This window comes from Kogia breviceps, chromosome 18 (genome assembly GCF_026419965.1).
Source record: "Kogia breviceps isolate mKogBre1 chromosome 18, mKogBre1 haplotype 1, whole genome shotgun sequence".
Lineage (NCBI taxonomy): Eukaryota > Metazoa > Chordata > Mammalia > Artiodactyla > Physeteridae > Kogia > Kogia breviceps.
The window spans coordinates 2,027,860-2,081,121 of record NC_081327.1 but is presented as its reverse complement, the minus strand read 5'-3'; the positions used below and the strand labels follow the sequence as shown (position 1 = coordinate 2,081,121).

Sequence of the window (53,262 nt, the reverse complement as noted above, 5' to 3'; positions counted from 1 at the left end):
TGGGCAGAGGAAAACAGAAAAACATGTATTTTGTGTTTTATTTTTGATATTATGATTATGAATTTATACTAGAATACAGGTCTGAAAAAATTATTTTCATTTAATATAGCACAACTATCTCTTATGGCTATAAACACATTTATAGTTTTTCAACAGCTGTGTGTAATTCTATTGAAAGAATACAACATAATTAACTTACCCATTTGCCCATTACCCTAAGTTACTAAGAGTTTATCATTAAAAATGTTTCCCATTATACATTTACCTACCTGTGTACACTTTGGTTTCTGAGAAATATTGATTCAAATGGTCTATACATACAGCAATTTATATAACAAACAATGGAACTGTCTTGTTTTTCACACATTCACCAAAACTGGATATTATCACTCTTTTGTGGTTTAAAATCAATCTATTGGGGGAAAAAGTCAATATATCATCCCTTTATTTTGCATTGCCTTGATTACTAATGATAGTGGGTAATTTTCCTTAGCTGTTTTTATTTCATCTTTAAAGAGGCTGTTAGCTCTGTCCATTTTTCTGAGTTGCAGATGCTACTATTACTGATTTCTAAGAGTGCTTTAAATATCAGGAATTATTGCCCTTTGTCATATTTGTTGCAAACATTTTCTTTCAGTCTCTCATTTATGTTAACTTTGATGTTTTCCACACAGAAGTGTTACTCAGTTTAATGTCAGCTCCTGGGTTATGTGTAATGCTTAAGAAGGTCTGCCTCAAACCAAGGTTATAGAAATATTCTAAATTTTTCTTGTACTTTAATATTGTACCTTTAGATCTCTAATCTGTCAGAACTTCATCAGTGTGCAAAGTATAGATCTATGTCTTTCCAGAGAGCTAACTGTCCCAAGGCCATCTGATAAATCCGTCTTTGCCCCACTGAAATGAAAAATCCTTTTAATCATATATAAGGGCAGTCAAAACCCCCTGCACGCTCTGGATAAGACCGTCCATCTCCTAGCCTTGATACCGAAGTAAAGAGGAAGCCCCAAAGCTCCATTTTCCAGTGTCCTCTGGATAAGAGCTCCCATCACATGGCCACAGGCAACAACCAAGAGGAAACCCGAGAGCTCTGGGTACTCCAGGTACCTTCAGGTGTAGGAGGTGCTCTAGGTAAGTATTCTCCTCTAGGTGTAAAAGTATCTACTAAAGGGCAGGGGATCTCGTTTTGGGTGATGAAAATGTTCTAAAATTAACTGTGGTGATGGTTGCACAACTCTGAACATACTAGTCATTGAATCATATCTTTTTTTTTTTTTGGCTGCGCCGCACGGCTTATGGGATCTTAGTTCCCTGACCAGGTACCGAACCCAGGCCATGGCAATGAAAGTGCCGAGTCCTAACCACTGGACCACCAGGGAATTCCCTGAATCATATACTTTAAGTGGGCAAATTGTATGGTATGTGAATTATCTCAATAAGACCACTACCAAAACAAAACCAAATCCCAAACTAGTTTTTCCCTAGTCCCTTGGTTCTAATGCCCATATGTTCTGGGGGAGTAAAGCACTCCCTCCCAGCACTCCCTGGCTCCCTCTTTAGATCATTTCTCATCATGTACAAGTATGTACATGTCACATACTTACTATATAGTATTTCAATTTTTAGTTTGTCTTCTCCCACTAGATCTGTGAAGAAAAACGTTTTTGTACATTTTGCACCTTGCTGTATCCCCAGCACCTAAAACAATGCCTGGAACATTAGTAAATGCTCCATTAATGTTAATTTAATGATTACTACAGTACTACACTCTTTGCTATATCACAGTACTATCTAGATGGTCAAAATGAGCTTGTCAACTTAAAAACACATAGGGACTTTTTTTGGACTATCAATGAATTTACGTATTTAACTTGGGGAGAAATATCTTTGCCAGACTGAGTCTGTCTATAGAGAGACGTCTAGCTTTTCATTTACTCTGTTTTTTAATATTTAAAAAATATTTAACTTTTAACATCCACATTCATAAGCCAACTGCAATATATATGTTTTCCTGTTTTGGTATTAGTCTTGTCAGTCTCATAGAACAAGATGGAAAGCTTTACTGTATTTATTTTATGCTTTAGAACAATGAAATATCACAGGGCTTGTTTGTGATGCTTTTCCACAGGTGAAAGTGTTGAACTACCTTTTGTAGTTTATTTCATGGCTATTAACCTATTCAAGTTTTCTAGCGTGTTCATTTTCGTTCATTTTTAATACTACCCCCTAGTTAGTCCTACATTCTACCTGTTCTAACGGGCCTGTTATCACTTGTAAGTGCCAGGTGAGGTGAGACTGTCTCATCAACAATGCTAGACGTCATTATATTTATTCATAGAGGGAGGTGCAAGCCACCATGTTACCCTGTATATCATACCATCTTTCAATTCTGAATGTGTTCATTTTTCCTACCTACTAGGAGAGTAAAGAGTTCTCCGTCTACTCTAAAATTTGTAGGCCTCTTAGTCTTGACCTACTGGTTCATTACATTTGCAGCTGAACATAACTGTAGGAAAACTCTACCTTAATAGCATTAATTATAAGCCCAGGAAGGCATGCTAAACCCTTTAAGTGGATTATCTAACATATTCTTCAAAACAAGTGTTTCAAATGGAAAAGTAACATGAATATAGTTCTTTATTTTAAAAAGATTAAGCTGGCTACAGTGCTAAAAATGCACTTGAGGGAAGCAAGAGGGAAAATGGTTGCAACGCTATGCAGAAATCCAAACGAGATGGATGCATCTTTGACCATGATAATGGCACGAGTTGGAAAGAAGTGGATAGATAGATTTAGAATATTGAAGCTAGACGACCTGGTGGTATGCAGGTGAAGAGGAGGGACTAATTGAGGATGACTCTCCAGTATGAATTCGCTGATGGTGAGCAAGGTGTACACTCTGCCTAAAGGCTTTTCCACATTCTTTACATTCATAGGGCCTTTCTCCAGTATGAATTCTCCTATGCAGAGTCAGATGGGCAATCTGGCTGAAGGCTTTGCTGCATTCCTTACACTCATACGGTTTCTCTCCTGTGTGAATTCTCTGATGCAGAGTAAGGGATTTACGATGGCTAAAGGCTTTCCCACAGACGTTACATTCGTAAGGTTTCTCGCCTGTATGACACCTTTCGTGACAGATCAGGGATGCCCTCTGTCTGAATGCCTTCCCACATTCAAGACATGAGTACGGTCTTTTGTCAGAGTGGAGCCTCTGATGTTGAACAAGATAGGAGCCATCACTAAAGGCCTTCCCACATTCAACACATTCATAAGGCTTCTCGCCAGTATGAACTCGTTGGTGTTGAATAAGGTGTGCAATTTGACTGAAGGCCTTCCCACATTGCTTACATTCGTATGGTTTCTCTCCAGTGTGTACTTTCTGATGTTGTGCAAGGTGTGCATTCTGGCTGAAGGCTTTGCTGCACTCCTTACATTCGTAAGGTTTCTCCCCAGTATGAATTCTCTGATGATGGGCAAGGTGTGTGCTCTGCCGAAAAGCTTTCCCACATTCCTTACATTCATAGGGTTTCTCTCCAGTATGAACTCTTTGATGAAGAGTGAGTGAACCACGATGGCTAAAGGCTTTCTCACAGATATTACATTCATAGGGTTTCTCTCCTGTGTGAATTCTCTGATGGACAGTCAGGGATGAGCCATGGCTAAAAGCCTTCCCACACACGTTACATTTGTAAGGTCTCTCTCCAGTATGAATTCTCTTATGCTGAATAAGTCCTATATGATCAGTGAAAGCCTTTCCACAATCAATACAATCAAACGGTTTCTCTCCAGTGTGACAATACCTCCGATGACGTATAAGAGAAGCGTTCTGCCTGAAAGCTTTCCCACAGTCAATGCATTCATAGGGTCTTTTCCCAGAGTGAATCCTTCGATGATGAGCTAAAGATGAACAATCACTAAAAGCTTTCCCACATTCGATACATTCATAGGGTTTCTCTCCAGTATGAACCCTCTGGTGTTGAGCAAGATGTGCAAGCTGGCTGAAGGCTTTATGACACTGCTTACATTGATAAGGTTTCTCTCCAGTATGAACTCTCTGATGTTGAATGAGATGAGCATTCTGGCTGAAAGCTTTCCCACATTCAGTACATTCGAAGGGTTTTTCTCCTGTGTGGATTCTCTGATGTTGAGCAAGGTGGGCACTCTGGCTAAAGGCCTTCCCACATTCAATACATTCATAGGGTTTCTCTCCAGTATGAATTCTTTGATGAAGAGTAAGAGTTGAGATTTTGCTGAAAGTTTTCTCACAGTCATTACATTTCACAAGTTTCTTTTCTCCATAGACTTGCTTGTGTTTTTTCACAAAAGAGCGTGCTTTTAAGCTTTTCTTATCTGTGTCAAAATTATATATTCTCTCTTCGATAGGAAACATCTGTTTTATATAAGATAATGTATTCAGATGAAAAACTGTCCCAGATTTGTTAGAGTGGTCTCCTTTCTCAATAAGGGTACCTATATGACTGATTGTCTCTTGCCTAAAATGTGTCTTCTGACTTACCAGCTCCCTCTCAAACAGGTCTTCACGTTTCCAGTTTTCCCCTAATGTGGAACATTCGAGGTCACAGCTTGTAAGTCTTTCCATTATCATTGCCTGGGACAATTTTTCCTCATAGATGTCCTGGTTTGGAGATAATTCCTTTCTCATCCACACATACTCCAAGTCTGAAAGATATTAAGAAAGCAAACATCTCCCTTATTTAATGCCAAAAGAATGGAAACTTTCAAATGAAACCATGTGAATCAAAACAGTTGCTGAAGCCTACAAAGGTATGTGTTTTTGACAGTTCTTAAAGTTAGGCAGTGTGACCACCCTTGCATTTCTTGAATAAACCCTCCTTGGCTCTGGTATATTATTTCAACATGACTTTTTATTCAAGATATTGCACCAATATTCATAATTGATTTTGTCTGTAATTTCCTTTTTTTGGATGCTGTTTTGCTAATATTTTGGTATCAAATGTTATGCTGTCTTTATAAACACATTTTTTATAGTTCTCCTTTTTATTCTCTGTCATGGAACACTTTAAACAATGTTGATATTGTTCCTTACAGGCTTTATAGAATTTATTTGTAAAACTATTTGGGGTTGTGGCTTATTTTCTTGGGGGAGGCAGTTCTTAGATGACTTTCAAAATTTCTTCAATGGTAACCAGTCTGTTTAAATTTTCTATCTCTGGTGTCAGTTGTGGTTATTATATTTTCGTAAAGTATCATCCATTTCATCCAAGTTTTCAAATTATTTACAGAGACTTGCATTCCAAAAATAGATCGTATGATTCTCTTATGTACTTAGGCGTCAGTGGTCATTTACCATTATTTCTTTTCTTGTATTTTCTTTCATTTGTCTGGATAGTTTATATATTTTATTGGTTTTCTAAAGAAGCCTATGTTGGATTTATTTTCACTAGATCTACTGTTCTCTGATTCATTTATTCCTACTTTTATCTCTAGCAGTATAAATCACTATATATAACTTATTTCAGTCTCCCTGAGATTCATTGTGTTCTTTTTCTAATATCTTGAATTGGATGCTTAATTCATTTTTTTAATTATTTATTAATGTACACCATTAGGGCTATAAGTGACCTACCAACGTCCACTTCTAAAAACTTTGAGAACTGAAAGCAGGGAAAGACCACACTACAGGCCACAGAATAAACTAACCTCTGCACTTGAAGTTCATTTCCCTGCAATATATGTCTATAGGCTATTATCTGGCTTTGTAAACCAGAAAAACAGCTTTCAAGCATGACAGGGAAAAAAATTAATAAACTGAAGAAAAAAACCTGAGTCAAAAATCCCAATAGGTACAGTAAAAGTGGGAAGATGATGGACAAAGAGAGAGGAGGTAACATTAGTGGGCTAATTTCTTCATCTTTCATATTGGTATCAAAAGACAATGTTTTGAATCTCAAGTGGATGAATTTAAAAATAGATGAAGTCATAAAGTTAACAAGTTGTAGAACTAAAACCTTTCCAATTGAAGGGGGGAAAAAAAACCATAAACAACAAAACAAAAAGAAACAACAACAATAAAAAATAAACACCAAAGAGAAAAATAATTAAAAGCAGAGAGAAGAACATAGCTATAATACTTGTTAACTTGGTAAGTCACATCTTAAAGAAAGGAAAATACTTAAACAAGTTTGAAAAACTAAACACAAATCTGTCGAAAGAACTCAGAAATGTTGGAAGTCAGGGATGATTACAACAATACTGTACTTGAGCAGAACTAGGTAAACAGCAATGGAACATAACAGAGTTCAGAAACAGACTGTGGTATTTATAGGAAATCACTAAAGGTAAAGGTGGTATGTCGTACCAGTGGGGAAGAAAAGATCCACTTAAAAAATAGTGTTAGAGGGACTTCCCTCGTGGTCCAGCGTTAAAGAATCCACCTTACAACGCAGGGGACACGGGTTCGATCCCTGGTCAGGGAACTAAGATCCCACATGCCACAGGGCAACGAAGCCCGCGTGCCACAACTACTGAGCTCACGCACCTCAACTAGAGAGCCTGCGTACCACAAACTACAGAGGCCACATGCTCTGGAGCCCATGTGCCACAACTACAAGGCCACGCACCCTGGAGCCTGTGCGCCACAACCAGAGAGAGAAAACCTGCGTGTCACAACTAGAGAGAAGCCTGTAAGCCACAAGGAAATACCCTGCATGTCTCAACAAAGATCCTGCATGCTGCAGCTAAGACCTGATGCAGCCCAAAATAAATAAAATAAATAAATGATAAATAAAATCTTTAAAAAACATAGTGTTAGAACAAGACGTTTCAATTTGAGAAGGACTTTGAGAGTATTTTCCAGCAAATATTAGAGGGAAGAAACACCTTTAGGATAGTTTTCCCAGCTCTAGTTAACCTGCATTTACCTGGGGGCAGCCCTCTTGTTATCTCTCCTTTCATCATCCAGGGCTCTTTATCCTGCTCCAACAAGGAGATCACATCTGGTTTAGAAATGCAAAGACCTGCATATAAGAGGAAATAAGAAAATCAGCTATGCTGGGAATATTCCAGAGCTATGACAGTCTAAATGGTATTGAGAGAAGAGAAACATTGTAGGAAAATGCTGATATAGTCATGAAAGGCTACTGAAGTAGAAAGACTCCTAGGGGGAGGTGGAAGGAGGAATATACTCTTACCCAATGAAACCAGGTTCCTATAGTTCTCTAACATCACCTTCTTATACAAAGTCCTTTGAGCAAGATTCAGGCATTCCCACTCATCTTGGGAGAAGTCTATGGCTATATCCGTGAAAGACACTGAATCCTGAAATGACACAAATATAATTTTGCTCAATCAGTGTTCATGCCCTGACTTACCTGGCCTTAGGGTAAAGAGTTATGCTGTTCACATTTGGGAAAAAAAAAAATTGTAACTGCCCTGGGAGGATCTAAACGATCAAGGTCATGTAGTTATTTACTGAAAAACTTTTCTGCCTATATTTATGTATATTAAGAAAAAGAAAAAATATGAGCGATAACTCTCTGTTCTTGAAGCATTTTATGGTGTGAGAAGACATTCTCAAATAAAAAAGTGTTGACTGCATTCAAAACGGAATATCATCAAGCACTAAATTATTTTATCTATGTTAGGAGTTAGCTCACTTTCTACATGGAAAAACTAAAGAGCTCTGGGACTGCAATAGAAAGTTTCAAGGAATGAAGCTGACCTGATGAGTATGCCTTCTATCTCCACAATTTATTCTAAGACATCTTAGTGTTCTAGAGATATTAAAAGGTATGCCTAAAAAGAATGAAAGAAAAAAATGCCCAGCACTATTATTTTGTTTTGAAAAACAAATATATTTAGGAGAGAACTCATTTGGCAAGTTATTTTTTGATAATCTGCTGAGAAGTATCAAGAGATGATATGAGGTAAGCACATGACAGGTAACCTGTGTTTTGTTACATGGGCTGAATTTCTAACCAACCAGGAAGTGAGGCCAGTTCTATGGTTGATGGCAGATTTTTCATTTCTTCCTTTTTTTTTTTTTTGTGATTTCACTTATACCAACATCTAAGAATGAGTTTTAAATAAAACCAGAGAAAAAGATTAGATTATTATTCCAAAGAATTCAGACTCTGTCACTTACTAGCTGGGTGATCTTTGCCAAGTCAGATTTCCCTCCTAAAAAAATGGTAATAATTTTAGTACCTACCTCATGGTAGCACTGTGAGGATTAAATGAAGTAACAGGCACAGTACCTGGCTAAGTACTCAAGAATTTTTACCTATGAAAATTATGAAGGAGAGATGGGAAAGAAAGAAGAGCAGGAGGCCAGGAAGAGGTGAAACATTTGGTTTAGTATTTCAATAAACGTTTTACCTATATTTTATTTTACTAATTTCAGTATGCTATAGTAGTTAAGAACATGGTCTCTAAAGCCAGATCACCTATGTTCAAATCCTGTCCAGCTCAGCAAACCTAAGCTATTAGTTTTGGTTTCAACTGTTGAAGATACTTTAAATACCTCAAAAGAACAATCTATTGCATTTACATATAAATATTCACCATTTTTGTTGCACTTCCTTCATTCCTAATGTTCCAAATTCCCTTCTGATATAATTTCTAGTGGAAGAACTTCCTTTTGTAATTCTTTTAAAAATCTATGAATTTTCTTAGTGTTCATTCACAAGAGAAACTATTTCACCTTCTTGAGGCTATTTTTACTGGACATAGAATTCTGGGTTGACAGTTCTTTTCTTCGAGCACTTTTAAAAAGTTGTTCTACTTTTCTGACTTCTGACTTCCATGGTTTCTGATGAGAAATCCAGTTATCCAAATCACTGTTGTCCTGTATGTTAAGCACCGTTTTTCTCTGGCCGCTTTTGAAGTTTTCCTTGTCTTTAGTTTCAGCAGTCTGATTATGACATTTCTGGGTAGGGATTCCTCCGAGTTCATCACATTGGAGTTTGATGAGCTTTATAGACACATGTTTATGTCTTTCACTAAAGTTGGTAATTTTTCAGCCATTATTTCTTCAAATATTTTTTCTACACTTCACTTTCTCCTCTTTTTTGGGGGACTTCAATGATAGAAATGTTAAACATTTTGGTATTGTCTTATAGGACCCTGAGGCTTTGTTCAATCTTTTTTCTCGCTGTTATTCAGATTAGATAGTTTGTTTCTCCTCAAGTTCACTGACTCTCTCTGTCATCTCTATTGTGCCACTAGTCCATCCTGTGAGCTTATTTTGGTTACTATATTTTTCATTTCTTGTTCATATTTTCTATTTCTTTGCTGAGACTATCTTTCCACTTGTTTTAAGAATGTTCAACCTTACTTGTTGGAGCACTTTTATAACAGCTGCTTTAAAGTATCAGATAATTCCAACATCGGTGTCACATCAACGTTAGTATCCGGTGGTGACCTTTTCCCCTACAAATTGAAATTTTCCTAGTTTTTCATTAGCTGAGTAGTTTTGCATTATATTTCTTTTCTTTTTTTGCGGTACGCGGGCCTCTCACTGTTGTGGCCTCTCCCGTTGCAGAGCACAGGCTCCGGACGCGCAGGCTCAGTGGCCATGGCTCACGGGCCCAGCCGCTCCGCGGCATGTGGGATCTTCCCAGACCGGGGCACGAACCTGTGTCCCCTGCATTGGCAGGCGGATTCTCAACCACTGCGCCACCAGGGAAGCCCCTGGATTATATTTCTGACATTCTGGATATTATGAGACTCTACGTCTTGTTTAAATTCTATGGAGAATGTTGGCTGATATTTTGTTCAGGCTGCAAGTTCTAACCAGCCTTCTGTGGGTGGTGGTTTCAACAGAAGTTCCATTTTCAACCCTGTGCAGTGATATTCACCTTTGTCCTACTTATGCACCAGTCAGTGGCCAGCCTGGTCTAAGGCCAGCCTGAAACCTTAGTTCATTCTCATAGACTATGGTATGCTCTTCAGGGTCAGATACATACATGAGCAGCTCAGAGTGAGCTGCTTAGGAGATCATAAACAACTTGATGTGGGTGACATCCTCCCTCTCTGGGATCTCCCCAGTACTTTGTTTCCCAGGGGCTCCCCTTTTTCGTTCTCTGGCCAGATAACTGGGCCTTATTTATTCCATTCCATTGTGCACTTACCACTTTAAAAGGGAGATTTCTGCTCCCCTCCCCCTCATTCTGAGCATTAGATCCCTTTCCCACTTCTTGAGTCTAAACTAGAAAGTTTCTCCTGCAGTTCTTTCTATCCATGCCAATGCCCACTTCTGAGTTCTGTGCTTGTTGAATCAATGTTAAGAGATACTGGGAGGAAAAAAAAAGGTAATCACACTGCAGGTTTGGTGGAACTTCACATTTTGGGCTTCTTTCCCAATCTGCCTATGTACTTTTTAGAGACTTCAAATTGCTTCTTCATGCATTCTGAAGCATGCATGCATGCATCCCAGCTTTCAGTGGGAAAGACAGGTGGAATGTGCTTAGTCCATTACCCAAAACCAGGACTCTCCCAAATTCAGTGCAAAATATTATTATTTCTAAAACTAATATTCCATTGGAAATATAAACATTCCAGATGTTCAGTGCTTCTTGTGCATTAAACATCACATTGTAGTTCTTCAGTAGCACATATAGCTAGTGCTTATTATGTGCCAAGTACTTTTCTAAACACTTAAAATATATTGACTCATAAATACTCACAACAGTCCTATAAATTAAGTACTATTATTATTCCCACTTTACGGTTCAGGGAATTGAAATTAAGGTGATATATCTAGTATATGATGGAGCTAGAATTTGTACCCAGGCAGTTTGGTTCCAGAGTCCTTGTTACTAACCTTTATACCATACTCTGGCACTCTTAAAATATATTCTTCTGACCAATAACAATAATGCTTTTGTTTAAAATGTACATATGCTCTAACAAACAAGTTTCATTGGTAGTACATGTTCTGTGGCATTAAGTCTGTTTTTTTTTTAAAAAAACGTACTTGGCTTTAAGTTGCTTATTGTGTCTTTGATGTAAAATAAAACAATTTTAATATTCTAAGTTGTTTTCATTTGATTAGATTTTAAAATTTATGTACCAATTTTTATAGTTTTATAATGAATTTGCTGGTGACACTTGTTCAGCAGTTTAATCAGAACATGAATTATAGTTCTTAAGGTTCTATTATTGGTCAATAAGATATTAATATTAAAAACATTCTGGAGTAGAGTAAGTGTGAGAAATTCTTAATCTGCAAGAAATGAAAAATTAGGAATTTAGTCCAAAGAAATCAGAGATGAGGGCAAAAATTCAAATACAAGGATGATAACTGCAATGCTCTCTATTAAATAGTAAAATATTGGCAACAATTTACCTATGGAACAACAAAGGGCTGATTAAATAGATTATGGTATTCATCCTAGAGAGAAAAAATGATGTAGTACATTCCGTGGCATTTTAAGACACTATGGCTCCAGTCAAGTAGGGAGGGGAAATCTTTGTTTACTCTGGCGAAAATGTCACCCATCTCACCTGCGCCTGCAGATCTCCTCCACTTCCTTCAATATACAACTCAGAAATCCCTTTTCTGTGATTCAAGCCATCCCAATGCCTCCTCCTTCCAACAGTGAGTAAGACTGTGCAGGATTTCTCACGAAGGTAGCAAAAGGGACCTAAAATAAGCAGATTTCCTTCTGCCAGATTGTGGCCTATCACAGAGCTTCATCAGTACAGATGAAGGGGCACCTTTTTGTAATTCACCCAAAGGCACTCATTTGGGCTATTAATGGCCCTTCCCCTCCACTCCACAGAAAGTCCACTCCCCACCTGCAGCACTGATCACACTGTAAAAATAAATGTTTGCTACCTTTTCATTTCTCCAACAGATAGTAAGCTCTCTGAGAGCAAGGATGGGGATTTAGGAACTAGGCAGATCGTGGCTCTCAAATCTCCTCTAAGGACTGTATTTCTGTATTGTCAAATACTTATAAGAAAAATGAGTACAAGGGAGGGGCTCACAGTCGGTCATTTCTTGAGTGAAGAATAAACACTGAATAGGAAAAAGAGGAAGCTCTGTAAGTGTATTGGGCTGTTTGAAGCTACCTATAGCCCCATTACTCGTCAGAAAGAGAGGGAATAGGAGACAGGCCCCAAAGTGGGACAATTTTCAGAAGGAAACAAACATTACCAAATCCTGAAAAGCAAGGGAATACTAACCAGGGACATGGCTTTAAGAAGTTCAATTCCCATCACCTTCTCCTTTTCCTGGCTCCTCATGTGGAGAAGGGCTTCATCCTGAGAGGGCACAGCTGGGAGGAAGAGAAAGGAACGGTGAGAGACTCTAGGAACGGTGAGTAGCTCGAATAATCACAACCTAGAAACTTTTCCCTTCAGCTCCCTCTGTTCTCACTCCCCTATTCCTACTCCACCCTCCTCTCACAGTCCAGGCACTCCCTGGGAAACCTATAATTTACAGCTGGGGTTCTGCTCTGCTCCGGATTTTCAGGCTGAGGACAATCTCTCTCTTGTTTAAAACCACCCACTCATTAACAACAGAGATGTATTAGGCGTGCTGCATATATTCATACTCTGATATGACCTTCACGACCTTCAATGAAAATAGGGAATATTGTCACTGTTTCACACGTGAAAGCTCTGGGAAGTGAAGTCTTTTGAACAAGTCACACAGCTTGTAAATAATGGAGCACAGGGCTTCCCTGGTGGCGCAGTGGTGGAGAGTCCGCCTGCCGATGCAGGGGACGCGGGTTCGCGCCCCGGTCCGGGAGGATCCCACATGCCGCGGAGCGGCTGGGCCCGTGAGCCATGGCCGCTGAGCCTGCGCGTCCGGAGCCTGTGCTCCGCAACGGGAGAGGCCACAACAGTGAGAGGCCCGCGTAGCGCGCGCGCGCACACGCACACACACACACACACACACACTAATAATAATAATGGAGCACAGTCATCAACCTGTCTTCGTGACTCTACCACCCGAGTTATATGCTCAAGCAGACACCAGTATATAACAGAAAAAACACCTCATGTGCAACTAACTACTCAGGACTTATAAAGAGTATATGAGACTTGAAAAAAGCCATCTTCCCCAGAAAGAGGTATTACCTTTGTTACAACAGAGTCCATGTGGCTTACAGATAACTGGACCAAAAAACCGTCAGGAGACCCAGGCTCTCCTTTTGCTTTCTGACAAACTATAGCTCTGAAGTCCCCGGCCACCTCACCCCACCCCCACCCCCACTCCCCAGCCCAGTTTCTTCAATCAGCAAGAGGATAAAACTATCTGACTCAATTCTGGTTTCTTTCCAGTAAACTCCACTGCTTTTTCAAAGCATTATTATAATGATGAATATAAGAATGAACACTTACGGAGCCCTAGTTCCTATGTGACAGGGACCACACGAAGTGCTTTACAGATAAGAGCTCACTTAATCCTTGTAACAGTCCTATGAGGTACAGAATGTCATCTTCATTTTACATAACAAACTGGGTCAGAAAGTTTAAGAAAAAAAACCTTGCTCAGTGGAGGTCTTGGGATCTGAACTCTTAGGGGCAGCTTCTTCAACTGTCAAAAGTGGTTAAGGGCTTCCCTGGTGGTGCAGTGTTGAGAATCCGCCTGCCGATGCAGGGGACACGGGTTCGAGCCCCGGTCCGGGAAGATCCCACGTGCCGCGGAGCAACTGGGCCCGTGAGCCGTGGCCGCTGCGTCTGCGCGTCCGGAGCCTGTGCTCCGCAACGGGAGAGGCCCGCGTACCACAAAAAAAAAAAAAAAAAAAAAAAAAAAAGTGGTTAAGAATACCCACCTCAAGGGGATTACATGAGGGCCAGTACAGAGGGGGGCTCTGGAGTCAGCCTGTCCTGGATGTGAATCTTGGCTCCTCCACTTACTAGTGATTACTTGTCCTCTCTATACGTCAGCGTTCTCATCTATAAAAAGGAGATAAGATCGTTTCCACCTCATAATGTTGTGAGGTGTTAACATACCCAAAAGGTCTTAGAACTGTGTCTGGGCCACAGTAAGCACTCAGTAAACATTACCTATTGTTACTGCATGCAGTAAAACAAGCAAAGAACAACAGGGCTATGAGCAGTGCTTCTTTCCCCTCTCTCTCTCTTTACTCACTCTGGCTGGGGTGGGGTGGGGGGGTAGCGGGAGACAGAGAAGTGTGAGAAAGAAATGGGGGAGTATTTTTGTTCATCTACTAAAAAGTGACTAAGGCATGGAAAGACTAGGATCCCTCAGCACTTCCAGACGAAGCTGTGAATCTCGCCTTCCTCTCAAGTCGCATCCCACGGTGATAATACAGGACAGGACTCTAACAGGTTAAAAAATAAAAATATTAAATACTGAGGTCCTCCTTGAAGAGCAGCACAGCACTCAGAGGTAATGATCTAATGGGGAATGATCTCTCCCCTGGGTCCTTAGAGATACGCAGACTGACCTGGGAGTGTCTAGTTAGGAGGCTCTGGGCAAGTCACGACCCCTCCCTGAATTCAGCTCCACACTCTCGCCCGAGGTGACCGTCCAAATCTTTGGACTTCTGGGTTCACCAGACTCTGAGGCCAGGGACATCCTCCTCCAGCCTTGGGCCCAGGAAAAGCACCCCCAAGCCTTAATTTTCACTCTTGCAGCCGTACCGAGGCCCTCTGCCACTCTTACCTCCATACTTAGCCCCGTGGACGTGTGTAGCGTCCCGACTTCCACACCCTCCAGGCGGGGCAGGCAAGAAATGCCTCAGCTCCACCGGCCCAACCAGGCGCCTTCCCAGGACTCCAGGGCTTTGGGCCACACTGGGTTCTTGGTGGTGGAGTCAGGGTGTGGGGGGGGGCTGGGGTGTGGGGGGTGTGTCGGGGGGTGGTCTCCTCCGGAGACGTTTCCAGTTCTCAGCCACGTAAAATCCTTCATTCGTCCCAATACACGCCGTCGCTCACGTGCAAGGTGCACAAAAGACGCGCTGAAACACGGGCCCCAGTCACACACTTGCCTCCTCTGCGCCCCACCAGTCACATCTCACACCGGCACACACTCTCCCCCCGATTCACACACGTACCTGCCTCCTCCTCCCGGTCACACACACACACACACACACATCACGCGCTGACAGTCACAGTCGCCAAATCACGCGCGCAAGCTCACAACACCCCCGCCCCCGCGTGCTGACCGGGACGCTGACCTCTCGGCGCCTGCCCGCACGCGACTCAGCCGCTGCCGCCAGCCGTCAGACTTTCTCCTCAGAACCCGCCAGACTCGCTCACGTCCGGGTTTTAAGCCCTCGTCGGAAGTGGGCGTGTCCTCCCAACGCAAGGGCCCTTGGGAAACGTAGTGCAGACAGGAGTGGCGGCGGCTTTCTGAAATCTGAGGACTAGGCTGCTAGGCAGGGCTGCCTGGTGATCACTGCCCTCTTTCCCCTATTGGTGCCTCCTGGTCCGGAACAGAGGTACCTAGAAGCCTTTTAGCTTCTGGGTTCCAGAAGTATTGGCGGCCTCCATGAAAGGAGCCGAGTCCCGGGGACTTCTGGGAGCCGTCGCCGGGCTCGGAGTGCGCAGGCGCAACTGTCAGGCACTGAAAGCCGAGACCCGAGTAGGCGCTCACCTCCGCCGAAGGTGGGCGGGGTCGCAAGAAAGTGTAGCGCACAGGCGCGTTGAGCAAGGGGAAAGCCAAGCAAGTGGGCGGAGCTTAGGAGAGGCGGGTCTAGGGGCGGAGCCTTCGAGAAGAGCGAAGATTTGGATTTTGCCTGGTGCTTTGTGCACTTGCGGGTGTGTGCGTGTGGTGTGTGCGCGCGCGCGCGCGCTGGGTCTAGGGGAGGCAGATAATTTATTTCCAAAGGTCTACAGAGCAAGAGGAACTGTACTTAAGAAGCGACGTCTATGAGCCTCATCAGCATCTGGACTTAATTTACATGACAAGATTCTTGACTTTGAGCTGATGCTATAATGAGATGCGATTTGGGGAGGGGGCCTTGGAAGCCGGTGATTGTTTTGTATGCCGAAGGGAAATGAGTCACTAGGGGCCTGAGGGCAGACTGTGGTAGGCATCCATTAAGGTGGCTCCCAAATGATCCCCGCCTCCTGCTATTCATAACCTCATGTAATTAATACTCTCCCCTTGGAAGTGAGCTGGACCTAGTGACCCTCTTTTAATTAACCAAGTACAAAGATGAGGGGATGCCACTTGTAATATTAAGTTACATAAAGGCTTCGGCTTCCACCTTGGGTACCCTTCTCTTGCCTGCTCACTTACAAGGAAGCCACCTGCCACGTTGTGAGCTGCCCATGTGGAAAGGAATTGATGTGTCCAGCCAAAGGCCAGCAAGGACCCGAGGCCAGCCAACAGTTTTAATGAGTGAGCTTGGAAGATGATTCTCCTCCCATAAAGCCTTCAGATGACTGCTGTCTTGTTGAGAGAACCCAGGAGCCAGAGGCACCCAGCTGAGCCATGTCTGGATTCCTTACCCAAAGAAGTTGTAAGATGACAAATGTATGTTTGTTTTAAGCCACTAAGCTTTAGCGTAGTTTGTTACACAACAGCTAATGAACATACTATCACAGCCCTTACTCTGTGATTCAGTGAGTTAAAATAGGGATTCTATCAGTAGTCAAAGATACCACATTGATAGAACTACGGCAGCTGCTATCACAATTAAAACTCAAGTGTCATTACCTGCACATATATTTGTTTTTCACTCACATAATAATCCACTGCTGTTGCTCCTGAGTGACTGATGGCTTTCCTCCAAATAACGGTTTAGGGGCCCAGAGTTCTTCCATCTTGCAGTTTTGCCATTCCATACAATTGAGATTCTTCTTCTTCCAGCTGGGTGGTACATCCTCTTCTTTGTGGCGAGCATTGCCCTCTGAGGAATGCGCCATTAAGACCCTCATAAGCCTCAGGGCCCGATTGTACTCTCCTTGGTATGCATCCTGGACTTTATGGTATGAACGTAAAAAAGGATATGGCCTTTAGCCAGATCGCTCCAGAGACCTGCTCAGTTACTGGGAGTCCCTGGTTGTTCCCTAAAGCTAGGGAAAGCAACCCTGGAGGGGAAGTTGGTGCCTTTGTGGAACAAGCAATAAACCCGCTGATGCACATATGATGACGACGAGCCGAGAGACGGAAGCCCAGTTCCATAGAGCAATGTCTATGCAAAGTCCCTGCTTTACAATGTCTATGCAAAGTCCCTGCTTTACAATGTCTATGCAAAGTCCCTGCTTTACAATGTCTATGCAAAGTCCCTGCTTTACAATGACTATGTAAAGTCCCTGCTTTAGGGATATATATATGGCTATGCTTTGCTATTAAATTTGCCTTGCAACCATCAGTTGTTTGTGCCCTTCTGATCCCATACCTTGGTGTTTTCCGTTCCCTTCCCCCTCTCGTCGATTGTTGCTGCACTTTGAGGACCCGCCGCGGCTGGCTGGCGGCACTTCTTAATAACCGAGCCCTAGTGACACACGTTTCCTATTCAAACCACAGCTAGAACTGGAAGCAACAGTGGCTGAGTAATGCAGGATGTGCCTCGGCAGTCACATTCCGGAGTCGATTTTCAGGCAACAGAAAGGGAAGCACAAACTTTGGGCAGTTGTATAATCACATCATAGGTATCATTAACAAATGCTACATACCCAGGACCTTGGAAAATAACCGTATGGGTTTGTGGTCATTGTACCTGCTACAAGCTACACTAGATAAGAATTCCCCCATGAGCCCCCACTCTGCACAAATACGTCGTTCAGGAATTCCAGTGGAAATGTTCATAGAGATTGATTACAATCTTTCAAGAGTACTGTCTCCTTTCTGTTGACTCAAGTCGATGTGGGACTTGGATGCTATGCCATGGAGTGCTTCTAACTAAAACAAAACCTTAGTGCAGTTTCAACCTTGGGGATCAATGAAATAACGTAAAAATATCAGATATCAGAACATTCTTAGGATTTCTGTGTTTATTGTGACCATTTCATTTTATTCTCATGATTAACCGTTGCCCTATACTCCAGCTACTGCACATGCCCTAGTTCAGTACACTTTCCAAATGTAATCACTGTCATAAGAAATCCCTGTACCTAAAGGAGACAGGAGATTTTTAATATGCTGGTACTTCATGTCAAAAGAACATAGAAAAGCTACTGGACCCTGACAGGGGAACTTGCAAAAGATAAACCGGGGGTAGGGACATAAATGATCCAATCCAGCACTATAAACTCTTCAATTCTTTCAAGTCCTTATATATTATGCAATGTAAATTCTAACCCTCAAAATGACATTTCCAAAAATGTGTCCTAGATTTTTGATCGTATAATAAAGGATACTAAATATTTCTGGATGACATGAATCTCCTCCGTCTGCATTTCAAACTATAGGTTTTAAATCCAAGAAAGCAATAATGCGGGGACTAGAAAAGCAGACTCAAAGAGTTTTGTCACAGATGTATGGCAAAGAGAATGAGTAGGGAGGTTTCTTAAGGTTTGATAAAGTCAAAAGTTTTCTAAGATGCTTGAATCTTTCGTGATAGCCCCATTCCAGTTACATGGATTCAAATCTTTCCCAACACTTCACTTTCATTTAAGAGAAGTTGCGAGGTTGGCAATTCAGTATCATAGCTCAGCAAACACCTGGATCTACTGTTGCACTTAGCTTTCAGGATTTGCCAGCCCCGTGGTTAGAAGCAGTTAAGAAGACTCCCAACAGAATCATAGAAAGATCTGACTTCAATGCCTTTCTTAAGCTCAGAATTTCAAGTGGCCTTTCACTTTTAATTATCTAATTTCATTGTAAACAAGCATCATACTTACTTTTGGAGCTAGCACTGCTCACTGCCTTTAGTTTTTGGTAAGAGCTATCCAGCCCCTTGTGAGCAGTGGGCTTATGATCCTGCTACATCATGACTATCCTCTAACACAACACAGAATTACAAGTTTCTCTGTATTTTAACCTATCTCTTTCAATCAGCCCTTAATATTCTGCTTCTCTGTAGTCTGAGAATCATCCTCTAGTACCAACTTCTATATGAGAATAAAAGATGACTCCAGATTAGAAGTTAAATGTTGAAAGGATACCAGATACCTTGAAGATTTAAAGAACTGAACAAAACTAGGATGTGAGGATGCAGAAATCATTTTAATGGATCAGACAGGTAGAGATGCAGAAATCTTTAGGCTGCTGCCAAAGGATGACTCAATTCCACCTATTTGCAGTCCAGGAGTAATTTTCCATTATCTTTTTTTTTTTTTTTTTTGCGGTATGCGGGCCTCTCACTGTTGTGGCCTGTCCCGTTGCGGAGCACAGGCTCCGGACGCGCAGGCCTGGCGGCCATGGCTCACGGGCCCAGCCGCTCCGCGGCACGTGGGATCCTCCCGGACCGGGGCTCGAACCCGCGTCCCTTGCATCGGCAGGCGGATTCTCAACCACTGCGCCACCAGGGAAGCCCCATTATCTTTATAATAACTGTTACAACAAGTGGCCCAACCAATCAAACTGAATACTGACTAAAAGAAAACATCCCTTATGGCCCATACATGAAGCCTAATATTTGCCCCATGTCTCTGGCCAAAATACAAAGAATGAAAAACCCGACTGGCTTAATTAGAGCCATGTGTGACCGGCAGTCCAACAGAACAATACAGAATGAAGGCAAAGTGCCAACAAAGAGCTAGGAAAAGCACGTGTTAAAGACAAAAACAGATTTCAACATCTACACTGAAAAAAATATATAGACACACACACACACACATATATATATACACGCACACATATATATTCAATATTAATTTTGACTCTATGACTACAAGATTATTTTACACATAGTTCTGCAAATCACATATTGCATTTAATATATTGTGGACAGACAATACTCCATAGGAGCATATGTAGAGCTTAATCTTTCTCCTAACTGGACAATACTGTATTGAATAATCACAATTTAATCAATCTGCTTGGCAGGATACTGAAATCCTATTTGTTGTAATTAAAAAGATTTTGCAATAAACGTTATTTATATCTATATATTTATTCCATTGGGATGAAACTCCTAGATCTAGAATTACTGTTTCAAAAGGAATGCACATTTATAGTGTGGATAGGTCATGCCACATTGCCACCCCAAACAGGAGACAAATCTACACTGGTAATGATGAACAAACTCCTGTTTTCCCACAGTAATTAGTATGGGAAATTAACTGCAGTTTAGATTTTAATCCATCTGCGAGTCAAGAAGATTCGTTTTAAATCTGTAATTTTCTGAGCAATGGGGTTAAGAACCTAACAAATTTTCTTTATTCGAGTTCTTCCACTGTGACACGCCTGTTGGTGAGCACTGCCTAGCTCCCCGACTGCTTTGTCATAGCACTCTGTTCTTAAATGACATATTTTGTCATGTGTTGTATTTTCTTCCAGTTGTCTCTTACATCTTTTTTGACACCTTTTACCATATCGAAGTTTATTTAAATCTTTGTACAGGCCAGCTTACTTTCTTCATGTCTTCCAGGGCTCCATGTCCTATTCAGTAAAGCCTTCCTCCTTTCTGTGTTTGTCTCTAACGTATTATTTCATAATTAGAGCCGATAAATACAACTGTATTGTATTTCTCTGTAAGGTCTAGGTATGCTTCTCTTTTTGGAGGGTGGATAATCAATTGTTACATCATTTCCCCAATAACGAAACACTAATCTTATTATATACCCAAACATTTTTTCAACAATTCTTTCTTTTTCTGGCCGCACCACGCGGCATGCGGGATGTTAGCTCCCCCACCAGGGATCGAACCCGCACTCCTTGTAGTGGAAGCACAGAGTCCTAACCACTGGACCACCAGGGAAGTCTCACCAAAACATTTTTTAAATGTCCTGCTCTGTTTGACAAGTCATCCTTCCTTGTGTGGTTTTCAACTAAAATTGTCCGAGCAAACATATCCTACTGGGACTCTGTTGGGAGTGACAATTTACAAACATTTCAACAGCATTACTTCATCTAGAAAAATACAGTATTTCTTTTTATTGACATTTCCTATTGTTCAACAGTTTAATAACTTTCACCTCTATTCATGTCACTTTATAGTTTTTCTTGTTTTTGATGGGAGAGTTGTATTATCCTCATAGAAATAATTAGAACCTTTTGTGTATTTTTCTCTGCACTGGAGCAGGAGTCGGCAAGCTTTCTCTGCACAAGGAGAGATAGTAAATATTTGAAGTTTTGCAGGCAATACTGTCTCTGTTGCAGCTACTCAGGTCTGCTATTGTAGAGTGAAAGCAGCCCTAGGCAGTACGCAAACAAATGACCATGGCTGTGAGCCAATAAGACTTTATTTGCGGACACTGAAATGTAAATTTCATATAATTTTCATGTTGTCTTAATCTATTATTCTTTTCACTTGTTCCTCCATTAAAATAACTTAAAAAAATCAGATCATGGGCCATACGAAACAGTCAGTGAGGCTCTGGCCATGAATCACAGTCAAGATTAGTCTGCCTCAAGGTTAGTGGTTCTTTGAAACTTTAATGGAATTCATGCATAAGCCCAGGTGACTTTAAATGATCAAATCTTGCCAAATTTTCTAATTCTTGAGTAATATGTCAGGTTTAACTGTACGCAGGTGAAACGTGTCTTCTCCTCTGATTGTTTCAGTTCTTTTCTTCTAGGTGGCCTCCTCATCCATGTTCTCTATACACTTTCTAAGACTGTTTTCAGATGTAATTTTCTCACCATTAAGATCACAGCACCTTACACTTTATGCAGATAAATGGGAAGCTATAATACTAACTCAACATTATGGAATCAAGTTTTAAACCAGAACAGGCAAAGCCTCACTGACTGTCTTGAAACGCCTGTTCCTGATCTAATATCCGGCTTCTCTTAAGCTTCATTCTATGCATCATTTTCAGTCAGAGTTGCCTATGGTAACTTTTCAATGTCTGAAAACAATGTTTTTAAAAGAGCTAACATTACTGAACGCTTAGTATGGACCAGCCATTGTGCTACACACATCTTATGCATTAATCAATATGAAGGATCTCAACGTAAGTGTTTACACGAGGAGTAAATGAATTCTATTTTCACTTAAAACAAAAATCTTCACGTTCTAACTGCAACAACATGAAGAACAAACTTGTACAGGACAAGAACAGAATAGACAGAAAGAAGAGAGAGAACAGGTTTTAAACTGCTGGAGTGGTCTATCTGCGTCACAATGTCTCGGGATTATAGTGATGGGAGTGAGGGTGGATTCCAGAGAAACTTGGGTAACAGATCCACAGGATTTGATGTAGCAGGTAAAGAGGGGTGTGCAGGTGACTCTCCAGTGTGGATTCTCTGATGTGCAAAGTGTGTGCTCTGCCTGAAGACCTTTCTGCTTCTCTTATGGTTGTGGGGTCTCTCTCCCGTGTGCACTCTTTTGTGCTGATTGAGGTGTCCGATTTGGATGAAGGTTTTCCTGCATTCCTTACATTCATACGGTTTCTTTCCAGAGTGAATCCTCTGATGGACGCTAAGGGACTGCCGATGGCTGAAGGCTTTGCCGCACGCGCTACATTCGTAAGGTTTCTCCCCAGTGTGACTTCTGCGATGACAGATGAGGGACGACTTTGTCTTGAAGGCCTTCCCACACTCAATACATTCGTAGGGCCTTTGGCCAGTGTGAAGCCTCTGGTGCTGAGTGCAGGAGGAGTTGTCGCCAAAGGCCTTCCCACATTCCATGCACTTATAGGGTTTCTCTCCCGTGTGAACTCGCTGGTGTTGAATAAGGTGTGTGGTCTGGCTGAAGGCCTTCCCACACTCCTTACACTCGTACGGTTTCTCTCCTGTGTGAGTTTTCTGATGCTGCGCCAGGTGAGCCTTCTGGGTGAAAGCTTTGCTGCAGACCTTACAAGCATAGGGCTTCTCTCCGGTATGAATTCTCTGATGGGTGGCCAGCTGGGAACTGATGCTGAAGGACTTACCACATTCCCCACATTCGAAGGGCTTCTCGCCAGTATGAATCCTCAGATGGCTAGCAAGGTGTATATTCTGCCTAAAGGCTTTCCCACATTCTTTACATTTAAAAGGCTTCTCTCCAGAATGCACCCTTTGGTGCTGAGTGAGTGAGGCATGATGGCTAAAGGCTTTTCTACACACCTCACATTCATACGGTTTCTCTCCTGTGTGAATTCTCTGATGGACAGTCAGGGATGAGCCGTACCTAAAGGCTTTGTCACACACATCACATTTGTAGGGCTTCTCTCCAGTATGAATTCTCCTGTGCTGATTGAGTCCGATGTGATCACTGAAGGCTTTGCCACAGTCAATGCAGTCAAAGGGTTTCTCCCCGGTGTGATAATACCTCCAGTGACGGATAAGGGATGTGTTCTGTATAAAGGCTTTCCCACATTCCATACATTCGTAGGGTTTCTTGCCAGTGTGACATCTCTGATGTCGGGCAAAGGATGAGCCGTCACTGAAGGCCTTTCCACATTCCTTACATTTATAGGGCTTCTCTCCAGTATGAATTCTCTGATGCACGGTGAGGGATGAGCTCTGGGTAAAGGTTTTCTTACATTCATTACATTTGAAAAGTTTTTTTCCTGCATAGATTCCTGCATGTTTTATTACCACTGAACTTGAGGGGAAAGTTTTCTTAACTGAATCACAGCGGTGAACTCTCTCTTCTGAAATATCCAAGTGGAACCATCTTCCAGATTTGTTATATGGATACTCTCTTTCCTTAGAGAGGGTTTTGTTGTGAGTGACTGCCTCCTGCCTGAATTGTGTCTTCTGACCTGCCAGCTTCCTTTCAAACAGACCCTCAGAATCCCAGCTTCCTCTGAAAGTGGAACCCTCTAGGTTAGTGTTTGAAGTTCTGTCCGTTACCACTTCAGCAAATGAATCCTGCTTTGGAAATAACTCCTGGGTCTCATGTGTAGACTGCTGGTCTGAAAGATATCAAGAAAATAAACAAGAAACAAACATTTCTTTTATCACAGGCTGGGAAAAAAAGGAATCTACTAAAAGGAAAACTGTGAAGAAACTCACTAATTGGTGAATTAAACCCTAATTAAACCACATAAATTGTGCACCTCTAAAACATGTGAACATGCAGTCTACAATGTATGTGAGATGACCCCAGACTGGATTCATATGGGAACCCAGGAGAGGTGAATAGAAAAAAAGTTAAATGTATGTGGAATCAGTCACACATCAGAAACGTCAGGAGTCGGAAAAATGTTCTGCAATCACATCACCTAAAAATACAGTCTATGACACTCACTCTCTTCACCCTTTCTCACCCCTGGCTACGCAGCTTTGATGCCAGGGCAGTCATCATGTCACCAAAGTTGTTCCAGGAAGCGCACCAGACACAAAAGGACAGTGTATTCTATAACATTCATTAAGAGGCCTGAAAGCCCAATCACTCCCCTACAACCAGAAATGGTGTTTCTGTCAACCGTATCTTATTTGACTGATTTCAACAGAACCTACGGCGCCAACTGATGGCTAAAGTTCAGCGGTCACACAGAAATCATTTTTACACTGACCTGCTGGCTTCTGCAAGCCTGACAAAATCCTCACTTCTTCTCTGGCCATTTAGCAATGGAATTTCACATTCTGGAGAGACTGTTTTATAGAAATAGTGAGTGTTGATATTATATTTAATTACATCATACACACCACTGATCGGGTATATGGCTTACCTCAGACTACAAGCTTGCAGGGAGGAATGATTATGTCGGTAATCCCTTTGCTAAATCACTTAACATTTACCAAAAACTTGTGCAAGTAGAGCTATACCACAATAAATGTAGAGAGATGAAAGTGGTGTTGGGGAGAGAGATGATACAGGGAGTCAGATATTTGGGAAAAGATGATCTTTAAAAAAGGAAAATAAAGTATTTTTTTAAATGGCATCTAAACACTGAAAGCTTTCCTTCTTAGGTCAGTAACAAGACAAAGATACCTGGGAAATTCCAGCCAGAGTAATTAGAAATAGAAATAAAAGGCATCCAAATTAGAAAGGAAAAAAAAAAAAACTGTACTTGCTGATGATATCATCCCGTATATAGAAAACCCTAAACAATCCACAAGAAAGGTATTAGAGCTAATACATCAAGTCATCAAAACTGCAGTATACAAGATCAACACACAAAAATCAGCTGTATTTCCATACACGAGGAATGAACAATCTGAAAGGGAAATTATGAAAAGAATTCCATGAAAAATAGCAGTGAAGGAATAAATTATTGAGGAATAGAGTTACCTTAAAGGGTGAAAGACTGTACACTGAAAACTACAAACATTGCTTAATAAAATTAAGAGCTAGATAAATGGAAAGACATCCTGTTTTCATGGATAGGAAGACTTAACAATGTATTCATGGAGAGAAACAAGGAAAAATTAAATAAGCAACAGAAACAAGACCAAACAAATTTGTTGTACAGTACAAATGGGAGTAATATATCTATTAACATAAACAAAAAACCATGAATGAAACAAAAATCAAAGCTAAAGCTTCTATAAATGAAGCTACCACACAATCTAAAATACTTGATAGCAAGAAACACCACATGCAACCTTTCAAGGCACAGGAAGTTGGGGGAAGAAAAAATCACATTTATAAAACAGGATTTACATTCATGCTATACACAGGCAAGGAAATATGACCCAGCAGAAATGTGGGCGACGGCATGAAGGCATCACTAACAGAGTATAAACCCTGAATGCATTTAAACACATGTATTCCCAACCTCACAAGGAGTCTGCAAAATAAAAATTAAACAAAACTCAATTTTCACCCCACAGCTTGGAAATATTTTAAAAAACCCAAAATACTATTAGTGAAGATGTATGGAAACAGGTGTTCTCATATGTTGTTTACCAATGGTATTATAGCCTGTTATTATGTTCATGAAACTTAAAAAACATGTATACTTTGATCATGCAAAGAGATATGAACAAACTGGACCACAGTTTATTACAGGTGAAAACCAGAAAAAACCTAAAGGTTCAAATATCCTCAACAGTAAATTAGTTAAGTAAATTATGGTATTTCCATATATTGTAATACTAGACAGCCACTTAGATGAAGTTTCTGTCTACTTTATAAGGATACAGATAGAAGGAGAAATCATAAAAGTAGTAATACATTAGACTATATAAAATTTTTTTAAATTTTAGGTACAATTTAAAAAATTCTAGTGAAAAGAAAAATACATACTACCATATGTGAAAGATAGTTTGAGACAATACATTAAAAAATTAATGTTTACATTAAAAAAAAACCCCACTGGGACTGGACTGGCAGTGCAGTGATTAAGACTCTGCACTTCCACTGCAGGGGGCACGGGTTTGATCCCTGTTCAGGGAACTAAGACGCCACATGCTGTGCAGCACAGCCAAAAAAAAAAAAAAAAACCCACAAAAAAATAGGGACTTCCCTGGTGGTCCAGTAGTAAAGAATCCTCCTTCCAATGCAGGGCATGTGGGTTTGAACCCTGGTCAGGGAACTAAGATCCTACATGCTGCGTGGTCGTAACTGCTGGGCTGTGTACTGCAAACTGCAGAGCCCACACGTTCTGGAGCCCATGCGCCACAGTTAGAGAGAGAAAACCCACATGCCACAACTAGAGAGAAACCCACGTGCTGCAATGAAAGATCCTGCATGCCACAACTAAGACTGGACACAGCCAAATATTAAAAAAAAAAAAACAAAAAAAATTTAAAACACAAATAGAGAAATGGATATAAATGAGGGACATTTTACAAAAGGATAAAGACAATAACAAAATTTGGGGAAAGTATTCAACTCATTTTCGTAATAAAAAAATAACCTTAGGCTATAATCTTTCACCAAATGATAAGCTAAACATTTTCACCAAACTACCCAATGCTACAATGATGCAATTAAACCCATACATCTAGTCCCCTGGTCATTGCTAGAGTCACTAGAACAGAAAACTCTCAGAGCCTAGCAGATTTTCACTTCCAGGGATACAGGTATCCCTAAAATGTACAGCCTTCACTAACATAAAGGTGCCTATTATAAGTATATTTTTTTTTTTTTTTTTTTTTTTTGCGATACGCGTGCCTCTCACTGTTGCGGCCTCTCCCGTTGCGGAGCACAGGCTCCGGACGCACAGGCTCAGCGGCCATGGCTCACGGGCCCAGCCACTCCGCGGTATGTGGGACCTTCCCGGACCGGGGCACGAACCCGCGTCCCCTGCATTGGCAGGCGGATTCTCAACCACTGCGCCACCAGGGAAGCCCTATAAGTATATTTTTAACACCAAGAAATGTGACGCAACCTAACTGAGCAGTGGCACACGGAACATGGAACTCACGTGAAAACATCGGTAAGCAGGGCAGAATGCAAACTCTATTTCTACCACGTAAAACAATATATGTGTTCATCAGGGCTTGAAGGGCCTAAAATTGTCTTGTTAACATATTGTGATTACGAGTTATGATTTTCTATTCCTTTCCCAGACAGGTGACAGGATTACACTTTCTGAAAACCATTATTTTCAAAAGAAGTTTCTTTTCCTTCCTTGTGTATTGAAGAAATGGCCCTCCGCCCACGTCTGCTTGCAATCCGTCTGCCCACCCTCTCCAAGCCAGACAAGGATTCTCTGGGGGCCCCCTCTCCTTTGCCTCTGTAAGGCCATGTTGGGAACTTCACAAGCGCTGCTTTATGCAAGTCATCCATGCACATGCCATCCCCTCCGTGGGAGTAAATATTTGATGGCTGAGGACAGAAGTGTAAATTCCCTCCTTCTCCAATCGCCTGCCAATGTCAAGCCGAGTGGCTCCCTCCTTCAATTTGTGGTGCTTACAGGAATGGATGCATCACAAAGTGAGTGGCCATCTGACCACGAACATCAGACCTTTGGAAGACAGCTAACCCTCGGGGTCTGGAAGAGATCATTTAAGGAACCAAGCGGCTGATCCATGTCTGAGTGGCCAAGGACAGGAGCAGAGCTACAGGGAGGAGTTATCAATCAAGAGAAGGTGGGGTGGGGGGCAAGAAGGAGGGGAGGCAGGGGAAGGAGGAGGAGGAGGAGGAGGAGGAGGAGGAGGAGGAGGAGGAGGAGGAGGGGGAGGGGGAGGAGGAGGGGGAGGAGAGGGGGAGGAGGGGGAGGGGAGGAGGAGGAGAGAACAGTGTAATTTTCAAAGCTCGGATCTCAATCTTCTTTCCAGACCCGAGGACGTGGTGGGTTTTCTCTGTACGTTAGGGAGCACCTGGCCTCCTTGGTGAGAACTACACTCTGGCCTGCAGTGGCGTTCCCACCCCAGGCCTCCCGCTCTCACCTGGGGACGGGCCTCTTGCCAGCTCTCCTTTCCCCACCCAGGGTTCCTTCCCAAGGTCCAGCAAAGAGACCAAGTCTGGCTCAGACACACAACATCCTGCACGTGGGAAAAGACGGGGGTTTCGGTCACACCCTTGGCATTCTTAAATGGCCAACCATGTCCTTGGCTTTGAAGGAAGAGTGCTTTATTACAGGAAGGACCAGGAAGAAAAGTGAAGAGTATTTTAAGGATATTGAAGATGATGCTTCAAGTATGACAAAGATACCAACTTTCAACTCTACAAACGTCACACTCTTAAGAATTGCGAGTAAAAATTCAACCCAGTGCTTTGGAAGATAACCCCGCCCCCCCACCCCACCCCCAAACACACACACAATTCAAAGCTGAGGAACGAACATGGGGGCTCCTGAAGATTCAGATTTGGGAGAGGAACATCCTTACCTACTGCCCCCAGACTGTGGTCCTCCCACACGACACTCTTACAGAAACTCTTCCGAGTTGGGTCCGGCTGCTGGGAGACGTCTATGGCCATGTTCGTGATGGTCACCAAGCCCTGAAATGGCACAAACACGTTTTTCATCAAACCATGACTGTGAACCCACGATGGCTCTGTGGGGTGGGCTGCATCCACATGCTGTGAGAGGCACTCTGTACCAAGAATTTTCACTAGGTTCTGAGTGATACCAGTCACATGATGACTGAGCTAGTTATGTCATATATGTTTAGGGGGAAAGAAAAGAAAACCAGAGGAAACTGTTTGTGCCATGGAGAATCTATAATTTCTTGGAGGAGAATGAAGGTACAGAGGGTATGGATTTTCTGAAGTTCACTGGAAGCTTCCTGACATTCGTCTGCAGAGGGTTTTTCTCTCATATGAAATCTCTGATGAAAAGGAAGGGTTGAGATCCTATTCAAAGTTTTCTCACATCCATTACAAGTCGAACATTTCTGATTTAAACAGACTTGTTTACGACTTGCTATGACCCAGCGTCCCCCCCTGTGTGTATCAAAACTGCAGGTACTCTCTCTTCTGGGGGGACACTGTCGGTAAGCAGCCCTGGATTCCAACGGAAACGTCTCCTACACTTACTGCAGACAAGATTGCTTTCCTAAGGAAGGGTTTCTTTGTGAAGGACACAAGGAAGCTCCCGCGAGTCATCAGCGTTGCCTCTGTAAGTGCCTTACTAGGAATCTCACCAAGTCTACCTCATGCAACTTATCTGTAAGCGTGTCTCCACCTCCATTTACACCCTGACTCACCAGATGCCTCTCCAACACAGCACTGTAACCCCAGTCTTCCCCTAGAACGGAGCACTCCAGACTGTAGGTTGTGGGCCTCTCCACTAGCACCGCCTGGGACGACTTTTCTTCACAGCTCTTCTTTGAAGATAACTCCTTGGTCTTTGGCAGAGCCTGTGAGTCTAAAAGATATTTTTAAGAAGGTAAATCTCTCTTCGATTACATACTAGTATGAAGAAATCTTCCAAAATGTAATCAGATGGGAAAAATTCCTCAAAAAAAGTATACTGTTTTGAAAGCTGTTTTGTATGACCAATTGGCCTTCCATTCCCAAATTTGTGTGGCTTTAATCCTGAAGGACACAATGTGAGTTTTCACACCTAAATGTTGACCAAGTAGTGCATGTTATGGTTTTAGCAGAAGACTGGAGAAAGAGATCCAAGTGCAGGAGGTGAGAGAGCTCAGAGATTTAAATCTAAGATAAAATGTGGCCAAAATAGACAAAGAGGGGGCAGAGCCTATTGAAGGAAACACTGTATCATCCTTATCTCAGCGCCATTATGGAAGTCTCACTGTGACTCTTTCTCCATTTTATTTAGCAAAAATTTCTTCTCTCTTTTTTTTTTAAAATAACATTTTTTTTTTTATTACAATGCTAACTAACCAATGTTCAGATCCTGGCCTTAAAAGTACAAGTCTTCAGGGCTTCCCTGGTGGCGCAGTGGTTGAGAGTCCGCCTGCCGATGCAGGGGACGCGGGTTCGTGCCCCGGTCCGGGAGGATCCCACATGCCGCGGAGCGGCTGGGCCCGTGAGCCATGGCCGGTGAGCCTGCGCGTCCGGAGCCTGTGCGCCGCAACGGGAGAGGCCACAACAGTGAGAGGCCCGCATATCACAAAAAAAAAAAAAAAAAAAAAAAAAGTACAAGTCTTCAAAATCAACTACAGTCAACTACAGTCTCAGAAAGAGAGGAAGGGTCAACAGAGGGGACAAAACAGTTCTGTCTCAGAAAACTAGCTCAGAGAATGTGATTTAGTACCATGATAAATGGAAAACTTTCCCCCAAAACGCCATTCCAGTTCTCCTGGGCCATACGATGACCCATGTGAGCCGTCACAGTTTGTAAACTGTCCTGTTGATACAAACTTTTCCGCCGAAGTACGGTTTCAACAAAGAGGTCTTACAAGATTCTCAATTCTTTAGAAACGGTAGTTATTTCCTATTACAGGAACCTCCAAAAGAAATTTGTCATTCTGTTTCCTTGTCTTACTTGGTTAACTTGCTATTCCAGAAACAGTGTTGTGGGTGAAGTCTCTGTACTCCCAAGTGGTATAAATATGATGATATCTGCATCACAACATCTGCAAGAACATTCCATCAAATCAGAATCAGTGCCCTTTCCTTCTGAGAGCCAATCGCCCACCTGTGCGCAGCCTGTTTGCACGGGGGAAGTCTGCCTGGACCCCAGACAGATCACAGCCCAAAACAAATCCTCTGCTGAACTACCAATCTCTTTCTTCTCGTTCTCACCTTTCTGCTCAAGGCTCTACTCTTGTGCCTTGTTTCCTTGGCTTGAAACCGGGAATGACTTTTTTCTTCCTCTCAAGTACCTGTTTACACTAATCATACGTAGGACAGCACTTTCTACTGCACTTATGCGTACAGAAATGTCTTATCGCCCCTACGGGATGGTTACTTTTCTAATGGCTTACGCTCGTCTTCCCAGCCAGCACCTGGTGGGCTCACTCAAAGCTGAGGCGCAGTAACAATCAGTTAAAATAAGTCTGTAAATGAAAGTCATTTCATCAAAGAGAAATAAGATAGTAAAACCAACATGAGAATCAGCCGAAGATTTTTAAAGAAAGTGACGACTGTGTAAGTGTGAAAGGCAAAAGGGTAAGATGGGTGCTAGGAAAACATGAGATCCAGAGGAGAGGACAAGAGTTACAAGAGTTGTAACATGACTTCCCTGGTGGTCCAGGGGTTAGGACCCTGCCTTCCACTGCAGTGGGGCGCGGGTTCGATCCCTGGTTGGGGAACTGAGATTCCAGAGGCTGCGTGGCATGGCCACAGAAACAAACAAACAAACAAAAAAGTTGCACTTGGTCGGGGGGAAGCAGAGGTGGAGAGAAGAGATGGGGAGGAGAATTTGCAAAGCCCAGGCCTTGATTTTCCTTCCAGGCCAGAGGCGGCTTAAGTCTGCTGACGATCCCAGGTGTCCGAGGGTGCGGAGCTGCAACCGCCACGGCCTCACCCCACCTGGGTCTCCCACGCTCACCTGAACACCCGCCTCTTGTCGACGTTCTCTTCGCCGCCCAGGGCTCCTTCCTCTGTTCCAATGAGGAGATCATTTTGGGCTTAGAAACACAAAGTCCTAAATACGTAAGAAGAAACGGGACGTGGTCATGCTGTGGGTCTGTCCTGGGCTTGAAGGAAGAGGATGGTGCAGGGTGTGGTGATGAGGAGGGAGGGAGGGGCCTTTACCCAGCGAGACCAGGCTCCTGTAGTTTTCCAGCATCACACTCCTGTACAGACTCCTCTGAGCAGAGTCCAACCACTCCCACTCTTCTGGGGAGAACTCTACAGCCACATCCCCAAATGTCACCAAGCTCTGAAACGACAAAACCACATTCTTGCTGGACCAGTGCTCAGGCCCTGCCCCCCAAATGCACACGTCGAAGCCCCAACCCCCCCCCACCCCCGTACCCAGAAGGTGACTATTTGGAGACGGGGCCTTCAAAGAGGTGACTAAAAGTTAAATGGAGTCACACGGTTGGGCCCTGATCCAATCTGACTGGTATTCTTGTAAGAGGAGGAAGAAATCAGGGATGGCTGAGCGCAGAGGGAGGACCATGTGACAACAGAGCGAGAGGGCGACTGTCTGCAAGTCAACGAGAGACGCCTCAGGGGAAACCAACTCCGCTCACCCCTTGGTCTTAAACTTCCGTCCTCCAGAATGATACACTGTTCATTGTTTTAGCTGCCCAGCCTGTGGCGTTCTCCTTATGGCAGTCCTTGCAAGTTAATATAGGGGCCTAAGGGTTACCCCCTCTTCACTTTAGGTAGGAGATTATACATGTAAGGGAAAATACCCAGGGATGTGGAAATCTAGTTAATTACTGGACAGCGGGCCCCATTACATCGTAAACTTCAGAGGAAAGAGAAGAATAGAGAGCCTCTACCCTTGGAGCACTGGCAATTTCGTACTGGTGACAGGACGTACACACAAGAGAAATATGTGCCATCGATTAGAAACAATAAATAACGGAGGCTAAATTGTTCCACGCACAAAAAGTACCAGAGCATTTTTTACCACGAGGACAGTCAAGTGCCCCGGATCAGCGCAAGAATGGGGAAATAGGAGACACTGCTGTGGGAAAGATTCCCTATGTTCTCATCACTTCCGACAAGTAATGATAAATCCTTCTTTCTCTCGGGGAAAAAAAAAAAAAGAATGGGGAAATAAACCTGGAGGTGAACATCACAGGACTAAACCCCAACTTGTGCTCTAAGGATTTCTATTTGCTTTTAGTGTTCACCACATGTTGAATGTTCATTTAAAACAAACAAACTACCCGAATCCTTTTTTTCTGAAATAAAGATGAGTGTATAATTAGAATGAAAAATATGATAAAGCTTTTCATTAATAAGATGCCTTTGAGAATCAAGGTGTACTGTACACCACAGGGAATACAGCCAACATTTTATAATAGTTATAAGTGGAGTATAACCTTTAAAAATTGTCACTCACTAGGTTGTCAACTACACCACAATTACAAAACAAGAATCAAGGTGCCATCTCAGAGAAGCGGGCAGGTATCGAGGAGACATTGCAAGCCTGTTTATGACTGGGTCTGCTACTCATGCACTGCTGGTGGAATTTTATGTAGCATAATTTTATGATTTCAGTGTACAATGCTGATACATCCTAATGTACTTTGAACATTTATTCAGTTCAAACTCTGACCCCCAGAATCTGAGGCTAACAGAAGGTGTATTTAAATATCTGGCAGCCTTGGGATTGTCAAAGCATAGACTCAAATCAGGAAGCAAAAAAGTCCAACTACCCTGAAGGCTGAATTCAGGACTCTGTCCACTCACCGGCTCTGAAACCTCAGCTAGTTACTTAACCCCTCTATGTCTCAGTTGGCCATGTTTCAAAGGGAAACAACAAAAGCAACCTCACAGACCGTGACGTGGGTTAAAAAGGAGGGCACAAGCACGGCGCTCAGAAGGTGAGGTGCCTTGTAAACGCCAAATGAACGTGCGCTGTGCTGACGCTGACCCACGGCTCAACCTTTCCATTTAAATTCTACCAGCAACGAAAGCCCCTTGGAGATTTGGTATCTGTTGAATAATATAGAATACTATCACACGTTCTTTAATTTGCACCAACTTTGAAGATTTTTAACTGAACTGTGTAAAGGGTTCTGTGAGTGGTATCTTGCTTTGTGTGAAGACGGTGAAGTCCCGATGCAGAGCTCTCCTAAGTGGGAGACGCCAAGGCCCCATAAAACACGGAAAACACCTGCTAATACTTGCGGGAAAGAGCTGGCAACTGCTTGGTCAGCCTTGAGCAAAGGCGTGCTCAAATGCAGGCCCGCTCACAGCAGCAGGTCCTCAAGTGAGCGCCCCCAGCCCCGAAGGCAGGGGAACGGATGTGCCGGCTGAGTGACCGGCGGGAGTGCTTACCTCGCTACGCAGGCTCGGCTCTCATTCCCCAGGTTGTACACCCTGATCTGTTATTGACCTGCACTTTGCACCAGCGGTTCCTTAAATGCCTTCACGTTTTGAAAATTGCGCAAGACTCAGCAGTGGAAATCTTCAGGTATATGAAAACCCCAACATTTCGAAGCACATGCTAAGTGACATAAGCCAGAGAGAAGGACAAAAACTGCATGATCGATCTCACCTATATGTGGAATCTAAAACAGTCCCAACTCTTAGAAATAGAGAGTAGAATGGTGGCTTCCAGGGGCCAGTGGAGGGGGAAACGGGGAGGTGATGATCAAAGAGTACAAAGTTTCAGTAATGCAGGATGAGTGAGTCCTGGAGTTCTAATGTACAGCACAGTGCCTATAGCTAAAAATACTGCACTGTATTCTTTTCTTTTTAGGCCACACCCCACGGCTTGTGGGATCTTAGTTCCCCAACCAGGGACTGAGCCCGGGCCCTCAGCAGTGAAAGCGCAGAGTCCTAACCACTGGACCGGCAGGGAATTCCCTGCACTGAATTCTTAAAGTTGGCCAAAAAGGTAGGTCTTATGCTAAGTGCTTTCACTGCCAAAAAAGTAAGAATACTAAAGAGGGAAGGGAGGAAACTTTGGGAACTGATAGATAAGTCTATGGCCTTGATGGGGGTGCTGGTTCCATTGAGTATATATATTTATCCTCAAACTCAGCGAGTTGTACATATTAAAAATATGCAGCTTTCTATGTGTCAATCTTGCCTCAACAAAGTGGTTTAAAAACAAACAAAACACTTCAATGCAGATTTTTCTTTTTTGGCAAACATTTTCAATTGCGTTCAAAGACATAGGTGCTGAGACAGAGGCTACTTTTCTGCTTCTTTTCTGACCCAATTCTAAAAGATGGGTTTTTGGGGACTTCCCTGGTGGTCCAGTGGGTAAGACTCCGTGCTCCCAATGCAGGGGCCCGGGTTCAGTTCCACATGCATGCCACAACTAAGAGTTTGCATGCCGCAACAAAGATACCACGTGCGGCAACTGAGACCTGGCACAGCATGAATGAATGAATGAATGACGGGTTTTTGCAGATTCCAATCTTACAATTCTAACTGCCTGCTCCTTGGCTGGGAAGTCTTGCACTTATTTTTTTCAGATATTCAAATAGCTTTCAGATATTCCTTACTAAATGAAACAAAATATATACATTATATGTATATAAGTTATATACAAATTACAGTATCTTTTAAAATATCTTCACAGGATTTTTACAGTAACTTTATAAGTCTGTTGGAGCCAGAGAAAATGTTGCCTATTTTTCTAGCATTCGTTACTACTTTGTTATTGGTAAAACTGAAATTTGGGGGCCCTTAAAGAGAAGAATACAAGTTCAAATATTTTCTTATACTTGGCAACTGGGTTTTTTTGGTTTTGATTTTTCTTCTTAATAAGAAACATCCCCGTCCCCATCTCTCCAATCCCATGTTCCAGAGGGACCCCAAAGTAACAGTATGTGCATATCCTTTTAAGACATTTTCCCAGTTTATACAGATTGCTCCTTATATACAGAATCAATGACTTTTGTTAGCTCTTTGTCTGAATGTTTGTGTCCCCCTAAACTTCCTATGCTGACATCCTAATGCCCTGTGCGATGGTATTTGGAGGTGGGGGCCTCTGGGAGGCCCACCCTCATGAATGGGATTAGTGTCCTTACAGATGAGGCCCCGGAGACCTCCCCAGCCCCTTCCACCACGTGAGGCCACAGCGAGAATGTGCAGGTCCTGGTCTTACTCCTGTCGCCGTCACACAGACGTGTAGACTTTCAAGTGGGTTTCACAGGGTCATACTACACCACAGAGGAAACATACAGGGACAGAATCTGTACTGATAATATGAAATTGATCTGGTGCTTTAACTCTCAATCATAATAAAGACGAGATAAACTTTAAAAACAAATAAAACCCAAAAAGCAACCTTATCCTTACAGAAAAATACTTTGTGTTAACATTTTACAGGAAAAAAACGAGTAAAAAGTATTTTACAGGAGGGACTTCTCTGGTGGTCCAGCGGTTAGGACTCCGCGCTCCCAATGCAGGGGGCCCAGGTTCGATCCCTGGTCGGGGAATTAGATCCCACATGCCGCAACTAAAGATCACACACACCACAACTAAGACCCAGTGCAGCCAAACAAATGAATAAAAATTAAAACAAACAAACTACAGCTTTAAAAAAAAAAGTATTTTACAGGAAAAAAAATGCATCAAAGGGGTTTTTTTTGTTCAATTCAATTCAGTGAATTTTTAAAATACACAAATGAAAAGTCTGTAATAATTTTTTTTGAGGGGGATAAAGTCTACTTTTTTTTAAAGTAAAAAAGTAAAATCTAGGGCTTCCCTGGTGGCGCAGTGGTTGAGAATCCGCCTGCCGATGCAGGGGACACAGGTTCGTGTCCCGGTCCGGGAAGATCCCACATGCCGCAGAGCGGCTGGGCCCGTGAGCCATGGCCGCTGAGCCTGCGCGTCTGGAGCCTGCGCTCCGCAATGGGAGAGGCCACAACAGTGAGAGGCCCGCGTACCACAAAAAAAAAAAAAAAAAAAAAGTAAAATCTAGAATTCTAGCTTTTGAGACCCTACTGCTGTTCCATCCACATATAATTTTTAAAGTATTTTGCTTTCATGTAACTTTGGTAAACTTTAATCCACAAGGAAAGAAAAACTTCTGGGAATATACTCATGGAAAGTAATCAGAGATAATGCACATTTTCAGCTATAAAAAGTATCACTGTAATGCTATATTAAACAGTGAAACATTGGCTCCAGGAGAACTTTAAGACTACATTCACACATTCATCCACCACATGTTTTCCGTATCAGGCACTGGGGCGAAAGTATCCAAAATCCTTGCCTGTGTCAAATGTACTTTGTGGTACAAGAGAATCAGACAAGAGAAACCCAGATAAACTAAGTATATAGTATGTTGAAAAGTGCTAAGAGTCTTGAAAAGTAAAGCAAGGAAGAGGGATGTGAGGAATTTGGGTGGGAGGCTCTGAAAGTTTAGACACAGTGATCAGGAAAACGAGAAGGCAACTTTTGAGAAAGCAAAGTGAGTGATGGGGGAGTGTGGGAGCACATGTCAGAGCTCAGGGGGCCGGGTCACTCGGGGCCCTGTCAGTCCCATTAAGGCTCCGGCCTTCATCCGGGAAAGCCATTGGGGCGCTGGAGCAGGGGGTGACAGAACAGAGCCCTCTGGCGGCTGCACTGGGAAGCGGCCATGGGGCGCATAAGTAGAAGGGGCCAACGGTAAGATAATGGGGACCGAGGAGGTGGTGGCAGTGGTGATAACTGTCAGATTCTGGGTACAACGTGAAAACAGTGCCGGCAGGATTTGCAAATGGACCAAACGTGGGAGGTGAGGGCAAGAGAGGGGACAAGAATGACAGCAGAGCTTTTGGCCTAAGTAACTCAGAGCATGAAACTGCCATAAAGACAGGGACAATTGTCGGGGGGGAACCCCAGGAACCTGGGTCTTGACGTGTTAGGTTTGTGTTACCTGTTCGACACTCACGTGGAGGAGGCCTGGAGCTCAGAGGCGAGCTTTGGGCTGGAAAGGAGGATTGCGAGAAGCCAGTGCTTGGCTGGTCTGTGCAGACAAGAACGGGCTGAGCTCCCCAAGGAAAGTGCTGCAGACAGACAAGAGGAGAGAGCCAAGTACAGAGCCCAGAGGCACAGGGACAGCTGTAGGTCAGGAGGATGAGGAGGAAGCAGCAGTGAAAGCTGAGAAGTCAGGAAGATGGGAGGGCCAGGGCGAGCTCTTTCAGGGGGTGGCAGTTACCTGTTTTTGTAAGTAAAATTTTATTGGAACATAACCACATCCAATCACTTACATATTGTCTGTGGCTGCTTTAGCTCTAGAAGGCAGAGGGAAGTAGCTGCAGCAGAGACCTCACAGCCTGCAAAGCCTAAAATAATTACTACCTGGCCCTTTACAGTGAAAGCCTGCCAACCCCTGAACTATTTTAAACGCCAACGGTCGTCAAGTGCCAAAGGTAATCAAGAAAGACGAAGAACTGAGCACTGCCTCTGGTAATGTGGATGGAGAGCACCGGTAATCTATGCAGTCTGGGCAACTGGAACCCAGCTCATACGTTTATGAACCAGCGATCACATGTTTAGGAGACACAGCTGACAGAAACAAACAATTTATTAGCATTCTAAGAAGCAACGCAATCAAGTGAGGAAAAGACAGCCTTCCTCATTGCACCAGGGCTGCCCTTTCCTCTTCTGTCTGCCAAACCTCTCCTCTCCCTTCAAAACATGGGGCTCAGAAATCACCTCCTTACTCTTCCCCGCCAAGCAGCTAAGAGCCAAGAGTTCCTCACGCCCACTCTCACAGTACCTGGTCCTAAAACTCACACTCAGAACCTTGTATGCTTCCATGACTTTCCACCCACAGGCTATGAGCTCCTTGGGAGCAGGGGCTGGGGCTTAGCCATCTTTCTCTCCAGAAACTGGCACAAAGAGAATACCAAACACACCAGGTACAACACAAGGGGCTGTCCTGTTTGTGCTGAGGAGTACCTTTCTGCTCCGTCAGAGTCCCTCTGAGAAAAGCTGTACAGGGAGGGGCTGAATCGTCTCTTCAATGAAGAACGAACTCTGAGTGGGATGAAGAGGAAGCAGGGAGGGAGGCCCTGGGCTGTCCCTGTAGCCCATCACTCACCAAAATGTGAGGAAATGGGAACCAGCTCCCCTGACAGGTCTCTTAGATTGAAAACTTTCAAAAGCAAATAAACATTATTAAGTCCTGAAAAGCAAGCTTGCACTTCAGAGAGGAGAGAGAAAATGCCAGCTCACCTGGGAGGTGGCTTGCCGTTCAATTCCTGTCCCTGCCGCCTCCTGCTTCGGTCTCCTCACCTGGACGAAGACCGTGTCCCTGGAAGGCAGAGCTGGGGGAAGAGAGAGAAGTAGCTACAGGCCAGATCTACACCACGCTCCCTTCCTGCTGAGTCTTAAACGACAGCTGTAAATCAGAAACGGATTCAACAAGTGGAGCGTCAAATGCTCGAGCATGAGTAGGATGGAACAAGTTTTGAAGGGTCACCTGGGATGTGGTCGCTACTCTACTAGGGGCTGTCACGGGTAGGGAGGAGGGGTTTCTTCTCTCTAGGAGCCCTGAAACAAGGAGGTGTCCGGTTAGAGTGATCCTGTACCGCGGACTGATGCTCTCGGGTTGAATTTCCAGGCCTTTGGATGCCCCCATCCAACAGCCCCGGAGCCCAGGGACGCCATTCAGCAGCAATTGGGCCCCGAGAGGCCTCCTATCCCAGACCGCACCCTCCCCTCACCCTGAGGGGATGAATTCGTCCCCGTCCACACGCCGGGCCACCTGTCACACTCACCTCTGTTCTCAGGTCCCGTGGTCGCTGCTCCCCGCTGGCCCCTGGATGTGAGGCCACTCCTTGCGTGCGGCCTTCCCCGGGCAGGGCAAGGGAAAGCGACCGGGGTCCCCGCGCTCCGGCCGCGGCCCGCTCCTGGCTTTGTGCGGGGGACGCCTCGCCGCGGCGGGGATCCCAGGCCGCGGGCCCGCGCGCTCGCCACCCCCCGCATGTCACCACCGTGCGCGCACACGCCCCCGGGGTCGCGCAAACACACCCAGCCCGCCCGGGCACGCCGGGGACCCAGCGGGCCCCGCCCGGCCGGCCGCTGAGCCCGCCACCCTGCCTGGCCAGCTGGAACCCAGGCGGAGGGCCGCCGCCGGAAGTGGGCGTGTCCGTCAGCTGCGGCGCCCTCTGGGAAACGGAGTCCCGGTCGGCGTCCCGGCGGCGCCAAGAGGAGCGCGGGCTGGGAGGAGAGGGCCCGTCTGGGCCTACACAGCTTCGGTCGACTCGGCCCCAAGTCATCGGCTCCTGGCCCTTCCAGACCGCAGCTGCCCAGGTGGTTATCCACACAGGAACCAAGTCTGGCCGGAAGTACAAGCCGCGCCGCTAGACAGGACAGAGCCCCAAGGGCTTCTGGGAGTCGCTCCCGGCTTGGAGCGCGCCGGGGCGGGGCTTATGACGAGGGGCGGGGCCGCGGGGGACGTTGATGATGTCTCTGGGCGGGGCAGGTAGTGTGGTCCTTAGAGTTCGTTTAGTTTCCTCTTTGACTTCCTCCTTGACCCATTGGTTTTTTAGTAGCATGTTGTTTATTCTCCATGTAATTGTTTTCTTTCTCATTTTTTTTTCCTGTAGTTGATCTCTAGTTTCATGCTCTTGTGGTCAGAAAAGATGTTTGAAATAATTTCTATACTCTTAAATTTGAGGCTTGTTTTATGCCCTAGTATGTAATCAATCCTAGAGAATTTTCCATGTGCACTTGAAAAGAATGTGTATTCTGGTGTTTTTTGGATGTAATGTTCTGAAAATATCAACTAAGTCTAACTGTTCTATTGTATCATTTAGGATCTCTGTTGCCTTATTGATTTTCTGTCTGGAAGATCTGTCCATTGATGTGAATGTGGTGTTGTAGTCCCATTGATTTCCCCCTTTATGTCTGTTAGTATTTACTTTATGCATTTGGGTGCTCCTATATTGGTGCATATACGTTGACGAGTGTAATATCCTCTTCTTTTATCATTATATAGTGTCCTTCTTTATCTTTCCTCTGTTTATAGCCCCTGTTTTTTTTTTTTTTTTTTTTTTTGCGGTACGCGGGCCTCTCACTGTTGTGGCCTCTCCCGTTGCGGAGCACAGGCTCCGGACGCGCAGGCTCAGCGGCCATGGCTCACAGGCCTAGCCGCTCCGCGGCATGTGGGATACTCCCAGACTGGGGCACGAACCTATGTTCCCTGCATCGGCAGGCGGACTCGCAACCACTGCGCCACCAGGGAAGCCCTATAGCCTCTGTTTTGTTTGATATGAGTATTGTGACCCCTGCTTTCTTGTCATTTCCATTTGTATGAAATATCTTTTTCCATCCCCTCACTTTCAATCTATGTGTGTCCTTTGCTCCAAAGTGGGTCTCTTGTAGGCAGTATATTGTAGGCTTTTTTTTTTAATCCAACTGCCACTCTATGTCTTTTGATTGGAACATTTAGTCCATTGTCACTTAAGGTAATTATTGATAGATATGTACTTATTGCCATTTTAAACCTTGTTTTCCTATTGATTTTGTATTTCTTCTTGTTCCTTTCTTTTTGTTTTTCCTTTTGTGGTTTGATGATTTTCTTTTGTATTATGCTTGTGTTCTCTTCTTTTTGGTTTTTGTGAATCTATTGTATGTTTTTCAAGTATGTTAACCCCTTCCTATATCTACTTGCTTGGACTGGTAGTCATATAAGCTGAAACACATTCTGAAAAAAAAACCCACTACATTTTCTTACTCTCCTCCCCCACATTGTAAGATTTTGATGTCCTCTTTTACATCTGCATTCATTGTGGTTATCAGCATTTTCACAGAAAATTTTGCAGAAATTTTTTTGATTTTTAAAAAACCTGTGCACTGGCTTATTTAAGTGATTTACTTTCCAGTTGTGATTTTCTCTTTCCTATAGAGTCTTGCTGCTTTTCTATTTAGAGAAGGCCTTTCAATATTTCCTTTGGGCTAGGTTTAGTATTGCTGTATTCTTTTACTTTTTGCTTGTCTGATAATTTATCTCTTCTTCTATTCTATTCTTATTCTAAGTAATCTTGCTGGGTAGAGTATCCTAGGTTGCAGATTTTTCCCTTTCGGGACTTTGAATGTATCTTGCCACTCCCTTCTAACCTGCAACGTTTCTGTAGAGAAATTACCTGATAGCCTTATGGGGGTTCCCTTGTAATTAACTTTGTTTTTCTTTTGCTGCCTTTAGAATCCCCTCTTTAACTTTTGCCATTTTAATTATGATGTGTCTTGGTGTAGGTCTGTTTGGGTTCATCTAGTTTGGGACCCTCTGTGCTTCCTGTACCTGGATATGTGTTTCCTTCTCTAGGTTTGGGAAATTTTCAGCCATAATTTCTTCAAATACATTTTCAATCCCCTTTTCTCTTTCTTCTCCTTCTGGTATCCCTATTTTGCATATATTGGCATGCTTTATATTATCCCATAGGTCTCTTATGTTGCTTTCTTCTTTTTTTTTTCTTCATTTGGCTTTGTCTGCTGTTATGATTGGGAGATTTCCATTATTCTATCTTCCAGATCACTTATTCATTCTTTTCCATATTCAATCCGCTACTTATTGTCTTTAGCTCAGCTTTCATCTCACCAAATGAATTTTTAAATTTTTCTTGGTTTCTTTTATAGCTTCTAGTTTCTTTTTACAGTAATCTGCATTTCTATCAATAGCTCTTCTTAATTCCTTCAGTATTTTCATTATCTCCTTTTTAAAATTCAGTGTCTGTTAGACTGAGGAGGTCTGTTTCATTGTTTGTTCTTTCAGGGCAATTCTCTTGATCTTTTAATCGGGAGTGATGCCTCTGCTTCTTCATTTTACTTATATTTCTCTTACCCTATGGGTTTAGGAGGAACAGTTATCTACTGTGGTCTTAGAGGGCTTTTTTTTTTTTTTTTTTTAATGGTGGCTAAACATGCTGCGTGTCTTGCGGGATCTCAGTTCTCTGACCAGGGACTGAACCTGGGCCATGGCAATGAAAGCACCGAATCCTAACCACTAGACCACCAGGGAACTCCCGAGGGCTATTTTTATACGGAATGTCCCTGTGTAGCCTGTGTGGCTTTAATACTTTTGGTGCGAGGGCTGCTTTTAGTATGGATGCGTGCTGCATCTTTCCTCAGTGTGTGCTGGCCATTATCTGCCTGATAGGGGGTGTGACTGATGTTGCAGTGACCAGAGCTTGCCCTGGATAGTGAGTGGGGCCTCCTCTTTGCTCTGTGGTTTTCACTGCCCTGTTGGGGTAAGGGCATGCTCCCTAGTTGTTGAAGTAGATGCCCCCAGACCCATTTCTAAGCTGTGGTGTGAGGTGGGTGGGATGGGAGAGGAGTCAGTGAGTATTCCTCAATTGGAGCTGCCCATCAGGCAGTGCGCTGTGGTGTCACTTGTCACCTGTCGTGTGGGCTCACAAAGTACACTGTTGTTGGCACTGCCCTCGGCCCTGCCTCCACTGTGGGAAGGCAAGAAATCAGCCCAGATGTCCCTCAGGCGCTGTGTTCACAAAACTACAAGCACAGATTTGTAGGCACTGATACACTAAAGTCAGGTATCAGGACTGCAGCGGAAGCAGCCCAGGCTCCAGGCCAGCCACACAGCTGCTAAGGCCAGACTATCCCAACCGTGGGAACACCTGCAGTCCACTTGGCTGTCCTGCAGGAACTGAGTTTACAAAGGTGGTGGCAGTAATGTAAATCCAAGGTGTGGACAGCCGATGGGGATCAGCTCTGATTTCAGTCCCGCCTCCACTCTGTGGCCAATTGCTTGTGCTTGCCCACTCCCACACAACCAGAAGTCCGAGAAAGAGGCTGGTACGGCGGGCCCTCCCCTTCCCAACATCGAATGAACCTGGTCCAGACCTCCGGAACCACCCTGCATGGGAAACACTAAACGGACATTCTGGGCGATTTGTTACTTGCCAAGAGCTAACAGACACAACCATGAAAGTCAGGACTTTTGAGTTGGGGAAAAACATCTGGAAAGGGGAGATATTTCCTCATACTGAAAAAAAGACTGGGGCCCACTCTAAAAACCACTCTCCACAGGTCTGTCAGGGGAGAGGTGCTTCCTTCTAAAACAACTTTCCCTGCCCTGGAGTTATCTGCTCATTTTTCTCTAATTTTGGAATCACTGTTTCAGTCCTAGGGATCCACATTTATTCTTTTATAAATTTATTTATTTACTTATGGCTGTGTGGGGTCTTCATTGCTGCGTGTGGGCTTTCTCTAGTTGCGGCGAGCGGGGGCTACTCTTTGTTGTGGTGCGTGGGCTTCTCGTTGGGGTGGCTTCTCTTGTTGCAGAGCACGGGATCTAGGTGCAAAGGCTTCAGTAGTTGTGGCTCACAGGTTGTAGAGTGCAGGCACAGTAGCTGTGGTGCATGGGCTTAGTTGCTCTGCAGCATGTGGGGTCTTCCTGGACCAGGGCTCGAACCCATGTCCCCTACATTGGCAAGCGGATTCTTAACCACTGCACCACCAGGGAAGTCCCCACATTTTATTCTTTTTTTTTTTGCGGTATGCGGGCCTCTCACTGCTGTGGCCTCTCCCGCCGCGGAGCACAGGCTCCAGACGCACAGGCCCAGCGACCACGGCTCATGGGCCCAGCCGCTCCGCAGCATGCGGGACCCTCCCAGACTGGGCCACGAACCCATGTCCCCTGCATCGGCAGGCGGGCCCTCAACCACTGCGCCACCAGGGAATCCCCCCACATTTATTCTTAAGCCCATGCTCCCTGTTACCATGCCAACTGCACCAAAGGAACTGAACCTTTTATTTATTTAAATGTGTGGACCAAATGTCTACTCAGTCATAAAATGAACAATCAAAAGGCTGGCCAGAGACCCACAGATATATCTTCGGGTCTACTTTCATGGGTCACTATTAGAATTTTGAACCAGGGAGGTGGTGGAGGTGACTGGTAGATGCGAGGTCCAGTCCTGACCCTGTGACATCCTTCCTGTGTGATTTCGGGCACCCCGGCACCCCACAGAGCCTCCCAGAGCCTTGGTTTCCTCATGGGCAACATGGGGATGGTAGGGTATCTACCCGCTAGTGCTGAGAGCCCAAGCACGAGGTATAAAAGGCTCAGTGGGGTGCCTGCCTATAGGAGGCCCTGGCAGCCCTCAGCCCTCATTCTCGGGCTGGTCCACCACGGTTTGTGCAGGACCGCCACCGTCAACAGGCTCCTCCTCCCGGTTGGAGCTCAGGTGTTGAGTCAGGTAGGGCAGCTGGGCAAACGTGTCCCCCACCTTCTCGTCAGCATGCGTCCTCTGGTGTCGGATGAGGGCGGAGGAGAAGCCGAAGGCCTTGCCGCAGCCGCTGCACTCGTACGGCTTCTCCCCGGTGTGCACGATGTGGTGCTGGATCAGGTAGGAGCGGTTACGGAAGGCCTTGCCGCACACGGGGCACGCGTAGGGCCGCTCGCCGGTGTGCGTGCGCCGGTGCAGCGTCAGCGATGAGCCCTGGCTGAAGGCGCGGCCGCAGTCCCCGCACCGGTAGGGCTTCTCTCCGGTGTGGACCTTCTGGTGCTCAATTCGGGAGGACACGTGGCTGAAGGCGGCGCCGCACTCCAGGCACTTGTAGGGCCGCGCCCCCGTGTGCACGAGGTGGTGCCGCACCAGGTGCGAGCGGTTGCTGAAGGCGCGGCCGCACTCCCGGCAGGCGTAGGGCCGCTCGCCAGTGTGCACGCGCCGGTGCTGGCTCAGGTGCGACACCTGCGTGAAGGCCTTGCCGCACTGCGCGCACGCGTACGGCTTCTCGCCTGTGTGGATGCGCCGGTGCTCGGCCAGCGAGGCGCTCTGGCTGAAGGGCGCACCGCACTCGGGGCACGTGTAGGGCTTCTCGCCCGTGTGCACGCGACGGTGCTGCGCCAGGTGCGTGATCTGCGTGAAGGCCTTGGTGCACTGGCCACAGGCGTAGGGCCGCTCGGCAGTGTGCGTGCGCTGGTGGCGGATGAGCGCCGAGGAGAGGCGGAAAGCCTTGTCGCACTGTGCACACGCGAACGGCTTCTCGCCCGTGTGGATGCGCCGGTGCTCCAGCAGGGAGGAGCGGTTGCGAAAGGCCTTGGCACACTGGCCACACGCGAAGGGCCGCTCGCCCGTGTGCACACGCCGGTGCTGCGCCAGGTGCGTGGGGCGCACGAAAGCCTTGCCGCAGTCTGCACAGCTGTGTGGCCGCTGGCCCGTGTGCGTGCGCCGGTGCGCCGCCAGGTAGGAGCCCTGGCTGAAGGCCTTGCCGCACTCGCCGCACGCGTAGGGCCGCTCGCCCGTGTGCGTGCGCCGGTGCAGCGTCACGTGCACGCTCTGGCCGAAGGCCTTGCCGCAGTCGGGGCAGGAGAACGGCTTCTCCCCCGTGTGGGTTCTTTGGTGCAGGGTGAAGGCCGAGCAGTAGCTGAAGGCCTTTCCGCAGTCCTGACACTTCCACGGCTTTCTGGTGCCACCACCTCGTTCCTCCTCCTCCTCTGCGCTGGTGTCTGTGTTCTTCTGGGTCGGGCTCTTTCTTGGTGTGCCACGCCTCTGGGGCCTGCGGTCAGCCTGGGTAGCTGGGGGGCTCGATCTGGTCCTGAGGGTTCTGGTGCATTCACCATGCTCTGGGACGCAGTCTTCAGTGGGGTCTTCCTTGTGGACCTCCTGTTTCAAACAACTTTCCTGCTTCTCCCGGTCATCCCTGAAATGACCTTCGTGTTTCGGGGTTTCTTCCAACTCAGAGTCTGGCTGGACAGCAACCGTCAAGAGTCCTTCCATCCCGGCTTTGCGAGCTGCTGCCTCGATTTCACATCTTCATTACTGGATGAGAAAGAAAGAGGAGGGAGGGAAGGGAGGGAAGGAAGAGGAGGAAAGAAGGAGAGAAAGAAAAAGGGAAAGACAACAAAAAACGGAACAGGTTTGTCCCCTGTCCCGAGCTGGAAAAGGATCAGTGCAGGGTCCGTCTACTGACAGTCTAGGTCAGATCACGCTTTGTTGCGGGGCCATCCTGTGCATCGCAGGATGTTGAGCAGCGTCCCTGGCCTCTACTCACTGGATGCCTTCAGGTGTGACAACAAAAATGTTTCTAAACCCTGCTGTTACGGGTTCAATTGCGTCCATGCAAAAGATGTACTGAAGTCCTAATCCCTGGTGCCTGTGACTATGTGCACGTGTGGAGAGCAGTCAGTGACCTGCTTTGGGTTCAACCCCCTGGGGTGGGTGGGCCAAGTGGGGGCCATCCTAGGGGTGATGAGTTTCTCCTGGTATCACCAGCAGCACACCCCTCCCCGAAAGACCCTGCTCACGTGGGTCCAGAAGGCCCTGTGTCTGTCTCCCACCAGCAGCAACCAGCTTCCAGCTTGCTCCCTGCTGTATGCAAAGTCACACCCACAGGCTGAGCCGGAGCCTCTCTCAAAAGGCTCTGAGCTCCCCTCATCCCCCTGGTGCTCCCCACCCCAACCCCAGCAAAGACGAGCTACAGGTGGCGACGAGCAGGTTATGTGTGGTGCACAGAACACACATAGCAGGTACAGGAAGCCAGTGAAAGTTTTCACGGGCGGGCGGGCCACATGTCCGGACCGGGAGGAGACATTTCATCTTAACTAGCACACAGAGTGACAGCCGTCAACACAGAGATCTAGATTTCCACTCTGAAATCAATACCGCTCCACCCTGGCCCAAGGCCCAGCAGCATCAGCATTGCCCAGGACAAGCGCCGAGACCAGGCCCCTCTGCAGGCCTGGTAACTTGGAATCTGCCTTCTGATAAGAGCCCCGGGTGGTTTGTGGGCACAGGAACATCTAAGAGGCACTGGTCCCGGCCACTCTGAAGCCAACTCGGGTGTATTCTTATAGTGGCCAAAATAACCAGCACCCGCTGAACACAGACCTATGTGCCCAGCACCCTTTAAGCTCTTTTATTCCTCAGTGAGGCTCCCAGAAGTGGCAATAACAGCACCCACACCTGGGCTGGCCAGCTCCAGAGCTTTTCCTCTTCCTCTCTCTCCCAATTAAAATCACTAATGGGGCTTCCCTGGTGGCGCAGTGGTTGAGAGTCCGCCTGCCGATGCAGGGGACACGGGTTCGTGCCCCGGTCCGGGAGGATCCCACATGCCGCGGAGCGGCTGGGCCCGTGAGCCATGGCCACTGAGCCTGCGCATCCGGAGCCTGCGCTCCGCAACGGGAGAGGCCACAACAGTGAGAGGCCCGCGTACCACAAAAAAAAAAAAAAAATATATATATATATATATATATATCTCACTAATGGCAAGACTTCCCTGGTGGTCCAGTGGTTAAGACACCGAGATCCCAATGCCGGGGGCTCGGGTTCGATCCCTGGTTGGGGAACTAAGATCCCACATGAAGCAACTAAAGATCCCACACGTCGCAACTAAGACCCTGTGCAGCCAAATAAATAAATACTTCTTAAAAAATCACTAATGGCTCCATAAATGCCACACTCCTCTCCATGGCCTGCACAGCTTCTCCCTGACCTCAGCCTCTACAACACCCTCACCTGCTCTGGGCTTGCCCTGCTCCAGCCAGAGGCATCCTCCCTGTTCCACAAACATCCCAGGCATGCTCCTGCCACAGGGCCTTTGCACTGGCCGTTCCATCTACCTGGAATGCTTGTCCCCCAGTGCAGGGCTCAATGAGCCGAGACTCGGAGGAAGTTATGGAGCGAGCATTCCGGACCGTGAGCCCAGCAAGTGCAAAGGTCCTAAGCCAGGACCATGATGGAGGTGATGGAGGAACAGTTAAGGGGCTGGGCAGGGTTGGGGGGCGCTGGAGAAGAGTGACCTAGGCGGAGAGCAGGGGAGATTAGATATGGCAGGGTGAGGGCCAGATCATGCAGGGTCTTTGTGCAGAGGTGAGAACTTTGCTGGTGGGAGCCAAATGGGGCCAGTCCAAGTTCTGGTGCCACCCCCACAGGCAGCCCTCAGGCTTGAATGGGGCCTGACTCGGTCCCCAGAGCAGGCAGTGGTACTCACCTCATGGTTTTGGGAGCATCGGGTCCTGTCCATGTCACTCAGGCTGTGGCCCCTGCCGTGGCCACACATGCCTCAGTGGGTCTCGTCAGCATCTGTGAGAGAAAGAAACAGGGACCCCTGAAGGAAGATGCTGGGGCAGGCACAGGTGGGTGGGTGGAGCAAGAACGCAGGGTGTTTCCTCTGTGTGCACGTGGGGAAGGTAAGTGGATTCAGGGTGGGGTACACCTGAGCCAGTCAGGTGCACAAGCAAGGAACCAAAAGGGAGACAGAGACATGCTCAGAGGCAGACACACATGTCACATCACACACAGACACACACATGGAGTTGCAAGCAACCACACGGGGGGGGGGTCAGTTATACCACCCCCTGCCTTGGCCCTCAGGTGCCCTTACACAGTCACCTATATGCTGTGGCACAGTCCTTCCCATACACAAGGAGGCAGGCAGTCTCACACAACCACACAACTCCAAGCGCGTCCGCGGTCACGCCTGCCCATGTACACATGGGTACACATACAACAAAGTCTCATATGCCGCCCACAGTGCATCCCTATTCACATGGAGAGTCATGCGGTGGGCAGAGCTCCACACATGTCCAGAGCCGCAGGTTTGCAGGGTCTTCCCCACGCGCAGACACGCATACCCACACACCCACGCGCACAGCACCCCATCCTTGTAGTGTCTCTCATCAATATCCTGTGCACAGCCCTCCGCTCAGGCACACCCGGACCATCCAGCTCCATGCTGGCAGGCACACCCACCCAGCCACCCTACGCAGTAGCACAGACAGGAATTGTGGAATTATACACCTCACACCCACCTAGGAGAACAAGTTCCACACATGCCCAAAGTCACAGATAGGCGGAGGTCCCCAAATGCTCAAATTCACGGGCACAGGCCGCTAGGGTCAGGCACGTGCAAACATGTGGTGACACTTGGGGACGGTCTCACATTAAGTCTCATGCACAGATGGGACAGGCGGGCCTACACGCACAGTGACACACATAGCTACACGCCCGCACCGGCACAAAGTTCTGGACTGGCACGCAGGGCAGGCCTCACAGGCACAGGATCACGCCGCTGGAGTCGGCATCGTACCGGTACACACAGACACACAGGGGACAAGCGTACACGCACTCGCGCATGCGCACCGCGGCGCCCTCGCCTCCAGGACCAGCTCTGAAGGCCTTGGGCGGCTCCCGCCGAGCCTAGAGAGTTTGGGTCAGTTTCTCCACGGTCTCTGGCCCTATCCGGCCCACACGGAGCCCCGGTGACCCCTCGTCCCACGGTGGCGCGGACGTACGGGCCACAAACTGGCCCAAGCGTCAGGCCGGCCCGGACTGCGCGTGCGCACTGGGAGAGTTCGGCTCGCTCGGGTCCCTCAAAGAACTACAATTCCCAGAAGGCGCCGCGCTGCGCCTGCACGGTGACTCGGGCACGCAGCGCCGTTGTCGTGATAACTACAAGTCCCAGAAGGCCATGCGACTGCACACAATGAGATGATGAATCTCAGCGGCTCCGGGGGCCCGAAGAGGGCAGGGCGGCTGGGGGCGGAGCTTGGGCGTGTCTACCCGAGCTCCGCTCACCACGACCTGGGCGCCATGGTGGGCGGGGCCAGTAATGTGGGGGCGGGACCCTTCTTCCTCAAGGAGGGGGCGGAGTCCACAGGTGAGGGTAAAAAAGACCCTTAGGATCAGAGAGGCTAAGTGAGTCACCTCAGGCCACACAGCACAGAAAGGGCTTGAGCTGGAGTTTGCAACCCACAGTTCACCCTTAAGCCATGGAAGTCATTTGTCTCAGAGATGTGATGTAATTCTAGACCAGAGCATAAAAGGTGACAAATCCATTGACGTGGGCAAACGATTATAAGCAGAGAAACGTGTGAATATACAATGGGAAGACGTATGTATGTCACCAGAATCAACATGCTACAGATTGTGAGATACCGTATTATTTTCCATACTCCCAAGGCTGCCTGTTAAACCATGACACCTGCTTTTTATTGTTTTTAATTGAGGTATAGTTGATGTACAATATTATACGAGTTTCAGGTGTACACCATAGTGATTCAAATTTTTAAAGGTTATACTCCATTTATAGTTATTATAAAATACTGGTTATATTCCCTATGTTGTACAATATGTCTTTTTTTTTTTTTTTTTTTTTTTTTTTTTTGTACAATATGTCTTTGTAGCTTATTTATTTTATACATAGTAATTTGTATTTCAATCCTATACCCCTATTTTACCCCTCCCCCCTTCCCTCACTCCACTGGACTCGTGCTTTCTTTACCTTCCAAGTTTTTGTTTTATGTGTAGATGTCCAGAGGCATTGTGGGTTTCCCCTCATCCTACTGGAAGCTTCTGGCCTTGCATGGTAAGAACACGCCCACTGCCCCTCCAAGCCTGGGACTCATGGAGCAGAGCCTCCCAGCCAATCCACAGACCTGTAAGCATGAGAAGAAAGGATTGTTGTTTTATTTTTTGTTTGTTTGTTTGTTTGTTTGTTTTTGTGGTACACGGGCCTCTCACTGTTGTGGCCTCTCCCGTTGCGGAGCACAGGCTCCGGACGCACAGGCCCAGCAGCCATGGCTCACAGGCCCAGCCGCTCCGCGGCACGTGGGATCCTCCCGGACCGGGGCACGAACCCGTATCCCCTGCATCGGCAGGCGGACTCTCAACCACTGCGCCACCAGGGAAGCCCAGGATTGTTGTTTTAAACCACCAAGGTTTTAAAATTTTTTCTGGTTTAGTTTTACGTTTGAATAGTTAAAAAACATCAGGACACTTCCCTGGTGGCTCAGTGGTTAAGAATCTGCCTGCCAATGCAGGGGACACAGGTTCGAGCCCTGGTCTGGGAAGATCCCACATGCCGTGGAGCAATTAAGCCCATGAGCCACAACTACTGAGCCCACGTGCCATAACTACTGAAGCCTAGAGCCAGGGCTCCACGACAAGAGAAGCCACTGCAATAAAGCCCACGCACTGCAATGAAGAGCAGTCCCCACTCACCACAACTAGAGAAAGCCCACTCACAGCAACGAAAACCCAGCGCAGCCAAAAATTAATTAATTTTTAAAAATAAAAATAAAAAACGCCTCTTACACTTTCCTCATAAACCATGTAGGGAGCTCAGAAGGCTGAAGGGTTTTTTTTGTTGTTTTTTTTTTTACTGAAAAGCTTTTTTTTCCACCCCCTGTTTAAAAAAAGGCAGGGATTACTCAAATACAGGAAAGGACCTTTCTATTCAAGTATATGATGTGGAAGTATTATGAAGAAAAACATTTTATTATGCTCATTTCATTATTCTGTGGTTATTAGGTAAAAAACGTTCTATTAGTAGCAATTCAAGCAGGGCACAGAGGGAGGGCTCCATCTCTGCCCCACAGTGGGACTTTATCGGGGTGGCGTGACAAGCCAGGGATGGCTGGGATGGCTCAGTTGGTCCATACAGCTGGGGCCTGGCTCTTCTCCATGCAGTGGGTGTTGGGACTGGCCAGACACCTCCATGTGGCTCGCTTGGGTCTTCTCACAGCACAGTGGACCCAGAGTAGTAGAACTTCTCGTACAGTGCTTCTGGGCTTCAACCGGAGTAAGCCAGGAGCAAGCCACTGAGTGGAGGGGCGATTTGTTACATAGCAGTTTATTGGCAATAAACTGACGAGACAGAGGCAGGGCCCAGAGATGAGGCTGAAGTGTAGGCTGGGTAATTCAGGTTCTTGTGGGCCATGCTAAGAACACTTCCTGAATGTGCGAGGCAATCGCTGCTGTGCTTTATATCTTTTAAAGCTGGAAGAGGGAATTTCCTGGCGGTCCAGTGGTTAGGACTCAGCGCTTTCACTTCTGGGGCCCCGGGGTTTGATCCTTGATGGTGGGACTCAGATCCCACATGCCATGCAGCGCGGCCAAAAAAAAAAAAAAAAGAAAGCTGGAATAGTCTGCGTTTATGATACTATGTGTGCCTGTCTGGTGTGAGTACTGAACACTGTTTCCTTAACCCCTTTGGGAAGTTCTTTCCCTGGCCTTGGACCATGGTTCTGAGAAGCGCTCAAGGGGGACCCTCTGCAGATCTCCGGGTGGCCCTATTCGCTTCAGTACCCTTTCCTAGGAACTCAGGCCACGTTGGTTTTCCTGGATTCTCAGCTCCATCTCTTCAACTCAGGGGGTCTACAGGGCTCTGTCTGGATTCCTCCCCCTGCACCGTGACCTAGAAACGCTCTTAAGATAGTAAGCCAGGGAAATTGTAGGGCTCCCTTCATTCATTTCCCATGTCCCACTGTCCTTCATAGCCTGATGTGCACTGTCTTAAAAAGCACTATGTTGTATGTTTTGCCCCTTTTATGGTTATTTCATAAGGGAGGGAAAATCTGGTCCCTGTTACTCCAACTTGGCCAGAAGCAGAAGTCCATGGTGGTTTTTAACTAAAATTAGCCTCAGTTTGGATAGACAACACCAAGTATGATTTTACCAAAGAAAAGGAGAAATAGTGCAATTTATACCAAGAAAAAAAATTTTTTTTGAATGAAAAATAGTGG

At 45.6% G+C, this 53,262-nt stretch overlaps 2 protein-coding genes across 11 annotated transcripts; both read right to left on the bottom strand.

Moving 5' to 3' along the window:
- Positions 1 to 461: 461 nt before the first annotated feature.
- Positions 462 to 40,140, bottom strand: ZNF470 (zinc finger protein 470). Of its 10 annotated transcripts, XM_059044606.2 has the most exons (8): positions 39,551 to 39,837; positions 39,006 to 39,097; positions 31,953 to 32,079; positions 31,747 to 31,842; positions 29,492 to 29,652; positions 28,673 to 28,784; positions 28,232 to 28,327; positions 19,063 to 23,862 (listed from the first exon to the last, which is right to left on the bottom strand). In XM_059044606.2, the coding sequence occupies exons 1-8, from the start codon at positions 39,756 to 39,758 to the stop codon at positions 22,157 to 22,159; spliced, it is 2,598 nt and encodes an 865-aa protein (XP_058900589.2). In that variant the 5' UTR covers positions 39,759 to 39,837; the 3' UTR covers positions 19,063 to 22,156. The 10 variants fall into 10 exon arrangements, with proteins under 10 accessions (XP_066876113.1, XP_058900587.1, XP_066876114.1 ...); XM_067020012.1 differs by lacking the exons at positions 19,063 to 23,862; positions 28,232 to 28,327; positions 28,673 to 28,784; ... (3 more) ...; positions 39,006 to 39,097; positions 39,551 to 39,837 and adding exons at positions 462 to 4,680; positions 6,903 to 6,998; positions 7,173 to 7,299; ... (2 more) ...; positions 14,627 to 14,921; positions 15,141 to 15,380; XM_067020017.1 differs by lacking the exons at positions 28,232 to 28,327; positions 39,006 to 39,097 and adding an exon at positions 470 to 4,228 and having other exon boundaries at positions 22,355 to 23,862; positions 39,551 to 40,140.
- Positions 40,141 to 44,524: 4,384 nt separating this feature from the next.
- On the bottom strand, positions 44,525 to 50,084 carry LOC131744809 (zinc finger protein 835-like). Its single transcript, XM_067020056.1, is given in 4 exon segments — positions 44,525 to 45,026; positions 45,029 to 46,558; positions 48,729 to 48,820; positions 49,866 to 50,084. Coding segments are annotated over 2 exon segments (1,566 nt in total). The 5' UTR covers positions 46,517 to 46,558; positions 48,729 to 48,820; positions 49,866 to 50,084; the 3' UTR covers positions 44,525 to 44,948.
- Positions 50,085 to 53,262: the final 3,178 nt, after the last annotated feature.

What these genes read in the sequence shown, in the direction of transcription:
- ZNF470 (XM_067020017.1), bottom strand. Translation starts at nt 40,051, where the DNA reads ATGACTTGGGGCCGAGTCGACCGAAGCTGTGTAGGCCCAGACGGGCCC. An exon ending in CACGGGACCTGAGAACAGAG is followed by an intron (nt 32,080 to 39,550) that starts GTGAGTGTGACA and finishes TTGTCGTTTCAG; the next exon opens with AGCTTGGTGACATTTGGGGA. An exon ending in CCACAGTCTGGGGGCAGTAG is followed by an intron (nt 23,863 to 28,672) that starts GTAAGGATGTTC and finishes GATATCTTTCAG; the next exon opens with ACCAGCAGTCTACACATGAG.